The sequence below is a fragment of the Centroberyx affinis genome, unplaced genomic scaffold (assembly GCF_046629955.1).
Source record: "Centroberyx affinis isolate AG114_WGS23_722 - 3 ecotype Tasmania unplaced genomic scaffold, CSIRO-AGI_Caff_v1 ptg004166l_1, whole genome shotgun sequence".
In the NCBI taxonomy this organism is placed as follows: domain Eukaryota; kingdom Metazoa; phylum Chordata; class Actinopteri; order Beryciformes; family Berycidae; genus Centroberyx; species Centroberyx affinis.
In genome coordinates, this window is record NW_027281925.1 from 125 (window position 1) to 72,213 (window position 72,089).

At 41.7% G+C, this 72,089-nt stretch overlaps 2 protein-coding genes and 1 long non-coding RNA gene across 3 annotated transcripts in view; 1 reads left to right on the forward strand and 2 right to left on the reverse strand.

Moving 5' to 3' along the window:
• Positions 1 to 9,669: 9,669 nt before the first annotated feature.
• Positions 9,670 to 28,219, reverse strand: tbx4 (T-box transcription factor 4). Its single transcript, XM_071542712.1, has 8 exons — positions 28,076 to 28,219; positions 27,414 to 27,508; positions 18,014 to 18,133; positions 16,185 to 16,332; positions 11,648 to 11,800; positions 10,896 to 10,984; positions 10,441 to 10,676; positions 9,670 to 10,331 (listed from the first exon to the last, which is right to left on the reverse strand). The coding sequence occupies exons 1-8, from the start codon at positions 28,217 to 28,219 to the stop codon at positions 9,670 to 9,672; spliced, it is 1,647 nt and encodes a 548-aa protein (XP_071398813.1).
• Positions 28,220 to 54,059: 25,840 nt separating this feature from the next.
• On the reverse strand, positions 54,060 to 64,768 carry tbx2b (T-box transcription factor 2b). The gene is made up of 7 exons (XM_071542711.1): positions 64,022 to 64,768; positions 62,733 to 63,000; positions 60,521 to 60,667; positions 59,060 to 59,136; positions 58,683 to 58,852; positions 56,740 to 57,329; positions 54,060 to 56,063 (listed from the first exon to the last, which is right to left on the reverse strand). Exons 1-7 carry the CDS (start codon positions 64,378 to 64,380, stop codon positions 55,614 to 55,616), a joined length of 2,061 nt encoding a protein of 686 aa, XP_071398812.1. The 5' UTR covers positions 64,381 to 64,768; the 3' UTR covers positions 54,060 to 55,613.
• A 264-nt stretch (positions 64,769 to 65,032) lies between these two features.
• The window catches only part of LOC139663927 (uncharacterized), a 9,582-nt gene continuing 2,525 nt past the window's right edge, over positions 65,033 to 72,089 (forward strand). The window contains exon 1 of the long non-coding RNA XR_011696734.1: positions 65,033 to 65,562. This is a non-coding gene — a long non-coding RNA (uncharacterized lncRNA). The remainder of the gene's footprint in view (positions 65,563 to 72,089) is intronic.

Below are 72,089 nucleotides of genomic sequence, written 5' to 3' on the forward strand. Positions count from 1 at the left end.
ATCACAGGAATAATATTTTTTGCTCAACTTTGTTAGAACCCTTTCCCATCTTGTACAGTAGGCCATACCTTGTCCTATTTTATATAAATTCCACACATAACATATGATAAACCTATTTTTTGCTCCTTTTACAAGACCATGTTTAAAAATTAGTGCTTTTGCCTTTAGCTTGCTATACTCTAATTGAACATCATCTAATGAAGCATGATGTTTTTATATAACGTCTTGACACCTCGAGACAAAGACAGACATTCCACCTCAGATATTTGAGGGAATGAAGACTGGGCCCTATTTGAAATTACACATTTTAACCAGTAGATGGTATAGGTGCTCCAAGAGGAGCTCCTGTTGTTTGCGAGCCTCATTGTCTCAGTGCACACAGTAGTTCCTCCTATCTCCACAACCCATCTGTACAGTATGTGTGCACTGATGTCATACCAAATTACAACACAACAGCAGGAGCCACTGTCATAGTTTTTGAACCAGTGCTTTTCCCTTCTGTGCATCAGCTGGTGCCAGTTCATTTGTCACTGTATGGAATAAACAGAGCCTGGCAAGTTGGAGATAGATCTGTCTCCTGCTTATAGGTCAGCATCAACACAAGACCTTAAAAACCAAAGACATAATACCTTTAAAGGGATGGTTGTATTGACCCACAGACGGAGTCAGTCTCCTATACCTTGTTGAGTCTCTCAAATAGGGGTAAGTACTTTCAATGGGGCCACTACACTGCAGTGAACCTGGATGTCAAAGGGCCAAGGGCAGGGGGGCAGGGCAGGGGGGCGGGGCAGAGGGCGGAGGGGGGGTCCTGAACAGTTATAGGCGTATAGCTTTTTTTTTACCCATAGCAGGGCTTTGCTCACATGAACAGCATTCAGCTTTAAAGAAAAGAAGAAATTTCAAGGTTTCCAATGACATCAGATTGAGTGCTCGCTAAGTGGAAGTGGAAAATAAAGGGCTTAAAAGCCTGATATTGTGATTGCAGTATGGTGTCACATGCTGAAACACTGCCACCTTTAATACTGGCTTTGTTAAGTGTTTTTTTTTTGTTTATGTTCACTGTTCTTGTTTTTTTGTGAGGTTTTGACATGAGAAGTGACAGAGAGAGCCAAACATTTTCATTGTATTTTGGAGCTGTAAAAAGTTTGTCTACATTTGTAATTATTTAAATACATATTATGTGTTATGATGGATTGTGAAAGTTCCAAAAAGCTTATTTTCCATGTACAAGTAACAGCCTTCAAAATGTTTGACTATACCCAAAATGCATGTGGTCAAATTAATTGCTAATTCTTTCTATAAGGCATCCCAATCTTATCTGTTGCAATGGCATTGCCATGACAAAATTACATCTCAGGTTTGAATATTTCACTTCTAATGAATATGTTCTTGCTCAACTGAAACATTCATAAAGTGTAGGACTTTGATCTCAGAGATTGTTGTTTGTATTATTTTAGAATTTCAGTGAGGATATTTGCACCCTGAAATAGAATTGAAAATACTGTAGAATGACATTGCTATAATCTTTTTCTTTCTTTGTCATGATTTGTCAAGACAAGTCTAGCCAAGGAGTTGGTGTACCGTCATGTCATGTAGGGACAAATCCTTGCTCCTGCAGTGGTACATGAATGAGACCTCTTTGTGGCAAATAATACCCAGAGTAATTATGTGGGCATGATTTTCTGCTATCAAACTCCATTGTACCAGTTAGATTTAGAATTGATTTCTTAAGATTTTACCAATCACGTGTAAAACACAGCTAGGTCTGACCCTGCGCCACCCGGCAGAACTCCTAGTTCCTAGATCAGCTGGAGTTTGGTTCATATCTATTAATCTGTCAACATTACCACTAACTAAAGCTCAAGCTTTAAAAATAGGTAGCACTCAAAATCAGATTACTCCATATATCTCCAAGTTTAACATCATTCCACTGGTTACCAGTTAGATTTAGAATTGATTTGTTAAGATTTTACAGGTAGAGTTCAGCCTGAGATCCCCGGGCCTTTCTGACTGTCCCTCAGTGTAGACTCAAGACTAAAGGTGATTTTACCATCTGGGCCCCTAGACTGTGGGCTTTGTTTTGTTGTTTGGTGGCAAAACATAGACGACGTGACGTCTTGTCAAGATATCTCCAGCACAACTACAATGGAGTTTGATACAGCAATCTTCAGCTATCTAAACAATCAGTGGTACACGTTACCTTGGTCAGCCCCTAAGAATCAAAGGGCTTCTTTCTAGACCCACCACCATTTTGCACCGTTGTTGAAGAGTCATACAGGGAGACAGTAACCTCAATAGACCATAATACAATGCAGCCACAAGACATATTGCATTTTGAGTACAGGGTGCAGCCGCGATCATAGACACGCCCCAATGCTCACAAACTAGTTTTCTAGCTGCCTATTTCTCTATGCTCATATGTCCACCTTTGATTGAAAGCAACAAGTTCACGCCCCTTTTCTGGGGGTTGTCGAAAGGCATTCTGGGAAACATAGGAAATTACTAACTGAAGTAGAAGTAGACAAGGCAAGTGGAGGGAAAGTGGGCACACCAAAAAAGTAAATTACATTTCATCACAAAGTAACTCCTGGAATGCATTGAACATCACAGATTGATATCTAACAGTGTAAGAGTGTGTAACAGTGAGCTCCACACATAACAGACCGCTTGATAGGCCAAGTCAGGTGTTAGACTGGTTCTCCTTACTGTACAAAGCAAATTTGGTGCATAGGATTCTCTCTTGTGATTGATAAGAGTCCAAAAGCTAAAAGTATAATTTGAATATTTGACCTTATTTCAGTTTGTTTTGATTATAGCTTTGGTTTAGTTTCAGTCTTCTAAACACCAGTTTTTATGTTATTTCAGTTTACAGCGATTTTTTTCATGTTGAGTGTTAGTCTTAGTTTTAGATTTAGTCCACTATAATAACTTTGCTGGTAACATGCCTTCTTTACATCCTCTTAACCTCTCAACCCTTCAATATGCTTTTTGCAAGGCTTGTGTCATACCATCTTCATGCAACATCATACATCAAACATCATGTATTATCATCACAGACATTATGATAAATCCAATAGATTCAGCAACTCCATCACAATGCAGTGCATCTGCACTGCAGTAATACAGTAATAACAGATTATCTTGTCTCATTTTAAATGAATAAAAATTGCATTTGACAGATTCAGTTCAAACGTGGTATTAGTGTGGCCAAAGTTTTAAATTTGACTAAGAGAGGTTTATGGTAGGATACATTCATGAGATTGCCACACATACATCTTGAATTTATCAGTTTAGTTGACTTCATTGTGGTTCATCAGGAAGGCAGTAATACAGTTGTTGAAGTTTTAGAGAGGAGGTCAGGGTGGTTGCTGGTGAAAATTCCAGTTTGTGTTTGCTGAATGGGTTTTCCGGTTGCTCAAAATACAGTATGATGGAGGTTAAACTTGACTATGTAAACCTTGCATGAAAATTGTCACACCCAAACAATGCATACTTACACATTAGTATACAAATAATACAAACATCATAGCCAAAACTGAACACTCACTGGCTTTAATCAGAGGTGCTGGTGAAATGCAAAGAGGGGGCATGGGCATCTGCACTTCCACCACAACGATCTGTAATGATTTCCTGTGTTCCCCCAAAATATGTGCATATCTCACTGTGGGATGGATTTGGATTGGAGGTTTGTATTTTCTTCACATTAAATGTGCTCCAACTGCCTGAAAGACGACTTACAGACAAGACTGGAGAAGGGTTTTTAATTCTCTATGTTTTGCGCATTGCGTTTGAATAAATGAATAAAATAAGATGAATAAAATATATAATCCATCCCTTTCTCCTTCCAAATGGTCTAATCCAGGAAGTTCTTGTAATGATTATTAATTTTTACAGATGCTTTTATCCAAAGCCACTATGTAATACAGGAATCCTTTTTTATACAGCAGATTTAGCCTTGTTTTTACCGTTGCCAACCAGCTGTACCTTTGATCAAGGGACACTACCACAGTTAAATGTCCCACCACCACAGTTTTGAACCCACAGCCCACCCTTTTGGCCGAGTCCTCAGCCCCCCACACAGTGTTTTCCTCAAAACCCTGCCCACTGTTGGGAATCCCTCTATATATTTTGTGTTCTTCTGGCCCCTAGTACAGGATCGATCCCATGGTACCATCATTTTTATGAAGGTGTAAAAAGCAAGCACCGCATTTATTATCCTCCACTTCTATTGATCCACAGCATCACCTTACACTAGTGACACAGGGGTGAGGTACCAAATGAGAAAACCCCAATCATAACATCCCGCCAAACCCCCCAACTCTCCCCCTTCCCCATAACGGATCTTGCTGCATGTGGATCAAATCAGAATCATCCGCTAATTGACTATTTACAGGGCTCGAGAAAAGCCCTAATGGACTTGATATTAAATCCCCCCTCAGATATTTAAAGTGTGTTTTCTGAGTGCCTTGGCGAAAGAGCGGGCCTTGCCTTTTTTACAAGACGGCCAAGTTAAGCCCGTCAGAGTGTGTCGGAACGGGCGAGCCAAGTCTGGGCGGCTCTTAGATGGGATTATGGGACGACAGCGGGAAGGGCAGCGCGACGCAGGGGAGAGGGGTATGGCCAGATCTCCCTTCAATGAGTTCCAGATGGACTGCGGCCCCCAGGTTCTCACACATAGATACTAGCATGGTTAGGTTGTGCTCCATGAGGGGCTTAAACTTGGCTTCTTTGTAACGAGATTGACTGGAGTTTTATGTGGAAAGTTAGATAGCGTAAATTTCAATATGCTTGCGCCCTGTCCTTTTATGCACTATTAAAGCTAGCCGTACGTGAAAAAAGAGTCAATAGTATTTATTTGTGTATTTGTGTTCACGAGTGTCATTTTTTATATGTCTCTTTTGTTTTTGCGGGGACGTCCTGGTGGCTCGGTGGTCTAAGGCAGTGATTCTCAACCTTTTTCATATCAAGGACCCCTAATTTAGTCCACATTAGAGCCACAGACCCCCATTTGATGAGATGTTTGTCTCTCAGACCCAAATCTGAGAATATTTTTATTGCTACATATGAATCCCATGACTATCTGTATTGTAGAGAGATAACAGTGAAACTATGATCAAAATAATCATTCTACATTCTCTAATTGTGTTCACTTCTTGTAAATGAAGTAATGGTGAAGTTTAACAATTCATCAATTTGCTGGGGACCCCCTGGAACCCCCTCAAGTCCCCGGCCCCCATGTTGAGAACCACTGGTCTAAGGCACATAAGCATGTAACGGCAATGTCCTGGGTTTGAATCTGGCCCAGGACCTTTGCCGCATATCATCCCCCTCTTTCTCCCAGTCTTTACTGTCTCTCTCCACTAATAAAGGCAAAACATGCCCCAAAAAATTACAAAAAAACACAATGTAATTTTTTGTTATTGGTACATTGTTTATAATGTATGTCCACTATTGCACAATTACCAGTAACTGCTTTATTAGTAATAAAAAGGAATTATCTGATGTGTTTTTTGATCCCTAGAGCATTTATATATTTGTTGTCAAGGAAAGTATGAAACTTTGTTCTTTTTTTTTTTTGTTCTCAGATATGGTTGGTCCCAGCAGCAGTTCGATTCTGTTCTCTCATCCATATTCGTAGCTGATCCTCGACGAGACCAGAACCTGTATAGACTCAGGACTACAAACAGCAGCAGAATTCCTAGGCTGTATATGTGAATTGTTATTCTATGGTGCAGTGATTTGTTAACTATATGAGGAACACCTTTTTATACCATGCAAAATCCATATGCTTTAAAAGAATAAGGTCCCTTATTTGAATGTATGTACTGTGTACTATGTTGTGTACTTACAGTGCTTATTAATGTTCCTAAAATAAACTATATCCTTGGAAAAAATCTGTAATCTTTTAAGTTATTTTGAGGTTTTGCATACAGAATTATTCCAAATTTCAGGCATTGTCTCTTGAAGTTTACTTAATTATAAGTAAATAATATTAGTTTACTTAATAAAGAGGACTTATAATTAAAGCAAATCAGGTCAGAGAGTGACATTGTTGATTGAAAATATACTTATGACAGCTAAATGAATGTCTGATCACCATCATCAGGCAAGTAAACTGCAGATAGTACTCTATCACTAACACTATCTGCAACGTAACTACGCATTTCAAGATACGTGGCTGTTGATTTGAGTGGTAGCTCTCTGTTAAGAGCCTCCCTTCCTGTGAAGTGCATCAACAGCCAAGAGAGAGATGGAGAGAAAGAGGTGCTGACATGAACCAGGACCTACCCATCACCATAACTCATGATCTAATGAGTACTGTGTGTGAGAGAAAGCAGTGCCCCGTGTTCTGATGCACTCGTGCTCCTGTCGAAATTCCTTCCAGCAAATTTGCATTACCTTATGATTACAGACTATTTCAGTATCGACTGATTGTTACACAGGTGAGTACTCTACTGTAAGCACATTTTGGATTTTGTTGAGTATAGTACCACCTTTGAAAGATTTGTTTTGTAATGGATCTTGTGCAGTGAAACCAATTAAGTATTGGGAAAGTTGCTGAGGACTTCTGGTCCATGGGGTCTGAAAACCATTAATGAGGTATGTGTTTGAAGACTCTCAAATGGAAACCTTCATGTATGCGAGCATAAATTTCAAAAACACATAAAGCCCTTTTTAGCATTTTTATTACACGTCTAGCCTCGATTTGTGCCTTTCGCTCTTAATGTAGGAGAGAATGTCACATTTAAATATACGCTCAACCTTGGCAGTTTACCATTTCCTTGATCACATGCAAACATACAGTATACCTCACAGATCCCAACACGAGGCTTTTTCCAATTTGTTGGTGCCTGACTCTCATTTTGGCTTACATCCAACCCACCATGCAGCACTTATTTTAAAACAATTCATCTTTAAAACTGGAGGTGGTGGTGAGCAGGGTGATTTTTGGTGTTAAGAGGACAAAAGAATAACTGGGGATCTGGTATTAAAAAAATTACATTTTATTGAAATAAGTGCTGCCTGGTGTATTCATATATAGCAAAGTCTTAAGTCATGTTCTATGAGGTATGTACTGTATGTTTGCATGTGAGCAAGGAAACATTAAGCCACCAAATTTTGGCATGCAGTTTGATGTGACGTCTTTACTTGTTACTTTTAATACAGCAATGGAAGTCTGTTGAATAGCTTGCACGCGACTTGGAGAGAACTCTTAAAATGCCCATATAACTTGCAGTAGTATTTATGCTGACAGGAGGCTTGTGCTAATTTCACGGAAACTACAACAGAATCTCCGAAGTGGATATGATCATAAATTACTGCCATACGCAAAGCTTCAAAAAAAACTTCTGAGCTCTTTAATTTTTCAAAATAATTTTCTTCGTGTTTGAAAATGAACCTACTTACATGAACACTGTCAGACCACTGGCAATCGTTTGGATTAAATATAACAAACAACTGGAGGCATGAAAATGTTTATTAATCAGGTGTGCAAAAATGTTGATATATTCAAAAATGTTATATTGAATTCAATAAAATGAAATAAAGGGATAATGCACATCTGCATGATAGGTCACCTCTTCCTAGAAACCATCCCTCCTTATCAATACAAGTTCAAATGCTGTGTAATGCTACTGAGAGCCTTTCCTTCAGCTTCCCTGCCCACCTCAGGCTGTTTTGTATTTGCAGTCTTGTAAGGATTTTTCCAAGTCAGTCATTTGGGACTGGGATTTGTGTGCAGCTCTCTTTTCCTGTGCTTGCGCTGGCTTAACAACAGTTCTTTAAGCTCCCATCTGGTTTGCCTGAGAGCTCTTTGCTGTCCGCCTTCACTAAGAATATTGTTTGGAGTGCTGGGTTTGGAGCCAAGCTCTGAGCGCTAACCACACTGCTGTGGCTCAGGCTAACACCATGGCCTTCTTAGATGACTGGATGACTAGCATAGAACTGCAGGGCATATCTGGAGTCCTGCACACTGTTGATTGTCATGAACATAATGGGTGGTCTTGTAGTACGCTTTTCACATGATTTAATGTTTCTGTATGTACACCTTTGGAGAAGATTCGACTGTGGTGCCCAACCATATCATCTTAGCTATCATTTTTGGCTAGCAACTTTATTGCCTTTGCACATAAAATTCATAGTACACACACCCACAACTCAAATTTCTCTCCCTGATAAGCTGATATGATCAATCTCTGTTTGCTTACAAAATACACTTTGAACCCTACATCATGGTGGAGCAAAAATGTCATTTTGGCACACTTTAGAAGAAGTAGGCCGTGATCATAGGATGCTTTTTTGAACGTGCCTGCACATTTATTTATTTATTTTCAGTTACTTTTTTTTAGACGCGATGCGTTTTAGGGTGCTGCCCTGGGCACTTCAAGTTGAACCTGTCTCAACTTTAGCCACACCATGTATCAATGCAAAAATAGCCCTTCAAACGGGCTCTATCTAGGCAGAGCTTTTGGACAAGGTGATAAAACTATCGGTGCTCTGTTCTCTCTAGTATGGAAGCATAATGCATTCACTTGAGAAAAAAAATTGCCCTGTTTTTCTGAATTAACGAGATAATTATCTCAGAATTTTGAGAAAAGTTTTCATGGGAAAAAAAAAATTCTGCTCTGTTTTTATGAATTAATGAGATAATTATCTCAGAATTCTGAGAAAAGTTTTCATGGAAAAAAAAAATCCGCTCAGTTTTTCTGAATTAACGAGATACCTCAAAATCCTGCGAGTTCTCACCTGCATGGAGTAGCCTACGGTTGCAATACCATCTATATTACTTAAAGACACAAGTATCTCCCAATGTTTCAAACCAAAAGCAAAATAAAACTGGATTAAACTAAACAGGCGGGACATGTTTGCTTCCATGAAATCGAGCTCTCAAGTAGGAATGAGAGCTTCTCTTGGGATTTTGAGATATCTCATTAATTGAGAAAAACAGAGCAGAATTTTTTTTTTTTCCATGAAAACTTTTGTCAGAATTCTGAGATAATTATCTTGTTAATTCAGAAAAACAGGGCAAATTTTTTTTTCTCAAGTGAATGCATTACTCTTCCGTACTTTAGGAGTTCATGTATCCACATCTTCCATTTCAGAATCCTCTTCTTCAAGAGCAAGCAGAGCAGTCGCTAACTTTCTCGTCCGTTTTTATTTTCAACAGTGTTATCCCCTTTGTTACTTCAGGTTAGCTTGCTAATGCTGATTACAAACTTTGTGTCGCATAGCAACGAGAATGATGTGATGCTCTGCGCCTTTGAGCTCATGCTCCCTCTGTTACTAGCGACACTCAGAGCTGCATTTGAGCATGAGAAAAAAGCGTCCTACCTGATCACGGCCTTATATAAATGCCACAAATCTTCATAACTAAAGACGAAGTCAACCTCTTAAATTGTGGCCATCACCACATAACACTGCTCTATGGCACTCAAGTGAGAATTGATGGATTTGAAGCTGCAGAGTACTCAGGTGATTATACTGACTGCTCTGTGCCATCTCATTCTAATCTAATATGGCTTTTGAGTGCAACTTGGCAAATCATCATGGCTGTATTTCAAAGTAATCTCATTACCATTGCTTAGCACAGGCAGCTCAAAAGGGGGTTTGTGGGACCGATTAATTTCAGACTTGCAGATTGGACAAAGTAGCTTTCTCCAGTGGTCCACATTAACTATCAGTCCAGTGGGTCCCCGCACTGCTCAGCCCCATCTGGTACTGATAGGAAGGGTCCCGGATGGACATAGTGCTTTGTGCAGGATAGGCTGAGAAATCTCGGTGAGGCCGGAGCGGCGACCCCGGCTTCCTGTGGTACAGAGGCGGGTGGGTTGACCTATCTCTGGATCCCGGAACAGGTTGAGAGGAAGACGAAGAGGAGGAGGACGGAGGTATGACGGGCAGACCGCGCTGGGCTGTAGCTGAGTTGTAGACCCCCAAGTCAGCCTGTGGCCGCGACGTCATGGACGGGGAGGGGTGTGGTACCACGGAGGTGACGGTGGCAGTGTTGGTGAAGTGAGCGGTGAAGGGCTGGTACGGGACGCCCTCCACCGTCTGCACACTGTAGCGGGGATAAGGCTGCATCGTAGCCCACATGTTGCAATTTAGTGAAGGGGGGTTCGGCTCGTCTGTGTCCCCGGCCCCAGATCCAGACTCTGTCTCCATACTACCGTACATACAAGCCTCTCTGGAGGTTATTGCCTCGGTGCAATACGGATGAGACAGCAGCGGAGACTCGTAAGAGGGAGGCGAACGAAAGTAATGATCGTCTGAGACCGCAGCCGATGTCTCCAAATATGGCCGCTTACATCCCAGCTCCAGGTGTCGGGCATTATCTGCAAAGAAATATAATTAACCACATGGTGTTGAAAACCAAAGAGCACTTAATGGACGTGTCTGTTTCTCTGCAATGCTGAAACATTATTGAATAGACATGAAACAAACCTCTGTGTTTGAAACAGTGATAAAGCAGGCCAGGGTCTCTGCTCTGGGGGAAGTGGTTTGAGAGAGGATCTTGGGGGTCTGAGCTGGACAAATGGCCCCCAGTCTCATACTGATAAGAGGAAAGGACTTGAGGGTGACCCGTCAGAACTCCAGCTCCCAGCTTCCCTGCGAGGTGACTATGTGAGGAGATGAGCCTCTGGCGAACCATGTTCTTCGAAATCACAGGATACTCTTTCCTGCACATCAGTAGCAGCAACAAGAGAGAAAGCCAGAATTAGCTTGCCATGCCTACACTTTTACTCTTGTGACAGAACCCTCAAGGAGGTAGACTAGATTTTTGTATCCACAGCTGTATACAACAACATGTTTCCCAAGAACAATCAATGTGCCAAAAAGTTCCACAGTCAAATAATGATTAATTTTACTTGCTTGGTACCTTGTTTTTGTAAACATACCCCTGTAGTCTTGAAACGCGCGGATCTCCTTCTTCACTACCTCGGAATCCTTTGGCAAATGGATTGTTTTCTATCTTCAGCTGAGTGATCTAGGGAAATGATCAAGCTCTCGTGTTGTTTGATGTCAACCAAGCCATAGTTAATAGTAATTACGGTCGTCGCACTTGTGAATTTTATGCATGGTCTGTCCACCACTGAAACTCTTCTTCTCATTTTCTACTACACTAATACAGCAGACTATGCAATGTACTGTAGTGTGTACCACTTTAGCTAAGAAATTAGCTTTGCAGGAGTTATGCTTTGAAACTTGTCTTACATTCCTCATTCTGCTCTCAAAAAAGTTGTATGCTGTCTTTATCTACAGGGACATATTCGTTTTTGGGATCCAGTTATTACATATGGGATATGTTTGTGTTTATGACCACTGTTCATGATAACTAGATAGAGTCAATAGGCTTTATTGGCTGCTGAGGATATGATGGGCTGATATTGTTCTGCACACTTTTATAATTCCATTTCATCAATTAGCATATAGAAAAAAACAATACTGATCAAACTCGGCTATTGAGAAATCGCTCACCATTGTTCACCTTCCCTCAACCTTAGAGAAAAGATTGAGGTGTCAAGTCAACTTTATCCTATTTCACCCATAAAAACTGTCGAGTGTCATAAATCGTTTTCTATTAGTAAAAGCAGGGCTTTCACATATGTTTGATTTTAACTGTAGTCTGTAGGACGTTGTTGCTAGTTACCTTATGGTTCTGATAAGATGTTACGGAGATGAAGGCTGTCTCGTGAAAGACGTGAGTGCAGTAGGCCGTGTTCTTGGATCCGAAGGCGTTGTTTTCGTCTGCCTTGACTATGTGTAGCCTGGGCTGGTACTTGTGCATAGAGTTCAGGATGATCTAAGGAGGGCAAAAAAGACAACACATTTCACTCCAAACTTGTCAGTAGCAACGGTTTATGAATTGTACATAAGGGGTACTTTCTGTTGCTATGGTTAGTTTATAGTGTCTAGATGCCAAATGGGCTGTTTGAGTAGCTGAGGTTTTCCATCGCTTGTTTTTTTCCCCCTTAGTTTGCTAATAGTTGGTGTGCTAATTGTACCTTAACATAATCAAGGCTTCTTTCTTTCTGAAATGGCTGGTTGTGTAGATAGAGAATGAATTTGTTTTTATTTTGTCTCAAAAATAAAATGTTAGGATCATAAGGTCTTCTATTCTGTAGCCCCTCAAACCTGCCACTCCCACATTGACAGTTTTTAACTGACTTTTGCTGGTTGAAAATTAAAGGAAAAATTACATGAAATTTTTTCCAGAGCTCGAAACTGATTCTTAATGAATACTGTTTTCCAATCTAAAGTCCATGTTTTTGCAGCAAGTTTCCACACTTTGTATCAATGGAATGACGTCTGTGGAGTTGTAGCTTTTATTTGAGCTATAGCATGCTGCTCTAGCAATAAATTATTTAAAAGGTTAAATTGGCTGGTTTGGTTGGTTGGTGGCTCAGCTAGCTAAGGTCCATATGTACCTGTGATGTCCTGGGTTTGAATCTGGTCTGGGATCTCTGTTGCATGTCATCCCCCCTTCTTTCCATATCTTTCTTATCTTTCTCTACTGTGGACTATCAAATAAAGGCAAAAGTGCCCAAAAAAACCCAAACCATCCTTTAAAACAAAAGCTTAAATTCCACCGGTGGGATCTGTGAGTTAAATTGATTGACATCCTCTGGATTCTTTTCAGCATCCACAATCTGAAATACTTGCTGTGCTACATCCCACACAGAAACCTAGCTTGTAAATGCAGAGTTGTTGACATCAATTATTTCAATGAACAGTTTCTTTGCGCCCTCCGTCTCCATCACACTCGAATTGGAATCTGAGTGTTGTGCATCAGTGTAGCAGTCAGCATGTGTTGAGTGCGCTCAGTGTTTAGGTTGTTTGGGTGGAGGCAGGTCGGGCTCACTGGCACCAGTCTGCTCGCTGCAGCCTTGTGGTGTGCTCAGTGAAGCGTTAGCAGCAGTAGGGCTGGGTCATCACTAGTCCAGCACTGTCAAGGGAGATAAGCGTCAAGCTCTCCACCTCACCTCCCCTCTTCACCTCCCAGACACACTCTGCAAGGCTCCCAGCGACCCCTGAAGAGCCTACTCCTCCAGGGGGCTCCCAAAGAGAGGTGAAGGCTGAATGGGGCACAGGGGGCTCGGCTCAGGTTGAACACTGAATGGCCCGGTGCTCACATGGTCCTGTTGCCGAGGCAGGCTAGAGACAAAGATAAGCTATTGGCTGGTTCACCGGAGGCTCTCTTTTGACCTTTGCCTGCTTTGCTGTCTGGTCGGTGTCTGGGGGGGTGATACTGCAGATTGCCTCGGTGGCTGTCTAATGGCGCTGATCAGGGAAGCCTGCCTTAGATCAATTAAGAACCTAAGAAAGCTCTTGCTCTTACATTCAGTATAAAACATTTAGATATGATTGCTTGCTTGGTGTAATATGTGCTTGGATTGAGTTCTTAAACGGGGCAGTGAGTAAGATTTTTACTGTCTCACAGCGCAGAATGACCATAATATATTTGCAGGGATTTGTTAAAGTTATTGAGTCTGGCCCGTACTCTGCTTTGGAACAAAAACTCCCCATCACCTCCCCAAACTAGTTTCATTCAAGTGAAGATTCCCACGCACTTCTCTTAGCTAGCCAACAGTAGCAAAAGGGGCCCAGATCACTGACAGTCTGTTTTTTACTGCTGATGCTGACCAGGTCGGTTGTCAAGAGAGGGGGGGGGGGGGTTGTGTGTGTGGGGGGGGGGGGGTTGGGTAATATGGAGAAGAATGATTGTCGTGGATTTGAAGGGCCTTGACTGAAACAAGCGTACAGTCGTCTTCTATAGACTGAAGAACACTGATTCCTCGCATGCAGATTCTGACTCTTCCGTGTACGCCACCCTGGAGGATTGAGCACTTGGAACCATGTCTGCATGCATGAACTAGTCTCTGAAAGTGTCAGCGACATCATTACTGCATTCACAGGCAGTTTTATCTCGCCAATGATTTCTGGTAGACGGAGTTACTATTTATATACTCTCCTTGTGTGACACCGAGTGGTGCAATGAAGCTGCTGGAGAATCCGAATAGCGTTCCCTACACCAGGGGGTTTCAAACATTTTCATGGCACAGACTCCCAAATAGACACATTAGGCCACAGATTTGCATTTGATGAGTTTTGTCTCAGGGGAATCAAGATCTATTCAATTCAGTCTAGTGAATTAAGTTCCAGTGAAGTTAAACTATTCCTCATTTTGCCGGGGATCCCCTGGAACCCCTTCAACTACCCCTGGGAGTCCCCCAGACCCCACTTTGAGAACTGCTGCTCTCCACGCCTACTGGTGTGGGCGTCATCTGGGCTTAGCGTGGCCTCTAACTCGTTCTGTCCTCATTACTCGCCCTTATCACTGGCCAGGCACTCGACTCAATCTGACAGCGGGCCCCGCCACTGATCTGAGAGGTTATGAACCTAATGAGCCTGCCCATTGACGGGATGGCTTCAGACAAGCTATCCCAGAGTTCCCCTGGGGAGCGCTGCCACAGTTACACTCTTCACCTCCCTCTGCAGCTTGCCTCTCTTTCTCTCTCTCTCTCTCTCTCTCCATTTCCTCTCTCTGTGGACTTCCCCGTCTTTCCTTCCTCTGTCTCTCACCCTTCCTCACTTTCTTTCACCTTTCTTTCCGAACTCTGCCGACAAAAAGCAACTTCGTGATTTTGTTGTTCACACGTCTATCGCGCAAATATTTCACATCCACTGTATGCTTCACAGTCAATTTGTTCTCACTGCTATGTGTGTGTGTGTGTGTGACAATGGCTTCCCTGTGAATACCATTTTTTTTTCCAAACAGGGTTCTCACTAGTCCTGGGATTTCTGGAATATCATGGAGTTTTGAGAGGTCTATTCCAGTCAGGAAATTCGATAAATTCTCGGGGGAATGTCAGGGAATCTTACAAATGGGTCATTTATAATCACACATTCATTGCATTAGATGGTGGTTTTCAGCCCAACTGTAATGAAAACAAGACTGTCCACCCCATTAGAGAAACAACATTAAGAAACCAAGAAGGAACAACATTTTTTAGTTCATGGAAGCACTCCATGGAATTTTATATCAGGGCCATGATGAGAATCCTGTTTCCAAATGATAAAAGCACTTGACATGGTAAGGAGGCATTGCACTCAGTACTGGGTTTCATGGCTGCATAAAATGAGTTCCACTTACTCCATTATGGAACTCTTATTGCACCCAGTGCCGGTAAGGTCTATTTTGACCTACTTTGCACATAGTTTAACTTCACCTCCACTCATCCACCGACTTTCAGTTAAATGAGCCATAAGCTGAAGTAGACATCATTAGCATCATCAAGGTTTTAATCACTTGATCTGCCATTGATGACATGGCAGGTCCAGTGATGAGGAACTTTGGTAACACTTTACAATAAGGGTCACTAAGTTAAGGGTTAGTTAATGCTTAATAAGCATTAACTAACCCTTAATTAATAATGGTGTTCATGTTAACTAAGGTATGAATTTATACATTTAATAGTTTATAAAGATGACTATTAAATAATGTATAAATGAATACCTTAGTTAAAATGAACACAATTAGTAAATGATTACCAGACACATTAGTAAACTGTTAATTAAGGGTTAGTTCATGCTTATTAAGCATTAACTAACCCTTAACTTAGTGACCCTTATTGTAAAGTGTTACTGGAACTTGTAAAGATGACCAACTGATATTCCACTTGTTTACACCCGTGGTTATTTACTTGTTTACACTCGTGGTTATTTACTTCCTTGTTTGTTGATGGCGTTCAAGCATATCAGATAGTTAGATGGTCGCAAATCTTGTGTGTTTCCACACAGTCATTTTATAATTTTAGGATGGGGGATATGTCATTATATAATTAATTATATTTAATGTTGTGTTTATTTTTATTCAACAACAATAACAATATATAGTAATAGTAAAAAATATATTAATATGCAAAATATGAATATGTGTTTACTATCCAGAGGTAGCCTATATATAGTCCATTTGTTGCTGTACCCACAATTAACACATACATTGTACATGTAGACCTGTGCATAGGAACACTGTAATACTGAAAGTCCAGTCTCGAGATCACTTTTTTGAAAACCACGTTTTAGAAAATGCATAATTTTATTGATGTTTGGTTTATTTTCTATCTCTGTGGTTTGTTAGACTTGGATTTGACTAAGTAAGGTCTTGACTACAGGAAGGTACTCACATGCCCAAAAGGGTCCAAGTGGTTGTTTGTAAGCTTGAGCTTTTGAAACGATACCAGCTGCCTCATCCAGTGAGCTCCTGTAGCGGGGGAGTCAGGGTGCACATACAGCCTGCCTGGCATTGCCGGCTCTGCCTTGCCTGCCACCATCCTAAAAACAGATGGAGAGAGTTGTGAAGGAGCACGGTTTATCAGCAGCTGCTTTCTTGAGCCAGTGTCATCCATTTCTCAAGGAATATGGCTCGGTTCATCTAATATGACCCGCTAACACTAGTGTCCATTCCTGTCACCACATTAGCTAAGTCTCTCTTTCCATAATTTAGTCGTATAATGGCGTTGAGCACTACTGGTCTCAGCCCTCATGGTAGCAATTCCCTTCGACTGGAAAGCGGTTGCCTCTGCTGTAACATCATTACTAATTATGCTTCTCCAAGGTGTCGCTGAAGAACACCAGAACCCACACTGGCAAGGGTTGAAATTCCAGGCCATCCCACAAGATCAGAAACAAATGGCTATAAAATGACTACTTCGTCCTGGAGAGTGTGTGTTCTTTTGAGCTTTTCCTGGCAAAACATTTTGCTTTTCTTGTCTACCCATGGATACAGGCAGTGCCAGCACTGATGTCGTATTAGTGGGTGGAGGACTGCAGAGTCATCGCCCCTAGATACAGGGTCAACCGGAGGACATTGAGTACAACCCAGGAGATTTTTTTTTATTTTGACAGGCGTCTTGCCGGGGCCCTGCAGTAAGGAACTGCACGCTAATGACAATCTGCAGCAACAATTAGCCATCGGACCATGACCTGATCTGCTCTTCTAGAATATTTGAAATATGCATTTTTACTCATAATACTCAGAATATCTTTAGTGGGTAGATTACTTCAAAAAAAATACCAGGAGCCAATTATTTTCTACCTTTTAGCACATTATTCACACAATCTAGGCATGATTGAAGCAGCAAGTGCATAGAACAACACTCCATCTCAGAGTGCAATAACTGATGTGTTCAGAAAATATACTGAACAAAAATATAAACGCAACACTTTTGGTTTTGCTCCCATTTTTCATGAGTTGAAATAAAAGATCTAAGACTTTTTCTATGCACACAAAAGGCTTATTCTGTGACATCTGTGGCATTGTGTTGTGTGATAAAAACTGCACATTTTAGAGTGGCCTTTTATTGTGACCAGCCCAAGGCACACCTGTGCAATAATCATGCTGTTTAATCAGCATCTTGATATGCCACACCTGTCAGGTGGATGGATTAACTTGGCGAAGGAGAAGTGCTCACTAACACGGATTTAAACAAATTTGTGAACAAAATTTGAGAGAAATAAGCCTTTTGTGTGCATAGAAAAAGTCTTAGATCTTTTATTTCAACTCATGAAAAACGGGAGCAAAAACAAAAGTGTTGCATTTATATTTTTGTTCAGTATACATACTAATGAGGGACCTGTGGTTCCACAAACTAAGAGCACCTCATTAATTATCAAGAATTCACAGTGTGGGCTGGTGTCTAGCGTGCCATTTCCTTTCTCTTCCTTACATATTTCCTCTTACTCTCAACGTAAAAATGTAGAAAAGCAGCCTTAAAAAGGATTTAAATGAAAAAGTAGTGATTACTGCCTATGGTGTAATAATTATTGTCTCATGTTGAGGAAGGAAGGTGATGGTATGATAATGATCATCCACCCTTGTCTATCCCTTCCCTTAAATCTCTGTGCCTCCAGACTCTTGACTAGATTCCTCAGGAGTAGAATTACTTCTGAAAGATCATAGGAACAGACCTATATAGTGAGCAACGATTCCAAAAGCACCACTTTACCAACTTACCACTTGTTATCGCAGAACTTGTAGCGGTGGTCATCAGCTGGGACGATGTCTGTGAGCAGGATGTACTTGGTTTTGGGGTTCATTCCTGTCACTTTGACCTTGTAGCTAGGAAACATCCTCCTGTTGAAGAATGTGAGGAGAAAGGTTTTAGTGTTAGACATGCTCTTAGTTGGCGTTTATGCTCTAAGCACATGACATGTTCCTAACAGAACTGACCTTAATGACACAAATCAGTTCATCTTGATTGGCTTTAATGGAATGTCGCCTGTTCCTCATTGAGTCTTTTAGATTAATTACCCTAAGCACCTTACATCCTGTAAACAAGTTCAGCGGTCCACCTTATGTGCATCGCTTACACCTTGAGATCTTTTGGCTTTTTATCAAATTGAAATCAATGTGATTAAGAAGCTTTGAGAATGACGTTGGCCATGTTTTACACTTCTGAATGAGAGAATTTGATCAGCAATTTCCACAAAAAAAGGATTTGCCATTTCTTATGCCAAATGTTTCAAAGACTAATAAAAAATCTGCTTTTATCTATAAGGGCTGAAGTTTGTGCTCTGTGCACGTAGCATCTTGTTAAAGAAATAATCTACTGAGCCATTGAGAAGAGTTCTGGCCAGGATAAGTGTAGTATCATCACGGATAGTGCAGACGAAGATCCGATTAGGGCACTGACAGCAGCTCAATGATGTCCTTAAGGGATTGGGATGAGCAAGGTCCTGTAGAGATCAGGAGGCTGAGACAAGGAGGGTGAGAAGAGGCATTCTTAGAAACCTGGGGGTTTATTTGCAATGACCTTTACCTAAACATTAAGAGGATGAGACCTACTTTTGCACAGGTGACCCCAATGAGCACCTGGCATAATTAGAGCCACCTGCCAAACCTTTGCACCTTCATTCTCTCAATGTTGTCCTTACTGTCAAAATCTCACTTCTTTTCGGCTTGGTACTAATTTGCTTCCTCACAGGCCTATATTTGGGGGAGGGCTGAAATCTTCTGATAGTTTTGAGTCTGAGTCGCCATAAAAAGTGTGGGAACACACTGTATCTTTTATCTATAAAAGTGTCTCAGGAATGAAAGACAGAATATGCTAATATAGCAGGACAAGGCCATAAAACATATGAATGGAGCTACCTTTCATGACCTCTTCTGGGAAACCAAAAACTTTTTCATCCCATCTGCGCCAAAGCAAAAGTCGCAAAGGGCTCTGCACCCCTTATAAAGTCCTAAGTGCTTTTTAATGGCACCCCAGATCGCACAACAGTTTAGACAGCTGACTCGTCATTGCTCCAGAGACTCTGGTCAAAAAGGGCTGCAGTTTATCTGTGGATGCTGCCCCTGGCAACACATTCAAACAGTGGAGGACACACACACACACACACACACACACTCGTGACAGCCTTGCATGCTCCGTGGAAGGATGGCGTAGCATCGAACCCCCTTGGCTCAAACTTGCTGTTCTGATTGGTGCAAACACCCTTCTTCAAAGGCTCATAGTGCCTGACACCATCTGATCATGTTACTGTAAATACTCCCTCACGTAAGAGAGAGAGAGAGGAGGGGGATTGAGGGCAGGTAATTTAAATCTCTCTCCCAGGCTTCAAATCCAATCAGTAGGAGAGATCAGTCCCGGTATCATCCTCACTGAAAGACGGGTTAATCTTGGAGGAACATTCAAAACAGACCTCTGCTCATCCCTGGCTCCAATCACACCATCCAGCCTGACCAGATGGAGGCCTGTGTCAACACATGTGGCCCTCACATTTATATAATATGGCCATAACTACCTAGAGCAGTGCTCTATTGCTGCTGGCTTTTTATTATAACCATGGAACCATGATTCTGTTCGCCCAGCCAACCAACACAGATGTGCAGTAATCTTAAGCACAAATGGAAATTGATAAGTCAAAATTGGTTTTAGTTCTGTAGAAATATTTATTTAGCTGGGTCTCAGAATCCCATATGCTTTGAAAATAGCAGTCCACCTTACTCAATGAATGAATCATTCCGATATCTCACTGTGAAGACCTGAGCTATGATTCTTATTCTAAGCTACATAGCATTTTGAGTGATAAGAATAAATGGGGCAGATTTAAATAGGAAATGTCTTGCATCGCTTATTTATTGAATTGTAATTGGATGCTGTTCTGCAGTATAAAGTCCTAATTGAAAACCTGCAATGGGAGTCCTGGGTGTAGTTTTTGAGAGATAATGTGGCTTTCATGGCAATCCTGTCATAGCCTATGATCTTTTGATACAGTGTATTGTCCTTTCTGCTAAAGTAAACCTGAGAAACAGAGCAACAATAGAAGCAAATTGATGAAACAATGGACTATATATCTATTTATACCGACTATATCTATATAAAGGAATTGGTATTCTAAAACTCTGGAAAACCGATTTTCAAAGGCAGACAAGTAGGCATACATACAGTGATGTGACTAAGTGTGTGAGTTTAAGGGGAGCATGAGAAATGGTAGTCGGGGAGTGTGTGTATGATATCAGTGTCAGGGTGTGTGTGTGTTTCTGTGCCCAGCCAGCTGTTTCTCTTAACAGTCCCACATGCTTAGGCCCTCCAGTGATCCATTCCCTCTCTGGGAATCTCCAGTACCGCGGGGAGATCAAAAGGAGCGTTGGGGGGGGGATGATGAAGCGCTACAACCCCACTAGACACTGCCTATTGTGGGCGCCGGACTCCTCTTATCACCCCGCCGCTGCTCCCCTGACGGGCTGTGTACAAAGAGGGAGAGTGAGGGAAGAGCAGCGCTGGGTGCTTTGAAGAGGGAGGATTACGGCCTGGACGATGACACTCGCAATAACAAGTCTTCCAGGCTCAGCTAGGTGCTGCATGGGAGCTGACTGATCAAGCTGCGTCTCGGAGTGCCGGGCGAATGTGGGATCCCATGGGCGATGACCGGGGATCTATACCTCTGCGCAGACCTTCCTCACACCTCGGGGTATAGAGTTTAGGAGGCCGTGATCATCCATTCTCCCCTCTCAAGGCCATGCAACTTCATCCCTGCATTTTCTTATGAGCATTCTCCACTGAATTTTGTGTGCATCTATGATAAAGATCTATGCAATGCCTAGACATACAGTGGTTTCCAAAAGTATTTGACAGCACCCCGTGAAGTATGGACGTTTTGATGTATTTGATGTAGAATCATAAAAATTGTTTTAGCTACATCAAATAATCAGGACAAAAATACTTTTTGTACAAAGTTCACACATTTGAGCATGCCAGAATTATTTGCATATATTAGGGTTATATTAAATAAAACACAATGACACACTTGATATCTTATTTTCAAGTGCCATTTCTGGCAATGCTACAATATCGGCATTTCAATTGGTCTAGAAGAATTCAACTGTGGAAAATATTGGTTCTCTTATTATTATAATCTACCGTGGGACAGTCTGCTAAAACTATGGGAAAGTTATATTGTTCATGGCTGAGTTCTTATAGGGATACAGGTTGTATATTAAGCAGGAAGAGCACCTCATTAATTATCAAGAATTTGTTGGTGCTTATGGGTTACAGTCTGTTAGAAGTCTGAATGTTAGGACTTTTGATTAATCTTTCTGTCCAAATACTTTTGGAGCCCTCAATTAGGGAACCCACGTACACAAAGTTCAGCAGATTTTTAGCTGCTTTCAGACATGGCTGAAAATATTTTTAAAACTAAAACCAATGCTGACTGTCTGCGCCGTAACCTCACAGTCAATTTATCATTTGACGTTCAAAGTGATAAACATTTTGAAATGATTTGATATTCAAAATGAATGAGGTCCTTCATGTCACTCCCCTGTTACGCTCTCAGCACTGGCTGTCTGTGGCCGCTCGCATTGAATTCAAAACCCTGGTGCTGGCGTACAAGGGATCCGCACCCCATTAACTCCAGACTATGGTCCAGTCCTACACCGCCATACCTCCAGCCCATGGTCCAGTTTTACACCTCCATACCTCCAGACCATGGTCCAGTCCTACACTTCCATACCTCCAGCCCATGGCCCAGTCCTACACCTCCATACCTCCAGACCATGGTCCAGTCCTACACCTCCATACCTCCAGCCCATGGTCCAGTCCTACACCTCCATACCTCCAGCCCATGGTCCAGTCCTACACCTCCATACCTCCAGCCCATGGTCCAGTCCTACACCTCCATACCTCCAGCCCATGGTCCAGTCCTACACCTCCATACCTCCAGCCCATGGTCCAGTCCTACACCCCCATACCTCCAGACCATGGTCCAGCCCTTGTGTCGTTCAGCCTAGTCATCTCTCCACATGCCCTGCGTTTCATTAGTCATTTTAACTTTCCCTCGGCACCTCCCCTCGGGGGAATCCATCTCAAGTGGCGTTCCATTACTCTGATAACTCAAGTGAACTTTCTGAGATCAACCTTTCAAGGGCTGACGATGTAGACTTCACGAGCGTGTCTTGCCCAGAATGCATTGTGATTGTTTGTCTTTTCCTGTGCGTGGCCCACAGTGGTGTAACAAGTGATATATAAGTGTAAGTAAATAAACAATATGAGGAGGATTTATACTTTTGTAATTGCATATTTATGTGGATTGATCCAGGGATGTCGCTATTTTATATGGGATTTATTCCTCCAAATAAAATTGTATAAACAACTTATCAAGAGTTGAGCAAGTAGAGTTTTTATTAAATGTCCAGTCAGCAGTTTTGAGTCCGTTCACACTACAGGATAATCTGTACCAACTGTATGGATGGTCCAATTGGGTTTAGAATCACCATTAAAATCATCTAGTATGATCTAGGTTTCACTCAGATTACTCCTCAAAAATATAAAAAATTTATATTTTTTGTTAAATCTCTTTTACATCTTTCTTACATTATCATTAAGTGGTCACTCACTGCAGCCCTTACTGTTGCTATTCTGGTTATCTAGGACTTTACAGCTGCTCTAGATAGGATGTTTCTGTAAAAATACACTCATTTTATCAACCAAAATCACAGCTTGAGGCTGCAACAGAGAAGTCTCCCATCACCCACAAATTTAGATGTTATGGATTCACCCTATTTGCCCAAATTGGTCTGGGAAATACAAAAAAAAAAACGGTCTCCCAAACAGCAGTGAGCAGGCGCTCCGTTGAGAGAAAGCTGGACTCACCAACAACGGTTATGTTCAACTGTTTTTTTTTTTTTCCCACTAAGAAGAAATTTGCATTTGCAATTTGGAGTGTGTAGTTCACTGACGCCACGTTACATGATTTCCGGGTAATGAAGTCCTTCAAACTTTCAAAAATTCATTTTCAGCTTAATGACTAAAATGTAAATTTAATGATGAATGTCAAAACATAAAAAATGGGATTGATCTTGCCACACTAAATTAAAATATTAAGAAGCTGGTTTGGTGTCATGGACTGGTTCTCATTGTACCTGTTTTTTCTCCTACATTGATTTGATGTGTGCTTCGAGGCTCAGTTCTTGGGCCTTTCTTTATGCCTTTTCCATCTACTGGAATGTGTTGACATGCCACCTTTCACTCCTATGCCGAAGATACTCCACTGTATCTCTCAGGTAAAGTATTACATGACTGTCCAGCTCATGACAAGGGTTGGATGTCCCAAAATTCCCTTCAAATAAATATAGACAATTCTGAGGTTGTTGTGTATTGGTTTTGTCTTTAACAACATTGTGATTGTTCTGTTCTCTTGTCCCAGTCAACAAGCTATGGCATGGTTTCCTATTAGCTTTGGATTTGATTTTAAGCAAGTTTAGATTATTGCCTTATTGTTATGTTATTTGTAAAATATTTTAGAACTTTGTTTTGAAAGATACTACATAGATAAAAAATATTGTTATTATTAGTATTATCTCCTATATCTGTTTGTAGGGATGCCACTGCACTCTGACTCTCAGGTAAATTGCCAGGTGAACCTCATTTGTAATCATTGTGGTGTTGTAATCACATGGAAACACATCACATAGAATGGAATCACATGGAATTTCACTGTCAGTCAATACTGTGCATTGTAATTTCAAACAACTTCATCTGAAGTACATCCACCATCCAGTTAGACATACTGAAATAACAATATTCAAAATTAGCATTATTCACCAAGCATATACCAAAACAACTATGGCTCTCACTGTGGGCCTCAGGTTTCTCACCGTTCATAAATCAGTTCAAACCAATAGTTGGCAAAAACTTTTAAACATGTCAATATAATCAAGGGATCAGTACAGCCTCCAAAGTTAAATCTGTTATCAAAGCCACACTTACACTTACTAATTTGGTATAATGTAACTTTGAACAATTTTCTTTATTCCTTACAAAGTGACTTAAACTTTTTGAACTTTTTTTGAATGGCAGGAACAGATAACACTCTGGAAGATATAGCGTCACTTGACTTATGTTTATAGAAAAGGGATCAAATGACATTCTTCATTCATGCCGGCAGGACAAAGGGTTTTTAGCTGATGTATCCGAAAACACTCCCGTTGTAAGAGTCATTTTTCATAATTACCACCTCTTCGGTTGAGCCACACTTTTTCGATTCCAATACATTTTAGATCCTCAACTTTGTGCCCATGTCCACAGAAATGGCGTGCCACGGGTGATGTCATGTCTGTCTGTCATTGACCCTAATTTTCAACTTTCGAGATGTTTGACCTATTTATTTGTTACATTGACAGAATAGTAAATAAATTACATGGGTCGTGTTGTAAGTGATTAGGGATCTGATTCTGTACTCCTTTCCTGTGTGTGTGTCATTGAATTTGTCAATTTTCACCATGCCACATGAGGTGCATGATCTACAGGGGAAATTTCCCAAAATGAATGCCTTCGGTCTAGCTGCATGTGAATCAGCCTTCACCAAGCGATCTCTCAGACTTATTGCCCTCTTGTATGTGAACAGAAAGAATTTTAAGTTAGAACATAATTTGCAGAGTACAATCTTTTTGTTTTATTTTTCTTAACCAATAGCTGTTTTCTTTCTGTTTTGTTCACAGTCTCCGTCGCTGAGTGCAGGCATGATTCAGGATAACCCTTTTCTCTGAACCTGTGTAACATGTTCTTACTTTGCGAGGTGAATTCATCTTCTGTGCTACAGATGCGTTTAAGCCTGTAAAGTTGGACTCACAGGTAGGCTTCTTTTTAGGGACATTGGATGGTGGCTCTCGAATTTCAATAGATTGTTTTTGTCAGTGGGTTTCCTAAAGATTGTTGTGGTTATTTTGTCTCCATCTTTGATTAGTTTAACATCCCAAGAAATGTATAGATTCTAAACTCTTTTCCATCGAGAAAGAAATCGATTCAATGCACGATTTTAACCGAAGAGGTGGTAATCATGAAAAATGACTCTTACAACGGGAGTGTTTTTGGATACATCAGCTAAAAACCCTTTGTCCTGCCGGCATGAATGAAGAATGTAATTTGATCCACTTTTCTATAAACATAAGTCAAGTGACGCTATATTTTCCAGAGTGTTATCTGTTCCTGCCATTCAAAAAAAGTTCAAAAAGTTTAAGTCACTTTGTAAGGAATTAAAAAAAAATGTTCAAAGTTGCATTATACCAAATTAGTAAGTGTGGCTTTGATAACAGATATAACTTTGGAGGCTGTACTGATCCCTTGATTATATTGACATGTTTAAAAGTTTTTGCCAACTATTGGTTTGAACTGATTTATGAACAGTGAGAAACCTGAGGTCCACAGTGATAGCCATAGTTGTTTTGGAATATGCTTTGTGAATAATGCTAATTTTGAATACTGTTATTTCAGTATGTCTAACCTTTTCTAACCTGCATTGGTTCTCGATGTGACTAAATAAAAAAAATCTGGCTCTTTAAATAATTGGCATCTGTTTCCTGTTTTATAATCTGACTCTGATTACTATACAAAAATGCCACTGTTCAGACTTGGCCAGGTTTGACAGGATCAAGCACCTTGCGCAGATTAGTTTTTTCAACGTTTCTGAAGTATGAATGAGATTCAAAAGCCTGAGACCAATCCAGATTATCCCGATTTGTCCACTTGCTTGTCTGCCCTACGATTAATCTTTATACTTTTGAGTATGACTAGAAATGTATTAACCTCCCTTTGTTTTATTCCAACATTATGAATAATTCAAATAGTCATGGTCATGCAGTGATAAATTACTCAGCTAAATTGTATTCATTACAGTCAAATTCCATGCAATGTTACACTCTACGTTACTGATCTAACACAGCATGCTTCTTCCTACAACAGAGTGCAACATGGCCAAATGTCTTCTGCTGTGATAACATTGCGAGGAGCTGCTCCATGCACTATTCATAACTCCCTTGAATAATACATTCTTGTCTTGATATCATTTTGTGCGCGTTCATTTTTAGACTTGTTGGTAAAGAGTGATGGAGACAGTTTTCTCTGTGATCTAGCAAACCTAAACAGTGTCTTGCTGCAGACTGACTGTAGGTAAGCCCAGACAGGTTTTCCAGCACAGCTGCATAGCTAAACCACTGCTCAGCCCTTCAAAGGGCTTTAAGGCTTCAGAGCCCACTTTATCAGCTGGACAAGGGAAAGCCCATCTCTTATGGTTATGCGGCATTAAAGAAAAAATGTGGTGACCTTTTACATTTTTTTACTGGAGGGGAAAAAAAATGCCCCATGAGGAATGAGAGGCGGAGGTCGATTTGAGAGTCTACTCATTCTCTGGTTAATGTCCAAAGGCCCCGCTATCTAATCCTCGGGTCGCATTAAATCCAACGAGCGGAGCAGTCATTTGTGTTTTCAATTATGTATTCACTGGCGCAGGAACTTTTTGTCTCTCCCTGAGAGGCAAAAGTTATAACTGCTATATGTTACTATTAGCTGTCCAAACAGATGGTCGCAGAAAGGCATGATGTTCATATTGCGTGTTGAATCCATCACTTTAATACCACTTTCCCTGTAATTTCCCCGCAAAGTTTACTTTTTCCGCTGCAGAAGATGAGAAGCCTTTAGCATAACATATGACCAACAAGATATGTAACATTTTCAACATTTCTTTTGACTTGGACAAAATGCAAAGAAATACTCCCCTCAGTGGAAAACCTTATTTATTTAGCTATTGTGTGGCTATTTCAGGAAAAAGCCCAGTAGTATTGTAAGGGGAATTATGTTTTTGTTGCAACTTTGAACAAATAGGTGAAGAAATAGGTGAGATATGCTATCATTGAAACTCCTTAAAAAGAAAAACCTCAGGACTGATATTATTGCTTTCCCATGAATATGCAAATATCACCCAGATTGCTAAATGGTGGGTTTGACACATAATTCAAATCATCCAATCATTAAATTGAGCATTAGGGCAAACTTTTTCCTCTTTATGAAGATTCGACCAACTTTGTCTCTAGACTAGTAGTGCCATTGATAGTGTGGTGTGTTTGCTGGTGTACTAACCTGCCTGCTTTAGTAATGATCATCTCTGTGCCGGCTTCATGGAACTTCTTCCATAGCTCCCTCTCATGAAGGACAACCTTAATGTTCTCAATGTTCTGAGAAATGAGAGGAAACTGCTGTCACACTCCACACACACCAAACCCGTTCATCCCCATAGCCAGATGATGAAAAGTTTGACAGTAAATAAATAATTGAAGTCATTAAATCAAAAACATTGGCATATCAACACACTGCAGTAGTGACTTACAAAATATCAAGTGTCACAGACATTTCAATTTAAAAACACGCTCTAGTGAAATGATTGAATTCTACTGGTAATAATTGTAATTCAGCAATATGTAGCATAGATATATCAATATATACTCTGCTTAGTTAGGTTTTTTGATAACATTTTAAGGTAAGATTACGTTGAATTCAGAGTTAGCCAATTAAAAGGGGGAATGTAGTCTGCAGTTTAGTTGCTGCTATTTCTGCTATTTTTTTATTTTTTTATTTCTGAGAATTGACAAAAAGAAAAATATCCCAACCGACACGACTAAAAGTTCTAACTTCCTAGGAAATATTCATCCACGATGCAACAAACTGACAAACTTCAGCAACACAATGTAAAGCATAGTAGACATTATGACATTATTTAGGCTCGGGACTCTCTGTTGCTCTACCTGGTCGGGCTCGTTGCCGCTGGGAATGCTGGAAGCTGTGGACTGGCCCAGTCGCGACGGGTCTGGAACGAGCTCGGCCCCCCCTCCAGGCTGGACCCGGGTCATACCGTCATCCGTCACAGCTGAAGCCTTCTCCTGCAGCATCTCTGTGGGATTAGAGGAATACCCAGATTTCAGACCTATCAATTCATATTAATAGCTGTAAAAACACCACAAAAAAAAAAACCCCACTACTCCCCTGCTTATTTTATTATTGCACAAGCAGTTCTTGCATAATCTCAACCCCAATTTAACCTGGTGTGCGTCAGACTTGGCATATGACACTTTTCAGCCACAGGAATGTAAGCTCTCTAATGCTAATAATAAATTGTATGTCTCTCATTCTATTCAGTATTTTCATAGTAAACTGTTGGTTACTGCTTGAATGCACACATCTACAGGTGAATGGAGTCTTTATATGTAGACTCATAATACTAATGTCCTTGCACTGTCCCTTTCCACTATATATGAGGGTTAGCCTTGTATAATGAGTGTTAGTATGAACTATGAAAAAGTTGCCAATATGTCGTCATACCAATTTCGCCGAGACAAATCCCGCTTGATTTATTTTACCCAGCAATTCAACTGATTCTGATTCTGATTTTCACAGAAAATGACCCATGACTAATGGATTGTCCATTAAAGCTACCAAAAATAATAGGTGTGTACTGATATTTTGGAATTTAGGAAATGGATATAAGGGCTTGTTCAAAAAAACAAAACAAAACTAGCACTACATTTGCACTACATTTTGTTTTGTCCCTATAGCAAGCATAAACCGCATTCCCCCCTCTTTTTATTCTGTCTAAATTATGAAAATATATGTATACATGAAAAACTTTATCATTGCCTGAGAAGCATTGTGTCGTGTTCATGTTGAAATGAAGGATTATGATGTTGACTAGCATGCAGAAATTTTGATAAACACTCCAATACACTTTTGATCTGATATAACCGGTCATAACGCTGAAGTGATGGGCATTTAAATGGTTAAAAATTACAACAGTTTCAAATACAAATTATCAACTAATTTTACTACGCCACTAAACACATTTGCCTCCTCTTTAATGATAATAATAAATGTGGAAAGCAGTGAATTCCTATAACATCGCTCACAGCACTAACGCCTCTTTCCCAGCCGGGAGCTTCCAACAGATAGCTACATCACATCCTGTGTTTAAAGTAAATGCAGGTACTGCAAATGTAAAATGTTGATGCTAGCCATCACCTCACGCCTTCTCCATCGGCTTTTGAATGTAAAAATGAACAGAAATATCAAATATAGAATTCCAGCGTATACAATTCCTCTTCTGATATCTCCACAGGACTGATTAAGATTAAAAAACAGACTTTCTCGGGGAAAAATGTGCGCTCCAGAAATGCGCCATTTTCTGCTGCAAGCGCCATAAATTTTAACTACAAAGACTCTTGAGCGCGACCGTCATTAATGGACCAGCTAATTTATTCTGAATGTGAAACGTGGACTCCAGGAAGACTAGCTAATGGTTGCTAATGGGAACCATGATAAAAAAAACCCAACAACTATTTGATATAAAATTCAAGCCACATCACAATATGCGTGCAATATCTGTGAGGAGAAAGGAGGTTTCTTCTCTCTCACTTGTTTTGACTGGATTGGGCGCCGAGCCACCAGCTGCTGTTGTTGCTATAAGAAAGTCTGGTATTTAAAGGTGGACCTCCATGTTCTTACACATGTTGGGGAAATCTGTGTTAGCTTGACCCAAATATTGAGGATCCCTCATTAATATGTGATGAAGTGAATAAAACGTTTGAATGTGAGGGACAATTGATCTGAAGTCATATTCCGTTTTATTTATATTTCTGCCCCGCTCGTATCGCTCCGACAGACAGCCGCGCGTCATTCAGACCAGATTCAACAGCATGGACGCAATACATTCTTAATATATTCGCATATAAATAATGAGAAGCAGTATCGCGTGATTACTCATTCTGACGTTCGCAGACCCCGACTTTAAATTCCTGGGGTCTGCATCTATTTGTGCTTCGGGATAGTTTTGATTAAATATTTACTCTCCTGGCATCGCGGCGGCCCAGTTTTTAAGTAACAAGGTTAAACAGCGTCTCTTCCATGAGGTCAGCCAACCCCCACCCCCCACCCCCCCGCACGGCTTCCCATCATGCACCGAGGCAAAGATCACACGTACCCACAACCTGCGCTCTAACGGGATTAAAAAATTCCGCGTTTTTCCGTTCGTCCGTGTCCCTCGCAAAAAAAAACCTTAGTCACCAACATCAGCTATTTTTTTTTTTTTACTTTTCTGTGTCATAAATGATCTTGCTGGAGAACACCATCTCTTATCAGCTCTTGATTTAATGAGCAACAGGCTATACTTAGCACTGTTTATGCCTATAGGTGTCATGTATTAGTCAGCGTTAAGCCGGACCTATCAAAGGCGTGAATTCATTTCAACTTTGCGGTTCTCTGGATCAAACCCCCGAGCAGCAAATCACACTGACATACTAAGGGAGCAGCTGGCTATGCAAGGATATAGAGGATGCAACCCGGCAAGAGAGAGAGACTGTATTGGTCAACGTGAAACACAGTGAGTGAGACATTGTGAAATTGAACCCTGATCTGAAGGACAAAGGTGAATCAAAATGTGAAACACGGCAGTCTCATTTCAAAATGCCTTTAAATTCATGCAATAAAAGCAGTTTCAAACAGCTTAGAGGAAAGGCTCCGTTTCAATTAAAGGGGAAGTACGTGTTTGCTCTCGTGACCGAAGCCAACTGCGAAATATCCCTCAGTAAAACTCCACCGTGCTTCTAAAAAAAAAACTGCATCGCGCGTAAAACTCGATGTGTTCGAGGCAGAAAATAATTCCAGGGGGACAATTCATCCCCGGGCCCCCCCCCGATATCGAGCGGGACGTGTTTCTCCTGTTTTTCCTCCACATCTGACACCTATGGGAAAACCACTGCAGACTGTCGCGTACTTAATGAAACTGAAGACACGAAGAGACTAAAAATCTGCTGTTCCCGCTCCCCGGGCTTTCTGTCTCGCCTTCGAGGCCTCCGAGGGTCCGAGCGAGCTCCGGAGCTTATCCTCCGTTTGTACAACTCCGCTCACATGGCTGGGAACCACAGGTGTAGATCTGAGGGGGGGGGGGGGGGGGGGAAGGGAGAAGGATGAATTGTCCCTTGCCCAATTAATTCCGCCTCCGACACACACGCTCTCCGCATTTAGCAGCCGAGTTTACGATTCGCCGAGGCACATTTTGCGATCGGGACTCCTTTCCCCCCCCTTTTGAAAAAATTGCGCCCTTCTGCTTGACTCTCCTTTTTTAATCCGTGAATAGAAAAGTTTTTGATTCATATTTCCCTTCAGATCAGAGGTTCAGTGGTTCAGTGAAGTCGAGCAGTGTCTTTTCGATGCAATTTCACATTGACTCACTCATGACTTCAAGTCAAGTCAAAATGTATTTGTATAGCACATATAGCACAACAACCACAGTTGACCAAAGTGCTGAACAGGCTTAAAATACCAAAATAGACGAATATAAAAGTAAATAACACATAAGAATAAACAAAAACAATAAACATAATAATAATAAAAGCATTGCGGCACAATAGAAGATGAGGTCAAGGTGTCAAGCTAGGGTCTGAGCATACTTTCCTTTCCTCCACTTCGTACTTTCCTGGTGTAAATTTGTAGCTCTTGTTTCAGGCTTGCTGATGAAGTGAGGGGAAAACAGAGTTGTATTAAGCCTGCCACTGTACCCACAGTGTGTCAGCGTGCTTAGGGTCTGATCCAGAGTCTGCTTCCCCCGCCTTACACACCTACAACCACGCCGGGATCTCCCCGCAAATTAAAAAAAAAACAAAAAAAAACCTGTTGCTGCCTTCTGCCAGCCTCCCCCAAAAAAAAAAATCCCGCCGCTGTTCATTCCTGAGGGCTACACACACACACACACACACACACACACACACACACACACATGGATGTGGGCCTGTAAACAGAGAGAGTGGCCGCTCTCAGCCATGAAAGGGGAGAGGCGGCACCCAGTGTAAACCGACTGAGACGTTCGCGAAAGCTAATAAAGATAAGGGCTGACAGGGAAACAGCCACAGTGCTTTTTTTTTTTTTTTTTTTACAGTGTGAATCCAGGGGGCCTTTCACTTGCCCTGTTTGACTCTGGCACAGTAAGCCAGCACTCTGCTTCTATATCTCTGTCACCCGGGACATCCAATCCCCTACCTACTCCCCTGCTGGTCCAAAATAGTAAAACAAAACAAAAATAATATTAGTAAATAAAAATTGAGGTGCTGCTCACAAGGCATCCTAAGCGCATTACATTGCGAGGGTATGATCATTATTGTAATCAGAGCATGAGATAGTAAACACTATGTGCAAAATCTTCAGGGGATTGAATAATTTGTGCAGCAAATGACATGATATTAAATTGAATGTCATTTTCTGATAAGTTGTATGGTAAGAAAAATGTGTCTATGCTTCTTAATGGACTTATAAGCAGTGTGTAACGCATCATGATGCACTTAAAGAAAAATTAATGCCTGGTGATGAAGGTTAAAAGTGTAGGTGCAAGTCTGGAAAAGTCTGGAAAATGAATTTGATCATTCCCAGGTCTTGAATATTTTGGGAATTGGACAAAAAAATCAGGCCACATTTAATATTGAAGACCCTACTGTTATTTCCCATGTTGTGATATTTCTGCTTGTGAAGACACACCTTCAGCTATAGAGTGATATGGTCTAGTTGACAGTCAGATGGCTCAGCCCCTATCAGTATACATCATATATATAAACTGAGTGACCACATTATTCATATCCAGCCAGCAAATGAAGGCCTGAAAAAACTAGGCTGTGGAATTTTGAAATGACAAATGTGTAGGATAGGTTAAAAAAAAACATCTAGGCCTATGTTGTCTGTGTGTGTGTGTGTGTGTGTGTGTGTGTTGTGTCTCGCTGTCTGCTGTGGAAGATATGAAGCATGTTATTGAGACAGCTGCAGTAAATTTCAATCTGGCCGCCATTTTGTGTCTGCAGGCCTGGGTCCCTCTGAGCTGTCAGCATCAGCACTGGAGCTTTTTCTGTCTAAATAACAACCAGTGTTAGAAAAAAAAAATCTCTTGCAACATCCCCCCCAAAACAACTGTATAGTATGAAACCATTAAACTGCCATTCAGTGCAAATCCACTAAACCAGCAGTAGTAAACCCACTGGGATCGTGCAGAAGTTGCCACACCACGCGAGAACCTGACCTCAGAATCACTGGGAAATAATCTCGTTAATTTCTTAAATGGATATAAACCGACGGCTGGAACTTCATCTAACAACAGAGCAATTTTTTTTTTTTTCCCACAATAGTGAAATAGAATAGGCTTAAAATTCTCAAGGTGACTTCAGTATTAATTAGTGGATCATCAGTAGGCCTGTCATTATTAGTGTTTTGCCGAGGGCTATTTCAGAAAATTTAACAAAAGAATATATGAAAGAGCCTTAAAACACCATCTTCAATATAAAAAAAAACAACAAAAAAACAAAAAACATAATAAAAATAGATAATAATAAAATAGGTTCCATTACGTGCCGGTTGGTAACTGCTTCCAGTGCTGATATAATAAAGACGTTATATTTACACTATTTACACAATAGTGTTAATAATATGGGTTTAATTATTATATATATTATTGCTATATATTATATTATTACTATTATTATTGCTATTGTTATTATTCGTATTAGTAGCCTATTTTTAAAATAAAAAAAAATCTAATGATAATAATAATAATAGACCAACCAAGTATTTATTAAATTATTTAATTAGACTATAAATTATGCTATTATAACATTTAAATCGAAAAAAGACATTTTCAATTTCAAATGATCAATTTTGATACATGAAATACAGAAATAGCCTTTACTGCCTATGTCGTTCGTCTTATTATAACCTATTTATCAGACCATTGGTTAATTTAATACTTAGCCTACTTAGCCTATACATTTCTGTCTCTACAGTGGATTATATATATCAGATTAAAACCTCACATTTCTATTGAAACAGAATTGAAATGTCTTGCTGAGTTTCCTCCTGGATGACGCACACAGTGTATTTTAAAGTCCTGTCTGCTGTAGTTCCTGCACTGACACCGTTATCACCTCCTCTGCCCGGGCTGCAGCCAAAGCATCCCTCACCACTGCTGGTCGGACTAATCCTATTAATGCACTCGCTTCAAATAGACAGCATTGTTTACAAGCAAGCAGATAATCAGCAGATAATCAATTTACAATGCAGCTAATCAGCAGTGGAGACATGAGACTACTGTACCTCATGCAGTCAGCTATCATCTGCTTAAATCCATCTCTTTCCACCGCTCGTCTCTGTCTTCACCGTTTAAACAGCGGGGTTTTTCCTCCTAGAGTGGTTGCAGGTGCTAAAAGCCTGGCTGGATGTTTAGCCGATATACTGTAACAGCGGCGGTTCTCCGGTATGAAAGTGTCGGTCGGCTGCCTTAGTGCCTTTCAGCCGTCCACCACCGGAGCTGCGCTCTGCGCCTGTGCAGTGCGCTCTGAGCTCTGGGGGGAAACTCAGTGGGATGTTTTCTTAGAATCACACACATGCGCACGCTCGCGCACACAAACACACACACACATACACACACACACACACACACACACAGTTGCTCAACCCCCTAGATGTGTTAAAACAGCAGGGTGAAAGATTTGTCCCCCTCCTTCTCTCACCGGCGTGGTCCTGACGCTGCTGCCGATGAGAAGCGCCTCCCAGCCGGACTCAGCTCCTCCTGAGCCTCGGTGTCTCCTCCACACCATACAGTTACTGGACATTAATAACACCCCCCGCCGCCCCCCACTCCCCATCCTACCGGCTGTTTGTTCCATCTGACTGACTCAGACTAGGTGTGATAGGACCAGCCTCTACCATACAGCCCTCAACTTGCACTTGTGCAACACATTTTGTTTTTTAATTCTAGCATACCTTTAGGAGACAGTGTTATAATATTTGGAACATGTATTGTAATTTGCCTGCATGTATCAGTCGCGGTGGCGCGCCAAGCCAGCCGCTGTGAGCTGACCCGTCTCCAGATCAGTGTTTCAGGTCAGTAGGCCAGACTAGACCTCGGAGAGCATTTCATTCACCTGAACTGCTGCTGGCTGCTGACACACTGGTCACTGTTCAGCCTGTAGCCTGGGGTAGATGGTGGCTACATCAAGAATAATCTACCTCAATATCTCGACCTCCAGCAATCTACCTCAAGAATAATCAAATTAAAAAATAATTTACCTCCAGCAATCTGTCTCAAGAACAATCTTGCTAAATAAATAATATACCTCAAAAATAATATGCCTCAATAAATAGTCTACCTCCATCAACAATCTACCTCAAGAATAATATGCCTCAACAAATAGTCTACCTCCATCAATAATCTACCTCAAGAATAATATGCCTCAACAAATAGTCTACCTCCATCAATAATCTACCTCAAGAATAATATGCCTCAACAAATAGTCTGCCTCCAGCAATAATCTGCCTCAAAAATAATATGCCTCAATAGTCTACCTCCATCAATAATCTGCCTCAAGAATAGTATGCCTCAATAAATACAGTAGTCTACCTCATCAAGCTACCTCAAGAATAATATACCCCGATAAATAGTCTACCTGCAGCAATAATCCACCTCGAGAATAATATGCCTCAATAGTCTACCTCCATCAATAATCTACTTCAAGAATAATCTGCTTCAATAAATAGTCTGCCTCCAGCAATAATCTACCTCAACAATAATATGCCTCAATAAATAATCTAACTCAAAAAAATAAACTACCTCAATAAATATTGTACGTGAACAATAATCTGCCTCAAGAAAAATATACCTCAACAATGATCTACTGCAATAAATAATTTACCCCATGAATAATTTACCCCATGAATAATCTACCTCCAGTAATAATCTCCACTCTTAGCAAAAAGGGTTCTATTTAGTACCAGGGAATGGTTCTTTTGGTATACCATAGCAGGACCTCATTTGGTGCTTTACAGAACCCTTGTAGAAAAGTTCTTATAGCACCATGCTCAATTGGTTCTATGCAGACCCTTTGGGGTGCTGTAAAGAACCAATTTTGATTTTAATAAATAATGAGGTTGTTTTGTTTACATGTAGCACCAGTAGGCCACTCTAACCAATGAACCCTCGTTTTTCTGGGTAGCAACAGCCCAGTCTACACACTGGTAAAGGAGGGTTCAAGATTATTATTTTTTTTTTTGTTATGTACACTATATTGTTCTATATAGAACCGTGATGACTTAAAGTTCAAATTAAAATTAAAAACCTGGTAAATCAGAGGGTTGTTAAAACGTTCCTAAAACCCTCTCTTAATACTGCTGGTTTGGGTCATTTCATGCATTGCTAAATGGATCTCTAAGGCACAATAAAGGGTCTGTGAGGAACCATTTGACCATGGTGCTGTAGAAACCCTTTCTGAAAGGGTTCTCCGTGTCATTAAAGCGGGTTCTGCTATGGCACCAAGCCTAAAGAACCATTTTCTGGTGCCATAAAACCCCTTTTTTATGAAGAGTGTATACCTCCAGCAATAATAATCTCCCTGAAGTCATCATTTTGCAGACAGCCTCAGTGGTGGATGAATGGCATGAAAGCCGTGGTGCATTTCCAGGTGAAATATGGTTGTGGTTTTGGAGTAAATGAAGCATAAGGCCGGAGGACATATAAATCAGGTGCCAGTATGACTTATATCTGTTGGTGACATGACCGACTGAACGGCCACCGTTTGTCATTTCACTTTGTGTTTCCAGCTCTGCTCCAATAGGTTTTTAAGCAGCCTGATAGCGCTGCTGAAAGACATCATATTATTCAACGACAGCGATTTTCTCCAACTGTTGAAAACTGGAGCTTGCAGCTGCTGCTCTACAGTATGCCCCAAACCTCAGACTATTAAACACAGCCTATAGAAGCTGACAGATTTTTATATCGCCTCAATTACACTCTATTGGCCGCTAAACATATCAAATAGTAGGCCTAATTTGATTCATTTGGTCCCATCAATAAATCACAAATCGGAAATTCATTTTTTATTGTTTTCATTTTTTTTTTTTAGCATATAATTTGGTAGTTTATTGAAGTAGGTATGATTTTACAAATGTAACATCATGTTTGGGGAGTGTTTAGGTGAGTGCGTCTAACGGGTGAATTAGGCTCCCAATAGGCTATAGAAACTCAGCTGGTTCTGGTTCTTTTGTTTTACACCAGACAACACCCCTACACCATACTTTTCACTCAGCCATGTACAATATCCATGCACCACTGATTTTACTAACACACCCCATTTCCTCATTTGATATCATTTATTATCCTTAGTTATAAATAAATAAATAAATAAATCCTTTTGGCGTTTAAAGTTCTGCGTGGTCTCCCATCTTTTGTCACATACATGAGCCGGTCTGTGACACCTTCATTAATATGTGGGTGCATAGATTAAATGTCCTTATTCGACCAGTGTGGAATAATAGACAATTAGTCCAATTGGCGCAATTATGCTTGTCTGTTTCCAATGATTAAAGCCTAAATAAGACATAGGCCTATACAGTCAAGTCAGTTTAACAGAATTTTTATAAATAACGGATCTACATGGGCCTTGCTAATATTGAACTAAAATTATGTCGGTTAATGTTTCAGGCAAACGAGATTGAATTGACTAAGTGTCGTTTTAATTCAGATTGAACATGGCATTAAATGATAGCCTAGGCTATTTTATATGGATTTGGCGCCAGATGGCCGCAGATGACAAAGGCCACAGCCTGAGAAGTGGAGGTGGAAAACACAGGATCTGACCATTTCCATATCCGAACCAAGCCGTTTTTTTTACACAGTAAGTAAATCTGAAAAATCAGTTAGGCTATATAATCGATTTTAATCAGATAAACTTTATTTTTAATTTTTGATAGGTTTTGGCTGTGAATGCACTACACCTCATAGCACAGACAAACATTTTTTTTTCCTTTTTATCAAATCACCACAAAGTCGTAGAAGGAGTAAAACGCCCAGTGATTAAAATGCTGACTAGTTTCTGAAGTAGTTTTTCTGATCTCTGCTCGTTCTTACCTCCTGGTTTGCTCTGCCCGGCCTCCCTGATCAGCTTGAACCTCTGTGCTCCTTTAAGTCTCCGTTCCATCGGGGGGGAATGTCGGTCCTTACCGTGCCAGACCAGCAACTCTAGCTATATGCCGCAATAAAATGTTTGATTTTTTTTTTATAGCAGCAGAATTGAGCTGAGTTTTCTGGAAGGGAATTGAACCTCCACACACTCCCACCATCACGTGGTTCCAGCAGGAGGAGGTTTAAGTTGCAGTCAGTCTAACATTAGTAGTCTAATGTTCTGCTGGGAAATATAAAGGTGGGGCGGGAAACTAGGACCTCCGGCCGGTGATCATCATATAAGGCAAACAACCACCAGTATAAAGATAAATCAATAGTGTTTTCATAAAAACACTATTTTCTGCTTTGTTTTTTCTTGAAATGCCCCTTTCTCTCCATCAGTTTTATACTTCTTACTCTATGAATTTACATCTCAAGTTTTCAGTCAGCCTAAAAAAGATGGTAAACTCTATTAATGCAGATAAAAATGAGTATAGGTGCTCTAAAACTGATGATTATATTTTATTTATGGCCAAAAATGTGCATATGCAACAAAACCAGTGACTCCTCCTTATTTTCCTCTTGGTGCAAAGTTGAATAAATCAATTGAAAAATATTTTTTTCAATTCAGCCTTATGTTAACAGGTATATAAATAAGTGAAGATAGTATTTTTTCTTTTTTTTAGTTTTTTTTTGAAGGATAGTGCAGAACACGCTTTATGTTTGCTGTGCAGATGCTGTAGAGTGGGTATTTCAATCCAATCATTTAATCTGGTAAAATCTCCCACAGCACAACTTTACATTGAATGACTTTACATCATCATGTAATCCGGCTGTGCACACTGTGTTGTTATTAGCTCATCCAGAAAGCCTGAGAGTTGAAATTCAGGTCATTATCTGGCTTTAGGGCATCGGGATGAGATGAGACAGTTTATTTTGGGATTGTGCAAAACATTTCTCCCACATCTGAATGAATGTAAATTCCTACGTCGACTTGCGACTGTTCTGCTGCCCGTCACGTTTTCCTCCCAATCCACCGCTCTTATATAGTGCAAATGTTGTATAGTTGTCTAGTCTATGCGTTTTCCTTTTCACCTTTTTTGTAGACATGTACTTTATGAGGTTCTGACACCTTCTGGGTCGATTTCGCCCTCATTTGAAGTGTGTGTGTTGCTGTCAGTGTTGAGGCTGTAGGACTGAGCAGAGTGTCAGGGCGCAGTCTGATTTACAGTGGCGGGAGTCTAGGGTTTTCTTTCCCTGGCAAAACATTTTCTTGTGTAATTGGCTATGGGCAAGAGGGGGCCTGGCTAATAAACACCATCCCCCTCCTCTCTCACACACACACACACACACACTTCTTTCCCTCCCTGTTCTAGGCTCTGCCGCTCCAGGCCTCCTCGGTCAAAATGGCGGAACGTGGTGGAGACTGATGCTGCTTTCTTGTTAGGATACAGTGTTGGCCTTGTGCTCGCCGTTCTCCCCCGCCGCTTCGCTTCTAATCACTGATTGGTCGTGTTCTCCCCTCCTGGCCAATGCCGGGCCTTAATTGGCCGCGGCGCGTCACAGACGAGGTGGAGATTTCTTGTCTCGACTCCCCTTCCTCGGGCCCCCGCGGTATTATGATGAACGGCCAACCTCCAACACATTGCGCAAGCAGGAACACGTTATAAGATGGACTTGCTCTGGACGTCACGTGTTAATGGATGCCTTGCAAGTTCCATCGTTGCACTGGCTGAATATTTGGTATTGATTTATGTACTTTGAGTTGTCTTTGGAATGATCATACCAGTCCTTTCCAGGTTAATGTAGAGATGTTGCTTTGTAAATCTGAAGCACACCACTGTTAGGGTTAGGGTTACACCTTGGAATGGTTTTCCCTGTGTGTATAACCCAATGACTCCTTTTCTCTCATGAGATGAAATGCACTCTGTCATTTTTTAACTGAGTTTATTGGACTGAATAGATAAATTTCGGTATCGTTCACATGAGTTGGACCCCTGGAATACATTGTTGAATGCTTGATTTCAATTTCAGTGGCCCATTGAGCAACTTCTTGCATTCACAGAGTGCCAGATTTGGTGGGTTGACGATTTAGTATTGAAAGTTTATAGGTAACCCTATTCTGCTACTCTGTTTGCAGCCCAGGAATTCAGAGTGAGAAGTTATAGGAGCTATTATGCAATTCAGCTGGAAATGGCCTTGTCTCCTATAGGAAACAACAGCCCTATAAGGGATGGTTGCTACTTTTTTAGTTGTTTCGATCTTTTTTTTTTTATTTCAGCTTTAAGTGATGTGTTGTTGTAATGTTGTTTTGAATTATGTCACAGAGTAAGTCTCCTTAATATGGAAGGATAAAGCTGTGCGGTACCCCTAAATCCTCTGTGGTCAATTAATGGAAGACCGGCGGTTTGTTGTTTCAGCAAAGGCATTTTAATTGAGTCAAAACACTGGTTTGACACGTTCAGAAGTTGGCTGGGTCTTTCCTCCCAACATTTTGGCAATTCCCTAAATTTATCCAGCTATGCCTCAAGTGGCAGCTATGCATGAATGACAGTGTTGTTTCTAGTCAGGGAACCTCATTCACTTAATCATATTGACTACTATTGCTTCCCCTAAAAGCAAATAACTTTAACGACACTTCAGTAAACCTATATAAAGACACTACACTTTTCTTTCTAGAGACTAATGCAAGTCTTGAAAAAAAAACACTAAATGTAGTGAAATTTGTGGAATGTTTTGAAAATCCTAGGCTAGAAATCAAACTTTTTAAAAGAATGCTTAATCTATTCAGTTGCTACAGATTAGCCCTGCTTACACACGCAATACAAATGAGTACAAGTATCCACCGAAGAGCAATTAACCCAGAGCTCTGAGAAAACAGTGAGGGTCCAGACTCACCATGCTCCATCACACGAGGGAAAACTAATTCAAACGGAGTCGACGTCCCCCAGCTTTCCATCAGGACCTACAGACAGTTTACACACTCAATCTGGGTTTCACAAACACAATCAGCATCTGGTGTGAACTGATGGAGGAAGCTACCGAGTTCATGGTACAGGTCTTAAACTGCAGAGACATGCAGGGATCATTTATTATTCACTGCTACTACTAGATATCTATAGTTTATCTACAGTTCAATTATGACTAGTCAAAATGTTAATCATAGAAATATGAAATTATGACTATTCAAAATGATAATCCTTTACCTGCAATTATGACTAGTCAAAATGTTAATCATAGATATCTACAATTACAACTAGTCAAAATGTTAATTCTCGGGATCTACAATTATAAATCGAAATTTTAATCCTAAATATGGACAATTATGACTAGTCAAAATAAAAATCCTAGATATCTACAGTTATGACTAGACAAAATGTAAATCGTAGATATCTACAATTAAGACTAGTCAAAATGTTAACCATCTAGGGTTAGGGTTAGGGACTAGTCAAAATGTTAACAATCTAAAATTATGACTAGACAAAATGTCAGTACTAGATATCTACAATTATGACTAGTCAAAATGTTAATCATCTTCAATTATGACTAGACAAAATATTAATCATCTACAATTATGACTAGACAAAATGTTAATCATCGACAATTATGACTAGACAAAATGTTAATCATCGACAATTATGACTAGACAAAATGTCATTCCTAGAATCTACAATTATGACTAGTCAAACTGGTAATCCTAGATATCCTATTGCGACTAGTCAAATCCTTGATATATAATCCTTGATATCTACCATTACAGGTTGCCAAATGTTATTCCTAGATATCTACAAGTATGACTAGTCAAAGCATTATGTATGTATGTATGTATGTATGTATGTATGTATATGGTGTCCCAGTCGCTAAAGTCAGTCCTTATGTTTATACAGTATATATGGCATATTTTGTCTCCACGCATCCTATGCAATTAATTCATAACTCATGTGATAGCATGTGATAGCTTAGCCTTCAACAAATGTCTGAAACATTGGAAATAAAGCATACATTCTGTTAAGATTTGTTGTCAAAATTCAATTTCACTCTGATGTGATGAGCAAATACAGTAATCACCAACATGTTATATTGACTGTGTCTTGACTCGTTTGTAGCCATTGTAGTCAAAAGATTCCCAAGTTAAAATTCCCAATTTATCCTCCAGACTTTTGAGACCTGATGGGAAAAGTGAATTATTCCGCATGTGCCTGTTTGTATTTTTTTATTTTAGTATTCTGTCACTGACACACATTTTGTGATTACAGCATATCCATATAAGAAAGTTATTTATTTATTTAACTGTTTGTGAAGACTATGTGACTGGTACTTTACAGTTTACGATTTCTGTATCCTGCACCAAACAATACTCAGTTTAAGAGTTTTTGAATGGTTATACAGTATATCATAGGTACAGCTAAATGGTTAAATCCATCTCTGGATAATTTAAGGTGAAATCAAACTAGAGCAGTGGGGCATGGGCTTTTAGCATTAGCCTACACTATAACAGCACTACTCTCTAAAACCACTCCTGTTTATCTGGCCTTCCTCTCTGCGCCACATTAGCTCTGGCGTCTCAGTACTCTGTATTTAAACAGTGTCATGCCCTTTGTTTTTCAGAGGTAAGCCCCTGAACTCTTTGAAGTGGGCGCCATGTTTGCACTGTGACCATTTAATTCGGAGCACAGCTTGATGATATTAGTGTCAGGGTCAATTGCTGATTTTAGTCGACTTTAGAAGCTGCCTGGCCGGCGGTATGTGGGCATCATGTGCTGCTCGGTTCAAGATCTGGTCAAACCTCATAGTCTTGCTTACACTCAGATACACACACACACCACCTCCTCCGGTTTGCCAGACTCTGATCCCCGACCATGTGACAGGGCAGACATGGGACTCGGTTATCCTGCCCCGACATCACAGGCCTGATCCAAGCGTTGTGGAAGTCGTTGCGGAGACCTCCCATGTTGGAATCTCCGAAATCCCCCCCCCCCCCCCCCCCGGACTTTATTTTCCATTCCCGGTGTCGCCATCTTCCTACGCTCACGTCTTCCTTATTATCTGTTAATGCACCAGACCTCCGTAAGGTTTTTGGTTTTTTTCTTCCGTTTAAATTCGGCTTTGCCATATTCATGTGCGAGGGGGATACATTGGGATTTTCCCTGAAATCTTTCATGTGGTTTTCTAATAGCAGATGTAGAGGTGGCTGGCTCCAATTTGGCTCTCACTTGTTAAACCAGAGACCTGAGTGAGGAGGTACTGGAACCAATAGGATGGGCACTGAATTTATAAACCTGAGCGAATCAAAAGTGTTAAGTCACACTGCCATGATGTGAATATAATACAATAGTAATCTTGAGCTGATGCGACTATAATGCATTGTCGTCTTTTCTTTGACACTCTGTCAAACAGTGATACAATTTCACACACGTTGTTAGTGTTTCTGGTTTCTTCACCCAGCTTTCAGAGGTTCCCCAAACTCTGGCGTCCCTAAAACTCCCCCTGTCGTCGGACCGTTGTCACTGTAACCAAGTTCCTGCATGTGCTAAATGCAAAACAGCAACGTTTCTTTGCCCAGTGATGAAGTTGTAAAAGAGAAATTCGTGAAGCGGAGGAAGCTCATCTGAATTCCCTTTTTTCATAGTTTGGTGAAGTCAAGTGAAGGTGGATGGGACTGGGGGGGTTTTGAGGGTGTAGTTTTTTTGTCCCCCGATGGCTGCGGTTGCCAGGTTTGTTGCACCGCTCGTGGTAAAAGCAGGAAAGCCATTTGTCATGCCGCACTTCACTATATCTCCGTTTTTATTGGGTGCGAGTGACTTGTCAGCAGTCATCTAAAATGCGTTTCAAAAGATGCTTAGCCTTTGTTCTAGAGGAGAGGGGGAAACCTTGTGAGTCCTGGGTAAAAAAAAAAAAAAGAGCAGGATTCCCACACTGATGACGTCAGTGTGTGTGTTTCTTTGTGTATGTGCTTGCATTCATATCCACAGGACTGTTGTTGTGTATGTGTATATTAATTTACATTCTCATTTGTGTTGGAATTGCAGTAAATCTCCCAACATTTTCCCAATATACAGGGCTTATATTTGCGTGTCTTTGTATATATATATGTATATGTGCATATGTATATGTGATATAATGCTATGTAGTATCTCTGTTTTTTTATGTAAAGCACATTGTATTGCATTTGTTTGCCTGAAAAGTGCTTTATAAATAAAGTTTGATTGATTGATATTGACCTTTTGTTAAAAATCTGATCTAGTCAATTCAGTGTCATCTGATCTGATATGATGGATATGATGCAGTTTGATTGATTCCATACGTATTGTAGAATTGATCAATACTACACTGTTTGTCTATAGGAAGACCTTAACCAGAATTGATACAGATTCCAATGTTTTATTATTAATTATAAGGATTATATTTATTATTATTTTGATGTTTAATGGCCTAAAATCTAGACCATTAAAGTGCAAAACACTATAATTGAATCAGTCTTTAGACTCTAAATACTGATTCAATTATAGTGTTTTTCACTTTTTATTTACTAATTTAATTATTTAATAATCAATTTGTATAGATTCATTTTTCATTTGAAGGCAGTAATGTATGGAATGAGACTAGTGCCCGCGGAGATTGTGTTTGAATTGCATGAATTTGATCATATTGAACCACTAAGTTTAAAATGTTAAATATACTGAACAAAAATATAAATGCTCCCATTTTTCATGAGTTGAAATAAAAGATCAAAGACTTTTTCTATGCACACAAAAGGCTTATTTCTCTCAAATTTTGTTCACAAATTTGTTTAAATCCGTGTTAGTGAGCACTTCTCCTTTGCCAAGATAATCCATCCACCTGACAGGTGTGGCATATCAAGATGCTGATTAAACAGCATGATTATTGCACAGGTGTGCCTTGGGCTGGTCACAATAAAAGGCCACTCTAAAATGTGCAGTTTTATCACACAACACAATGCCACAGATGTCACAAGTTTTGACTGCAGGAATGTCCACCAGAGCTCATGTTGCAGCATGATAATGCACGGCCCCATGTTGCAACGATCTGTACACAATTCCTGGAAGCTGAAAACAGTTGTTTTCCCAGTTCTTGCATGGCTGCATACTCACCAGACATGTCACCCATTGAGCATGTTTGGGACGCTCTGGATCGGCGTGTACGACAGCGTGTTCCAATTCCTGCCGATATCCAGCAACTTGGCACAGCCATTGAAGAGGAGTGGACCAACACTCCACAGGCCACAATCAACAACCTGATCAACTCTATGTGAAGGAGATGTGTCGCACTGCATGAGGCAAATGCTGGTCACACCAGATACTGACTGCTTTTCAAAAAATGCATATCTGTAGCCCTAGTCATGTGAGATCCATAGTTCAGTGCCTAATAAATGTATTTTTTCAAGATAAAACTGCACATTTTAGAGTGGCCTTTTATTGTGACCAGCCCAAGGCACACCTGTGCAATAATCATGCTGTTTAATCAGCATCTTGATATGCCACACCTGTCAGGTGGATGGATTATCTTGGCAAAGGAGAAGTGCTCACTAACACGGATTTAAACACATTTGTGAACAAAATTTGAGAGAAATAAGCCTTTTGTGTGCATAGACAAAGTCTTAGATCTTTTATTTCAACTCATGAAAAATGGAAGCAAAACCAAAAGTGTTGCGTTTATGTTTTTGTTCGTATACTCAAAGATTACATTTTTAAGGCACACTTTGAAACTGAAAGCAAGGGCTTGAAATTGAATGTGATTATTATTGAATTTAATTTGCAACTATTATTTCAAATTTGCTTCCCAAACTGTATTGCAGTGTTTTTCATTCAGGTTCCCTGAAACACATTGCTATGCACAAGAGACTTCTGTTCCCTGAGTGTTGACTGGAAGGCAGCTGCTTCCTCCAAGGCTGCCAACAGCGGCCCCGCCCCACTCCTCACTTAGCCCACCACACGCCATGTGGCACTGTGCCTCCTCATCTCTTCAGCCAGTGACTGAATCTTACTCTCCCCACTTGGTGAAAGAGTTGCAAATCTTTTGTGTTGTGAACATCAAATCAACTTGATGAATCAAGCTAGAGTTTACTGTTAACTAGTGGGTGAGGGAGCCCGGTGCTCACAGAATAGGACAATGAAGTAATTCAAAATCCCTGAGCACCTTCACTAGGACGTGACCCAAAGAGAAGAAGAGTCTGGGCAGTTGGATAAAATAGAGATGCTTTATTATAGGTGCAAGAGAGAGTTTACTGCCTAAAGTTTATTGTTGTTGAAAAAAATGTGAACATGTGACCTAGTTAGCTGTGAGCAGCTGGCTAGTTGGTGGCCCTGGGTTTTATCCCTCACTGTAGTAGTTCAGAGATATTGTAAACTGCTAAATATGAAAATATGTCGATGCTGGAAACAATTATAGGCCTGTCAGGCTGCAATACACTGCTTTTAAAAATGCTATTAACCTGTAAGGTAGCAAACTGATATATTGAGTCTTGAGCCACTAGGCTTAGAAGGCTCAACACATCAGTTTATAAAGCTCTTTATAAAAGCATTGTATTGCAGCCTGACAGGCCTAGTTGTTTGAAGCATTTGAAATTATAGTTAAAATTTAATAGTAACTACATTAAATTTCAAGCCATTGCGTTCAATTGCAATTGTGCCTTACCAATTTAATTTTTGAATTAATTTATTGAACTCTCTTTCCATAGTAATGTAAATGAGAGTTTCCCCTACCATTGAATAGGTGAGGTGGGTCACCCTGCCTAAAAGAGATGTTAACCCTAAAAGAATGTCATTATTATGTGTTTCAATGGAGAGTTTTAGTGTCCTATAATGATCCAAACTGTGTTTCAGATGCTTTTCAGAGGCAAAAATTCTGGGGGAAACACTGAATACTTTTATTCATCTGAACACTTGCATCTTTTTGGTTATTAAAATTGTCATATTTAAAGTTGCTGAACATCGGCTATCGGCAGCTTTGGCCCAAAAACTTTTGGTATCGGCCTTCAGAAACGTGTATCGGTCGAACCCAAGATCAGCCTTTTCTCTACCTAACATCATGTCACTTTATTGAAACCTCTCAAGGCAACTCCCAAATTCACTAATAAGCAGCACCTTTGATAAATACTGCATACTGTCCCATATTGGTGGAGCTCCAGTCTGAATCCTTGCTATTAGATGTCTGTGGACTGACTCAGAGTTTATCTAACCGGGCCTTTAGGATGGGGTGTATTTTTACGTGGCTCTGAGGCGCCCAGGCTCAACATGGACAAGTGTGTGGGGGGGATTGTATGTTTTTAGAAGAGCCGGCGGGTTTAGTCTCAGGCGTCCTGACCGGGCCCAGGCCTCCGTTCATCATGACAGGGACTGTTAGTCTTTGCTAATCTCCTGCGTTCATCTCCGTGTCAGCAGAGTGCGCCGAGGCCAGGGCTCTTAGTGCCATCGGAGCAAATGATTTCTCCGGGGGTTAAACGCAGAGGTCCCACGCTGTTCCTCTTAAGACGCGTCCTCAAGGAGTCTAGCACGGATCAAAAGCCCCACTTTCGCGAACCGGCCTGGACGATCGGGTTGGATGTACAACAGGTTCGCTGTTTGATGTAGGACAGTGGAAAGGCGTTTATTTCCACGCAAACCCCTCCGCTGTTTCCTTCAGCTGTAATGAATGACATGCTGGAGGTCCCCCAACATGGCTGTCTCCAGCCACTTCATTAGCTGCCCCGCATTGTTTGGCTTTGCTCTGATTTACGGCTTTTCCGTTCCGAGATCTCTCCGTTTGTAATTCGTCTCGAGGATAGCGGGCCGGCGGAGGATGTGCCGCGAAACAGAGTCTCTACATTGTGTCTTTACACGCTATATTTACTCCACATCATACTGTAACATATGGAGAACATTCACCCATATGCACACGTATAGGGATTTGTACATGCGTGCACACACACACACACACACACACACACACACAAAGCTTTCCAGATGATTGAGCTTGTGTGCCAGATCATGTTTTTTTTAAAAATCTAATTGACATCATATTTACCCTTTAACACAGGTTTAATCAAAATATTTGGCCATTACATATAATTAATTCTTTTTTTCTTCTTTTTTTTTTACGGATGTCCATTCTAAATTGCCTCAGTACACACATTTAGAAATATCCATTCCTGAATTTTGTGAATTTCAGCTGATGCAAACATTCCCAGTTGATAACTTTATATCCAAGGATCAAGCTGCATGGTTTCTAAACTCTCAGAATTCTGTGTAAATATAAATATTGATTCACTCATCGAATATCAAAGTTTAAGCATGAATATTACCAATAATTAGACTTAGATATGTGTCATGGTTCTTAAATATGTTTGCCAAAGTTTTCCTTGTGTTTTTTTTTTGACACATGGTCAAGCAAAACATCACACATGACAAGGCAGTCGTAAAGTGAGTAAGTGTGCCCCCTAGTGGTTGAATGGGGTTGGAGGCAGCATTGGACGCCTGCTTCATCTGCTAGTATCAGAAGTGCTGGTTAGGTCTGTATCCGTCAGTTCAGAGGCACATGCATGCATAATCAGGACAACCACTGTAATTTAATAATTGAAAATAGGCCATGTATCTCATATATAAATATATAAATACATCTTATAAATAGGATGTATGAAAATAATATATGAGGAAATGATGGATTTCAAAAGCGAGAGAAAAGAAAAAAAGATAACACCCTAACTGACTGGTAGCCAGTCATTAGGGCAGTGTTTCCTTGCCGTCCGCCCCAGTGCATGCTGGGATCGGCTCCCTGAACATGACTTGCTTAGTGCCAGTGTGGTATATAAGGTATTGGTCCTTTAAAGTAGTGATTCTCAACCTTTTTCATATCAAAGACCCTAATTTAGTCCACATTAAGGCCACAGACCCCCATTTGAAGAGATTTTGCCTCCTGGACCCAAATCTGAGAATATTTTTATTCTTGGATATGATTTTGCCCAGAATCCCATGACTATCTGTAAATTACAGGTAGAGAGAAAACAGTGAAACTATGATCAAAATAGTAATTCTTCTACATTCTCCCATTGTGTTAACTTGTAAATGAAATAATGCGGAAGTTTAACAATTCATCAGTTTGCTGGGGACCCCCTGGAACCCCCTTCAAGGCCCCCTGGTGGTCCCCGGACCCCACGTTGAGAACCACTGCTTTAGAGGAATAAGAATAACTGTTGGGATGGAAATAAACTTGAATGATTTCATTTGCTGCCCCTTTCAGATGAGCGGGCCTATAGAGTAGACTATAGAGTTTTCAGTGATAGCTGATAGGCCTATAATAGAGATAAATGTATTAGGTTGGCAACACTGTACTTCACTGTGGTCAAGCACTGAGGTAAAAGACAGTGAGAGTAAAGTGGAGTTTTCCTATTTTCTTTCTCAGCGTCCAGGAGGGGGCGACGGGCCTGCATGCTGGGGGATCGACCTCACCTCTCCAAACACGCCAACAAGTAGGACACACACACACACACACACACACACACACACACACACACACACACACACACACACACACACACACGGTCATGCCGTATTCTACCTGCTTTGAAATCACAACCATAGCAATCTGAAATCATTTCTATCATTTCAGACTTTTATTTTCATCCATGCCCCCTGTTTTCCATCCCTTACATGTATGATGATTTTCTACAGCTCTTATGGTCCATCCCTCTGTACTCTATTATAAGTGTATAGATAGGATGTTTTTTAATGGATCTTTTGGACTGATGATGGAATAACTCGCATGTCACTTTACTGGTGAGACGTGGAATAAAAAATGGAAAAACTTTGCATTTCAACATCTTGGATTCAGAAGTTTCTTCCATTCAGAGTATGAGCTCCCTTTGCATCTGGTCTTCATTGGATATTTTGATTTGCATGTCCAGCCAGTACAACAAGCCCAGATTCAATTTGTAATATTCAAACTCAATTCATTCCTAATTGTGTTTTATTCATTTTATACTTGTGTTACACCAAAACCGAGGTATTGGTTTGCAAAAGTGTTGCAGTGAGGTAAAAGCGGTGAGCTTCCTCACTCCTCCCTCTGTAATGTACTCCCTTCTTCTTTAAGGACAACGGGGCCCTGCGATTGGGTCGCCGCTGCTCGATTTTGGACCAATGGGATCGTTGCACCTGAGCTGAGCAGCCAATAGGCCGTTGGAGCTGTCAGTACTGGAGGGAGCTGCCTGCAGAGCCGCAGCAGCTCCCAGAGTCTCTCAGTACAACAATGCACACACTGTAGAGACAATACGGGTTCCTGAGGTGGCTCCCAGTAGGGTTAGACCGATATACTGGGATATACTGGGCTGATACTGGCCTTTGATTCAAAATCAGATCTGGTCCAGTCAGTGTGGTCCACTGATAATAGACCATGATAATAGAATGATGCAGTTTGATTGATAAAATATTTATCGCAGAACTGATCTATACTTGAGACATTTTGATCAAATTCTACATAATTACACACGAATATGTTTTATTAGAAGAAGTGGCAGCTGTGGTCGTAGCAGTATTTGGGGTTTCAGTGGAGAGTTTTAGTGTCCCATGGTCTTTTCCACCCTGATGAGAATAAAAAAACAGGGGAAAACACCGGTCAAATGTAAAGGTCTTGAATATCGGTGTAAAATATCAGCTATCGGCACCCTCAATCCTAAAAAAATATATAACTCCCGGCCTTCAAAACTCCTTATCAGTGGAGCCCTAGATCAGACCCAGGTTTTCCGGGGGTCTGCAGCACTGGCAGGGCAGAGCCTGGTACAGCCTCAACATCATATCACTTCATTAGAATCTCACAAGTCGAAGATCAACAGGTTTACGTGCCATTCAGTAATAAGCAACTCCTTTGATAAATGCTGCACACTGACCTTGTTACATTGAAGGCTCATTCTAATAATACAGACAACTCAGAATCACTTACTTTCTGTCTTTTTCTAGTAAACACTTGAATGCATCTCAGTTAACTTTGCAGAGATGATGTTAGACTGTAGCCTCATGTTGGAAATGTTTGTCACAAAACACACTATTTCTCACATTTAGAGAGTCCAAAAACTTATAATCTCATACATTATTGGCCCAGTATGCATTCATATGTTGGAAATGTATGTCACAAAACACACTATTTCTCACATTTCTAAGTCCAAAAATGTATAATCTCATACATTATTGGCCCAGTATGCATTCATATACAGTACAAGTCAGACAATTAATTTTTTAGGTTAGACCTTACAAGATAGGTTGTTTAACTCAGTGCATAAAAGGATATTTGTGCCATTTGCTGTCATTAAATTTGATAATCTAATCTATAACCAGCAACCAGATTTTTTTTTTTATCAGATGCATAATTGTAGAAAAGACACGGCTTGCAAAGATAAAACCGCGCTTACAGGTTAATGGTTGAATCATAGTGAAACATCCAAATTTCACCACGCGCAGTTACATATGTAAACTTTTCCAGAGGCGGTGGAATATTTCCATATCTGTAACCTGGGGCGTGTTGACCGAGCCGCCCCACCAAGGCCTGAAACACCCCACACACACACACTCCTATAGATAAGGAGAGAAGATAGAAACCTGAACAGAGGGGTCAGGTCAGCCACCATGCGGTTTTGAAGCCCAATTCCCTGCTAGTTTAAAAAAAAAATCAAGAAAACTGCTTTGGATGTACAAAAAAATACTACATAACCTTTGAATACCTACACCTAAATTATAAAAATGTGTCATTTTCAGCATGTTAAGGTGTCCGGTGTGGGACGACAACACAGTGTCACACAGGATATGTTCATAACAACTTATCTCGAGTCAGTGTGTGTGGAGAATGACACATCCTACACACTTTAAAGTGAGTCTTGAACACAGGCTTGTTTTTATTTTTTCCGGCAGGCCCTTGTGTAAGTCCCTTTTCTGTTGGCCTACAATAGATAAATAACGGCATACACTGATCATTTAACAAAGTTGTGAATAATCTTGGCCTTTTTACCCCACGCCGTCACCAGTCATTAGTCATGATCCACGGGGCCTCCACAGGAGCCTATTGATCACTCATTGACTGATTGATTTAGACAAATACTTTTTTCTCCCAGAGTGCGAGGTCGAGTCGCTCCCTCTGTTAATTGAAGATAACAGAGTGGCAACAATGGCCCCCGTAATAGAATGAGAGTTTTGTGATTATCGCCGCAGAAAGAAAAAGAAAATGAAGAAGAAGGGGAGGGGAGGGGGAGGAGGAGGAGGAGGAGGAGGGGGGGGGGCGGCTCTCTAATTAGGAAGCGGGGCGGTGCGGAGAGGCTGTGGCCGGCAGGCAGGCGACAGGCGCCGGGTCCTGGACAAAAGGCTGTCTGCTGCCCTAAACTCCCCCCACCCCCACCCACCCCCCACCCCCCCCCTCGCTTAACCCTTTAAACCGAGATACACACACACATACACACACAGTGCTGCTGCTGCATCATGCTCTCACACAGCCCGGGCCCCCCAGCACCCAAACAGGATTACTTGCCCCTGTTTTCACTGGAGGGTACCATGAAGGAGGATATGGGAGCCATTACACGTTATATGAAACTACTAAAAATTAATAGAAAAAGTGATATGGTGAATAAAAAAGGTGGGCACACTGTGACCTCCAGTCATCACAAGGCAAACAAACATGCAAACGAGTAGAAATCAGCTATATTCCACAGCTAAAAAGGTGGGTAAGCAGATTTGACGTGGGGACAGAAAACTCCGCCACATCCCTGAATTTAAGGCAAAATTGAATTTGTCAGAATCCCCAAACAATAAATGTTACATTACATGCTACTCCTCCAGCTGAAGTTGTCACTCTCCCCAGGACAGTTAACTGTGAATAGTTAAAGTGTGCCCAGGCTGCAGAGGATGTGTGTCACTGCAAGCAGAGAAAAGGGGGAGAAAAGTCTTCCTATAAATACTTACATTACTAGACTGTTTCTAAAAATACAGCCAGGCAACACAATACTAGAGGAAATACTGATAGACGGTGAGTGAAGACCAGCTCAAAATAGACCTGGATGGCCTTCTATGTAGGAGACTGTCCCATTTTAACAGATGGGACACAAATAAATATTAATACTACTACTATTACTGTTTCTATTACTACTACTACTATTACTACTACTGCAATTATTACTAGGCCACTACTATTACTGCTGCTGATATAACTACTACTACTACTACTACTACTACTACTACTACTACTACTACTAGTAATAATAATAATAATAAAAATAATTATGATAATGAAAATGAACGTTTGTCGTCTATATTCTAAATAAAAATAAAAGGCACCAGTCATCACAGCATGTCTAAAGGTAAATGTTAGTAGTTTGCACCATGCACTAGAAAGCTGTACTCTCATATAGCTCCTCCATCATTTTCACCAACAGATTTCAATGTTTTTGTAATTTGTTATTTTTATAATATGGCAATATAAAACCCAAGAACACTTTGTTGTCAAACTCAAACAAAGCACAGGCAGCGTCGGAAGGAACAGGTTTCTTCCTCCTGAATATTTTTGCCGACAGAGGGCGCCGCTGCCCCACGTGTGTGTGTGTGTGTGTGTGTGTGTGTGTGTGTGTGAAGCCTATAAAGTGCATGTTAGGCCTATAGTTGACTTTATAGAGAATTTGCCTTGGCTCAATAAATTTGTAGCTAGACTTGTTTTGGTCTATGGAACAATGCGATAATAACAATAACAACAACAATAATAATAACAATAACAACAATAATAATGATAATAATAATAAGCCTACAACCTTTCAACACAACGATTTTTTTATTGAAATTGTGAGACAATCAAAAAAAAAAAAAATACCCGGACAACCAGCATAAACAAGATACTTTCATTTTTAAATATATTTATGAATAGATATGAATGATGCGTCCACTGGAGGAGGAATTGCTTTGAATGTCTCCTGGCTGGAGTGAAATAACCTGAGGTGTTTTTCCACGTGGAGCTCTCTGTTCCTCTGTAGATGTCGGTGGATGCAGACTAAACATGGCACACACGTCTCCTAAATCAGCGATGCTTCATACACAGTTTCTGTTTTTCAAACCAACAAGCGCTAAATAGCTTTCATTTACAGTATACGTTCATGTAAAATGAAAAAAAAAAAAAAAAAAAAAGCAACGAGTTAAATTCGAAATATATACACGCTAATATACAGCCTTGAATAAATTAATACCAATTGCATATTCTTGGATCCTAGCTTTATTTACAGAATTTTCTTTTTTTTAATTACATAAATAGTTCAGAAACATTTTTTTTCTGGCAAGAAATGATAAGCGGTTCTTCTCCAATCTCCATGATATCGCAGACGGAACGTTCACCTTTCCATCCCTTTTGAAATATAGGCTATTCAAAGTTGTTGTTTTTTTTGGATGTAGCATTTCGACCGTTTTTCAACCCCGCCAGACGCTGTGATGAGGCTCATGTTGAGGGACTACTTCATGAAGCGGACGGTCAAACGTGTTCCTCCAACCAGACAGAATGCTTCAAGTTAACCAAACTCAAACACACTTTTGGTTTCCACTTTTCAAAGCGCCAGTCAGTCTGATGGAGCTGCGGGCTCCCGGTAGGGTCAGACCGATATATAGAGCCGATATTGGCCTTGGATTACAGCTCAGCCGGTCAGTGTTGTCCACCTCTGATATGATGAATATGATGCGGTTTGATTTCATATTTATTGTAGATTTGATCCAAACTACACTGGTTGTCTCTGGGAAGATTCTAATGACACATTTTGATGGGATTCCACACAAGTAATGCATGTTTTTTATTATTATTTTAGTGTCCCATTGTCTAAATCATGTATCGATGAAATTTAAAAATCTTTGCACATTTTAAATATTCATTTAACTGTTTTTTTGTGAATTAATTTTCATTTAAAGGCGGTAATGTATCCCAGAGTTTCCACTGAACGGATGGAGTGGGTCACCCTCTCTTAAAGAGCTGTTAACCCAAAAAGAGTTTCATTATCCTGGGATTCAGTGGAGAGTTTTAGTGTCCCATGATGGTTCTAAATGCTTTGTGGTGTTTCAGAGGCTTTTCCACCCTGACAAGAATACAATTCTGGGGGAAAACTCTGAATATTTAAAACGATCAAATTTAAACATATCGAATATCGGCACAAAACATCGACTATCGGCAGCTTCACTCCAAAAAAAAAAAAATAGCAATATCGGCCTTCAGCGACCCATATCGGTCTCACCCTAGTCCCAGTCTCTGTAATGTGCTGTACAAGACAAATGCATCATACTGTACGTCCACTGGTACTGAAGCCAAGCCTTCGTCCCGGTGGAGAGTGTTCATCACTTGGGAGAGTCCGTGGACGGGGAGGGCTCCCTCTGGCCCTCCAGGCCGCTCACCAGTCTCTGGATGCTCTGCAGCTCGTTCACCGAGTCCTTCAGGGAGGCTTTGGGAGACGCGGCCCTCCCGCCCGAGCCCGTCTTGTGGTTGCTGTGGTGCTCCGGGGCCGGGCTGGTCTCCCTGCTGCCCGGTTTGGAGGACTCCGAACCGGGGTTGAGGCCGCCACCGGACAGGCCGCCGGCGAGCAGTCCGGCGCTCTGGGGCAGCGACACCGGGAGCTGGTAGGGGTTGAAGCGGAGCCGGGGCCGGGACGAGCCCAGGAAGGGGTTCCGGGACAGCGGGCTGGCCGTGCTGGTGGCCGGGAGGGCCGAGGCCGAGGCCGCCGCCGCAGCCGCCGCCATGTAGGTGTAGGGGTACGGGAAGAGGCCTCCGAACGTGGGCATCGGGATGCCCTGGGATATGGAGGAAAGACTGGGAGTTAGCAGGGGCAGAATCATGACCTTTACCCTCACCCTGCTCATCAGGCTTACTGACATGCATTCACACACACTGATTCAGTCACCTTTAAGAATGGTAAATGTGAAATAAGCAAATGAATGGAATAAATATCCCCAACACATCCTCAAGAACACATTTAAACTGCTTTCAATTATTTACGACACATTTTGAAATCATTTTCTTTTTCTTTTAAAAGGGCTAGGGCTAGACATCTGATATGAAAACAACAAATATTTTCCTATTTTTTAAGTGTAAAACAAGTAGTTTATTCCTCAGACAACAAGATAAATGTTTGAAAAATGTATTCGCTTGAAGGCTATGTATTTACTATTTTAAAAACTCACACTTTTCACACTAATCCTATACATTTGTCTGCAGAAAATGTAAGCAAACTTTTCCTTTTGCAGATCATGCTTATTTGCAGATGCCTGATAGCTTGCTCACAGTGCAACACCAGCAACAGTTGAGGTAGAAACTGTCACCTAATCATTCCTAGCTGCTCAATCCAAAGCTCTGAGGTCCGGTCAGTGCTACAGGTGTCCGCCCCCCCCCCCCCCCACCCCCACCCCCGGGCCCCCTGAACCAAATCATTTTCTGGGTGGATCGTCTTTTCTTTTTTTTTTTCCTTACCTGAGAGGCGAGCATGTGCTGGGACAGATGGAAGGGGAAGGGGCTGGGGGTTCCTCCCGTGCCCTGGGCGGTGAGGCTGCCGTTTTCCAAAGCGCTTGCCCCGGATACAGAGGCCAATAGATGCCCCATGCCCATAGCGGAAAAGGCTCCGGGGGCCATGGCAAACTGCCCGGGGTGAAACAACAGCGGCGATCCGGTGTTCATAGGGTTAAAGAACTGCTGACTGTGCAGGCCGGACAGAGCCAGGCTTTGTAAGTGGCCCGGGCTGAAGTGAGAGGGGCTCTCGGTCTGGACCATGAGAGGGGAGAAGGCGTCCTTGCTGGCGCCTATGGCCCCGGCCTCCGAGTCCTTTTTCGACGGCTCCGCGGCGTCCTTCCTGTGCCTGCCCTCCGCCTTGTCCTTCTCGAGGCTCCTGGCGCCGAACGGGGAGCCGTCCTTCTTCTCCGCCGCGCTCGGCCGGTCCCGCACGCGCTCCTCGCACCGGGAGCCGTAGGGGGACAGGGGCGGCTCGGGTCCCGGGCTGTCGGAGGCAGCGCAGCGCTCGTCGTGGGGCTCCAGCTCCTGCTCGCTGTCAGTGCAGGTTTTCTCATCTGGATGGGGGGGGGGGGAAGGGGAACGAGGAGAGGAAACAGAGGGTGAGCAAAGTGTACCCCCCCGCCACCTTATCCCTAACTCTGCCTTTCACACAGAATACACACAGGGAATGGCAACAAAAGCACTGTGTCAGCCTCAGACACTCCAAATCCACCCCTGCACATTTAGACTCTCACCATATGTTTCTTTATCAGGAAATTAACATTTGACCCGCATTCGATTTGAAGCTTTTAATTTTTTATGAACAACATAAGCGAGTGTATATGTTATTTGTCAAATTGTATAAAGCATTTTTGGGCACGCAAACATTAGAATAATCAACAAAGAACATGAGTATGAAATAATAAGGTCTAGAACAAAAATCAAAGCTATTTTGGGACTTGTTTGATATGAAGGGGGAAGAATAATAATGATGTATGGGAAATTATGAGATTCACAAAAAAGCAGGTAAAACACAAAAAAATCTCCCTTTAGAAATGAATGGGGCTTAAATGTTTAAAAAAAATCCAAATTAATTAGGGGCATATAAGCATAGATTCTGAAATGGAAAACAATTTCCCTTTTAATATTTGATACCCCACCTGACTCAAAATGCAGGAGGCTTTTTTATTGTTTACATACACCACTGTTAGGCCTACATCTGCAGATGCTGCCCAGCTGCGTGGGGGCTGCCAGATACTGTCAGCTCCCATCAATCCGTTTGAGAATGGAAGAGAAAATTAATTCATTCTGAGGGAAATCGACTGAAATAAAGCGGGGAGTGGGGCGGTTTAAAGTTCCACAGGTGGCGCTATACTCCCGACTGGGTTGGATGGCAGGTGTAGTGTATATATCTCCATAGCCACAAATAATAAAATCAGGCTACTCTTTAAGTATTTTAAGTCCTTATATCCAACACAGACTATTATAATAAACCCTTTAAAAATAAACCTAAAATCAGTAGTCAGGGATGTAGCAGGATAAACCCGCCTAGACTCACTTTATCACCTTTTTAAGTTGATCTAAATATTTATGGTGTAAATTAGTAATATGCAACATAGCAAGCAGTATAAAACTGATGTAAAATATATGACAATACGTCCATTTAAAGAGGGAAGATTAATGATATTTCTGAAAATATAATTGATTTTTCTTCACATTGGCCTTTTGACGATCACCAAATATAATTTACCTGTTTTCTACCACCTATCACTGACATAAAACATTATAATTATAACCAAGGCAGGCATATCCAATTATTCCAAACCTATTTCAAATACACCATTCACGTCGGCTCGTGCCTATAGGCCAAAAACAAAACAACAACAAACAAACAACAACAAAAAAATAAAATAAAACGTGTTTGTCACCTCGACTGGCTCTGCTGAACCTCAGCGGGCTGCTCCCGGCTCCCAGCGGGGAGTGGACGGCGTCTCTGCCGGCCGGCGCCTCACTGGACGAGGCGTCAGAGTCCGCGCCCTCCCGGTCCGCCTTGCACTGGTCCTCGTACATCCGCAGCGACGGCAGGGTCAGCTGCTTCCTGCAAAAAATATACATTTATATATTACAAAAAAATATATATACAATAATAATAATAACAATAATAATAATGGTGATGATAATAATAATTTTGATAGTGGTGTTTTGGGGGGTCACCAGGCTGTGGCAGCATGACCTTACAGACTAAATAGATCCAGGACAGTGGACACACACAGTTTTTTCTAGGTGTTAGACGGTAGTTTGATACCTTTTCTCCCTCCTTCCATTCCCGGTGTCTCTGAATCCTTTGGCAAACGGGTTGTTGTCAATCTTCAGCTGCGTTATCTGCGGGGAATAAAACAGGCGGATTTTGAGGACGCTAGAAAAAACACAGACAACCGACTCTAATGTTATTTGGATTCTCGCGGTCGCGCCCACTCCACTTGACCTGACCCACATTAGAGCCCGGTGATTCTGGGAACCTTACATTGTGTTTTCGTTAAACACACACACACACACACACATACACACACATCGAGAAAAAAAAAACACAGCGTGCTGGACTGAAGCCACGGTAGGCCTTTTGGATTTGCATTATTAATAGAGGCGTAATGACGGGCGTTATTCTCATAGGCCCCTGGAGGGAAATTCTGCCACGAAATATTCCTCCACGGGGCCACACAAGCCTTCTTTACCCCGAAAAAAAAAAAAGGCAGAGGGAGCACTACTTGAACAGATGACTATCATATCAATAATTAATAATGCGGTTTGGATCACTGCTGCTTCATGCGAGTGTCCTGTTGTGGATGCAGCCCGCGCTGATCCCCGTCGCAGCAGAGGCACCGGAGCCGGCCGGGCCCGTGGCTATACTGCCGGTGCCTTGTAGCCTCCTAGAGGCCCCCGCTGGCCCTCCTCACCTTGCAACACGGGGCTCTTCAGGAATTTACCAACTGACTAGGAGAGAGAGAGGAGCTCGGCTCTCGGCGTGCCTCGCAGCATCTGCCCGGGCTGACCGGCCCTTTAAATGCCTTCTAATCGATGGTGACTCTTTGCCATAAACTTTACAACTAGACCCCCCTCCCATACACACACACACACACACCCCAATTAGCCTACCTTCAAGTTAGAGAAGGAGGAGTAGGGGGGGTAATAATGCCATCAAATGTATCAAACTGCTGTCTACACTCACAATAGCGGGGGATTTTTCAATAATATTCCCTTATTCCCCAAGAAGGAGGCTGCCAGTCTAATTTGTACCCAAAAACCAGACATGGCCCGCCGCTGGCCGCCCGCTCCCGGACCACAACAAAACACAACCCAGCCTGCAGCCTTTCTATGTCTAATTTATTCATCTCTATTCAGCGGCAGCGAGAGGTAATAGGCCATCTACTATGTGTACGGTGCCGGAATCACACATAGAGCTCGCATTGAAGCCGGCTGTGGCTGTGACAATTCAAATTCACAACCAGCAGCGCCAGCAGGTTCTTCTAATCCATCCAGCAAAGCAAAGATCAGGCAAAATATCCACACAAAAAAAAAAAAAAAAAAAAAAAAAAAAAATCATACAGTGGAACATTGGAGTTCTCTGTAGGGAAATTAGGCGACCTACAAAATCAGATTAAGTCTTAACAGGGAGGGGGGGCATGTAGGGCATTTATTATGCAAACGATAGCAGCCATATTAGAAAAAAAAAGGCCGTGCCCGGCGCGCGCGGACACTAGTGACTCACCTTGTCGTTCTGATACGCCGTCACGGCCACGAAGTCCGTCTCCGGGAACACGTAGGTCCTGAAGGTGCTGTAGGGCAGCTTCAGGATGTCGTTGGCCCGCACTATGTGGAACCTGGGCTGGTACTTGTGCATGGAGTTCAGGATGGTCTGCGGGAGGAGACGCACACCCACATACACACGCACACACACACAGAGTTTTGGAATAAATATCATGTCTCCCTGGATGTTTTTCATCACCAAAAAACACGACAGTCTATCTTAAGGCGCACGCATCCAGCGCATTGTTATTGATGTTGTTATAATTACTGTGTAACCCAGACTCGTCTGTAATTACCGCGGGGCAAGGAGAAAACCTGACGGGCCCACACATGTTGTCATGCGGACTGATATGAACTCTCAGTGTCAGCTTTTATTTATTTATTTATTTATTTTTGTATCCACTTTCTATCAGGGAGAAAACTGCGTCTGTCGTTTGAATTCAGCAGAAATTAATAACTTTACAACTCACGAGCGTGGATTTATAAGGTTCTGTCTTCAGTGGAGTGCAGTTGTGAGATATTCAGCCTCAAGGATTTTGACATCCCAGCTGATAAAAAAAAGTGTCATATCATACTTTCTATGTTTTTGAATATTTAATCCCAAATATATATTTTTTTTGAATTTATTTAAATAACACCACACGAGCATAAGGGAACGCTCACAGATCATGAATATGTGGATTTTTTTTGTAATAAGATCCATTTTAATAAGAACTTCATAATTCTCACAACTTAAACATAGAAAAAGAAGCAGGATATGCCCTGTGTTAATGAGGCGTGCATTGAGAAAGAATATAAAAAACAAATATACTTGCAAATTATTTAGTCTGACTTGAATTTTGTTTTCAGCCGGTTTGTTGAGAAGTGGACGCACTCTGCCAGTCATGTGGACTTTTCTGAGCCATGTATCATTTTTGACTCCTGAGCCGATTACATTTACAGTCATGCATACTTATTATTGAACTGGTAATATAATGTAAAAATATATGGTAAATATGGGGGGAAATATTGCCAGTAAAGCACGCACATGCCCTGCAGCGTAGAGGCCATGCTATAGACTACTATAGACTATACTATACACAATAATATACTACTATACTATACTATACTATACTATACTATACTATACTATACTATACTATACTATAAACTATACTATACTATAAGACAGCAGGCTGGATAGGGACATCAGAGACGTCAGCTGGCTCGGCCATCCAAGCCCATTTCCACGTCATTTCTCTCTGACCCGATTTGATGATACTCCACTTAATCCCAAAGCCTTGCAAACACTCAGCTCAAATATGATGTTTGTTTTTATTCCCAATACTACCATGCTATAAAAACACACATACACACACACACACACACTCAGAAAAAAAAAAAAAAAAAAAAAAAAAGACCGGAGGAAACAGAACAGTATAGTCGACAGGCCCACAGCTGCAGAGACAAGAGGCCTCGGATATTTTGGAGATCTGGATGCGAGTAGAGTCGAGTAGAAAAACGCTGCTGGAGCCTGGAGGTTAAAGCCTGATAATAATTCTGCTTTGGAAACAGAAGTCGACCTGAGGAAGCTCCGTGTATGTCAGCGGCGGTGGGAAGTCAAGTGGCGACAAAGTGTCAACAGCTTTTGGCCGCGCAGACCATCTCAGCGCGAGAAAATAATGGGGATCATGCGCATAATTATTTACTGATCTCACACTCCATAATATTCCAGATTTTTGAGTGGATTTCCATCACGCACGCACTCTAAATTAATTTCTCTGTCTCGGGGATCAGCCCTGTTGTTGTTTATGCACGCCCTCATAACTCTGCAATTGACATTCTACTTGATGTGTTATAGTGAAGAAATAGTTTATATTCTTATTTCTACTCTGTTTTTTCTTGGCTGTGTCCCATTGCTATTTTTGAACGCTGCAACCAGCCGATTTCTCCACAGGGGCGATTAAAGTTTCATCTGATCTTTAAAAACTTGACAACTACATAAAAAAAAAATACTCCTCTCCAGTCGGTTACAACACCCTCAGCATGTAAATATGGCAAGGCCTCGGCTCTCATGCGTAAAAAAAAGAAAACCACACACACACACACACACACACACACACACACACACACACACAATGGAGACACATTTAAGTCAGAGAAAAGCACGTCTAGCTTTCTAGCGCTGTACTTACAAATCCGTGCTTGTCCGAGATGTTGTTGGTCAACTTGAGTTTATGGAAAGCAACAGGCTTGGCCATCCACTGCTCCCCGGTGGCCGGGCTGTCCGGGTGGATGTACATCCTCTTGGGCATCTCCGGGTCGGCCTTGCCCGCCACCATCCAGCGGGAGTTGTGGAACTTGTAGCGGCAGTCGTCCGCGGCCACGATGTCCATCAGCAGGATGTATTTGGCTTTTTTATCGAGGCCGTTTATTCGCACTTTGAACGGGGGGAACATTCGCCTGCGAGGAGATGGGGAAACACGCAGGGAATTAGCGCGCCGTGATTCATCAAAACATGACATTGAGGTTATCATGCAGGACTCGGAGCAAATCTGACAAAGGGGTCACTCAACGCGACACGGACGCCCGGGTAGCAAACACACACACACACACTCTGACATGTGGAAATATTGTAATCGTCAGATATTATTCTCCAGCAAGGGGAATATGTTGCATGCAGTTAGGCGAAAAGAATATTATGCAGCAAATACTACCGCAAAACTAGTGTGTGTGTGTGTGTGTGTCTTTGGCGTCTCTCTCTCTCTCTCTCTCTTTCTCTCTCCCTGGCTGTGTGTGTGTGTATGTGTGTGTGTGTGTGTGCGTGTTGTCCAAGCCTACAGTATACAGCCTGAGCAATATATTTATGACCATATCACTTCACGTCCAGCTTTTTGAAGTGACAGCGTGTTTACAAAATCCAGAAGCTCTGCAGCCTTAATAGAAAGCAGTTTGGAGGATACGACTTCACGATCAAACCTAAGGCCACATTTTCTCCAAAATATCTCCCAGTAAATACTCGGCCGGGCTAAAAAGTACATGTCAAATATTTCCAAATAACCTCGATTTTTTTATTGATTTACTAATCTTGGGAAATGAAGCCAGTTTGACCCCCGACATTTTTACTTCAGTTATGAGACTGGAACTCACTTTTTGCAGGAACAATATGAAGGAATAATTAGTTCACAATGTAGGTTAATCATAATATTTTTCTGCCCATAGCCACATCTAGCTGACGTCTCTATTTTTATTCATTCTAAGATATATAGTGGAAAAAATATAAGCACCGAGCAGACTAGGCCTTACGCACAGGCTGCCATTTAATAATGCGAATACTTGGCTTTTTAGCCGCACGAAACTTATCAGCTGCGGCTCATTCGCTGGATATACATGCAGCTATGGTTGGACATTTTCACATACACACACAGCGTATGCGAAAATGGTGGTATCCATAATGCGAATTAAAGTTACGCGTAATTCTTACCTTCCGGACTTGGTAATAACCATCTCCGTCCCTAGTTTATGAAACTGGTCCCAAAGATCCTTGGCTTCCAGTGTGACTTTCGGGTCGTCGTCCACTTCTTCCTCCGGCTCCAGGCTCTTCAGGCTGCGGAGATGAGCCGCCTGATGGTGGCTGAGGGCCGGGTGCAGCGCAGCCTCCGCCGCCCCGGCCAGGCCGTGGTCCGGGATGGGCTTGGTGAGCGCCCCGGGAGGGAGGCTGAGCGCCGGGAAGAAGGAGGGCTGAGCGGCCGCCAGGAAGGCGGACATGGGGAAGTCGGTCGGCCGGTGAGCGTGGAAAGGGTGATAAGCCATGGCAGTCCCTGTAAAAACTGGATCTCTCATCGGTGCATCCACAAAAACCGAAGTGAAATAATGGATGTTCAGTGGTATTTCCCCCCACCTAGAGCCAGTGTAGGTCCGCGCTTCGCGAGCAATAAATTTCTGTAAAGAAGTACAGAATTTTGAACAAAGCGGTGCCAAAACGCGAAACGCGTTATCAGGGTGAAGAAAATAGCCAAGAGTTGCTGTTAATGCGATCTTCCTGTGGTTCCTCCACCAAGTCCTTCAGTAGAAGCGGCGCTGTGCGGACAGAGCCGGGCTGCGCTGTGTGGCGCTCAGAGAAATAAGCTGTTTCCCTGGGCAGGCTGCTTCAGTCATCCCACACTGACTGGAGAGATGTGGCCCCGTTCACTGCAGATCTGTGACTATCTCACATGTCCTTCCTGCCTCCATCCCAACACTAATGAACCAAGCCCCTTTGATTGCTGATTTTACGCTTTCTGGACCAATTGTGGGCCCCTATAGGCGTGGTTCTGACAGCTCCGGCCAGACTCTAGGAGAGGAGGGGGGGACAAGAAGGTGTCGGAAGCATTAGCAGTAAGAAAACATGTCAACAGAATAAAATATTAACCAATGACAGGAAAGATCGGGAAATCCCACCCCCATTTCCAAGCCAAACACCGGGTCAGCCCTCAGTTCTTGGCCGGTGGAGACATCACCTCTCTCGGCTTGCGTTTTTACAATGTCGCCTCCGGAGAAACCAACCTGTCCACAGACTCACTGTCTGAATACTCACCTTTATAAAGAGGAATAGCACTAGTTATCCACGTTTACCACTTCCTTTTTTTATGACTAGGGCAACTCACAACAGTAAATACAAGACTCGCAGCTTGCGCTCCACATTTTGGAGAGATTTATTTAAGAGTTTCTGCTCTCTCGGTCGTCTTCTATAATAACAGACTTGTCATTATTTCATGTTATCGGCTGTTTTGACGCTTAGCCCGGATTTGCCTCATGTTAGAGCAGGCTGTGTTGGCTGTGTGCTGTGAATTAAACCTCATATATACCCCCGGCTAAAGCCATTTATCTGTGCGTTTCTCCTGATCGACCTCACGGGAAGGCAAGCAGCGTAATAAAGGCGACATGGCTGGAAAAGACAAACCCAGATGCTGGCGTGGAGGAAAAAAGAGGAAAAGAAACCAGATGAAATGAAATTTGAGAGAAAAATCAGAGAGAAAGAAAGCGGTGAGTGCTCACTTCGGTGCATCTTAAAATGCAAAGCCTTCCTTGTTTAGCTGTGCGCTGGAACAACCAAGCTGCTTTTACACTAACAGACAAAAAGCTGCATTTCTTGCAGACACTGTGTTATGTTTTAATTTGGGTTTTTTTTAATTAGGCCAAATAACATAAATGTTAGTTCGGTTGTATTATTTGCCAATCCGCTGCGCGGTTTGATGCCCCTCGTACTACATGTTCACCTCTTATTTTTACGCTTGTATTTTCACTTCATACTGGCAGTGCGATGAGATGATTTAGTGCACAGTCGTGGAGCTGAGGGCAGGCCGTGGTAGTGTAATCTCCGACAGGTTGTATTTTGTCAAAGCACGGACAGTGCGGGACTCTGGTAGCCACGGGGGGCCCCCACTATCTAGACTCCGGTCTGCTGGGCTCCTTTAGAAAATCCATTGCTGGGGCCCTTGATTAACTTGGACTCAGTTTGTTAAAGAGCCGCTCGGCGCCAGTCGGCTGATGCACCACAATAAGAACAATCTCTTGTCTCTTTATATTTACCCTGAAGTCCTCTGGTAGCCCCTCCAGTCCCTCCAGTCCCCTCGGCAGCCAAAGCTGCGGCTCAGCTCCACTTTTCTGCCTCGGTCAGGACTCGGTGTCAGATGTGAATGTGGATAAACAAGCCGCTTTATCCGGCAGGACGGAGCGAGATGTGGGCCACAAGGCGTCACTTCGACAGAAAACTGAAACAAAAAGTGATAATCCCTCTGAATGAGACTGTCAGAGACAACTGCGCATTTCCTATTAACCCCTGGAACTCCGCCGCGTCTCTGTGGCTTCCGCTGACAAGCGTGCAAACCTCCTTACTAATCTTTAAAACCTCTGTCCTAATATAAAAAAACATCACTAGGACTAATATATATATAAATCGACTAGTGCGTTTCCTAGTAAAAACAGACCACTTTGGCGTGATAAAACACAACCATGTAAACATGAAGTCATATTCCCTAATTAGTCAAAAACAGACAAAATTAATTCAAAGGCTAAAATGCCATTTGAAAAAAAATGCAATTCCTTAAGTTACAGTAGCCTGCCTTCATGTGTTGGCAACATGATGTGGAAACTATATCTGATTTAAGAGCATGAAATGTTTGCACATCTCTAGTGTATTACACACTTGTTGCTTGGCTTCCAGCAGATTGATACAGTGCGCAGTGCAGAGTCAGCAGGCCAACAGCACCTAGAAAATAGTCCAATTTTGTGAAGCCAGACCAAGGAAAAACATTAGATAAGCTATGAGCCTTTGGACTGTTATCTGTCTTTACACAATGGCGGCCAGTGCGCATTAACGCCAGTTACAAACAGGTAGAGTCTAGAGTTTAATGGCAATGTGAAAAAAGTCTATTTCTGATCATCCTGCTGTTGTGACAGATTGAAAACACTTAAAAAAAAAGCCCTGTTTCCCAGTGTATCAAATGCGCATTGCACTTATTTGGCAACTGTCAAATCATCACGCGTTTTTGTACACATACTTCACAAAGGTTTAGGGTTATATTGCGGTGTAATATTTGCAAACCTCTCCTATAATTTTCCCGGACAGCTGACTTGTTTGGAATGCTGCACCTTAGATTTATGAAATGACAAGAGGGGCTGAGCGCCGTGGGAGCCGCGGGTCGAGCCTCCTCGAGGATATTCCAGCCTTGGATCTGGAGCTTTTCTGAGAAAAAGATTAGCAACATATGGAGGAGGATAACGGTTTTCTCCCGGAATACTCAACTGGATAATTGTATCAACAACGCTTGTGCAAATTAGTCACCATTTATTTGTTCTGTGCCGTCACCGTTACACATCTAACCAGAGGAGAAATCTCCATTACGCACGATTTAAAAGTCATTAAGTCGGGGAGACTGTTCAGTGCTGCTGGTAAATCTACACAGAATGGGCATTGTGCTGATAGATTAACAATGGATTAAATATGCTGTGTGTGTGTGCGTGGGGGGGATTAATGATATCAGACATTAAATATGCGCCATGCCCTCGTTTGGGAACGCCAGCGTCCGGCAATACACGGGTGTCAATTGGGTTTGGCGAGGTGTGGCACTTACCACACCTTAGCAATGTGATCCTGTAGTTTTTTTCATTGCAGTGGAAAGTAAAGATGTAGCAAAAATGATCATAAATCTATTTGGGTGTCATATCTAAGAAATAATCAGGAGAGCATCAGGGCCAAAGTTCCCTCTAGAGCTGATAGTTTGGTGACCTAGGTTTAATAATTTATTATATTCACCAAGTAATAATATCTTGGCAGCCTCCACGTCTAATAATTTATCACTTTGTACAAATAATCATATCTTGTCTTCAGAAATGTAGTCAGCAGCCTCTAAGCGGGCAGATATGAGATGTTAGATGGCTGCAGTGCGGCTTGGCGGAGGGTTTTTTGAACCGTCGCCCCTGCCGTCACCCGGTAAGCTCATGTTGTATTCAGAGTTAATAAAGTGGAGCTGCTAGCAGGCGTGCGTGGCGCTCAGCTGCCGCGGAGGCAAGTTGACTAAAGCCCGTGTGTCCTTGGTGCGTCCGCTCAATACAACGCGCGCAACTGCGGATGTGGAAAAATGCGCGTAAAAAGAGAGTCTCCCATCCGGGTCATTTGGCCCTCTGTGTCAGCGATCCGGGCCAAAGACGCTCTAATTACAACAGAACCGGACAGTTTGCGCCATATTCGTCTATAATCGAGTATTGTTCTTTTCTTCCTCCCCCGACATTGTTCCTTTCCTCCTTTCATCTCTCCATCTTCTCCTCCCATCTCTCTGCATCATCTCTCCAGCTATATTTAGCGGCTAGACTGAGGCCTTGGCGCCAGACCGTTTAAGACCTGTCAAAGTCCCTCATATTTCCCCTTGTCACATGGAAACCCAGCGACCAGCGGCCCTCTCCTCCTCCTCCTCCTTCCCTTCCCTTTCTCCTCCTCTCCTCCTCTCCTCCTTCCCTCCTCCTCCTCCCTTACCCCTCTCCTCCTCCCCCCTCTTCTCCTCTTCTTCTCTCCTCCTCCTCCTCCTCCTCTTCCACTGTCCACTCTGCTAAATGAAACATATCAGCTCTCACTAGTTGTAGGAAAGGCAAAATGGCACCTCAGCTTTACCTCCCCCGACACACACACACACACGCACGCGCACACACAAACACAAACACAGATGCCTGATGCATCAAAACGCACGTATAAAACAAATATTTGTAAAAAAAAAAAAAGAAGACATTTGTCATAAAATATGTACAATGATGCATGATTTTATGACAGCCAAATTGAATCATAAACTGCATTTACTTTGGGAAGAGTGTGTGTGTGTGTCTCTGTGTATGTGTGTGTGGGATGGGGGTAATTAGGCAGTAATTAGGTATTGACATCTCTAGCCTGCAGTCTGTCTTACTGGTAAACAGCCGCTCTCCTTCTTCTTCTTCTTCTTCTTCTCTTATCACCCGTTGAACACGCCGTGGAGGCTGCCTGTGCTGCTGCCTGCATGTAGATGCGTCGGAGCGGCAGGTAGGCGGCCAGGTGGGGGCGCTATAGAGGCCCTGGGGAACCGGAGCGGAGTGACACACCGGTCACATCCACATGCATTAGAGCAGGGCTTCTGTAAGGCTTTCAGGCTATATAGACGCTCCAATAGAAACACATTAGATCCAGTAGACCCCCCTTTTGATCAGATTCAGTCCCAGGACCCATATGGGAGGATTTTAGTTGTTGTTAATTTAGTTTTGAATTGTAGAACTGTCTGCACTGTACATGGAGAGAGAGTCAGAGTGAAACCGAGGATTACAATAGTCACTCTCTAATTGGAATAAGGGGAATATCAGTAGTGTGTGTGTGTGTGTGTGTGTCCAGTGATAATAGGTATGACAAACCCTTCTACTGGCATGTTTATTTACCATGATCAGTGCTTTCAAATATCCATAATATGCCATTACTGTCTTAACCGCTTCCCCCTGACGTCATCACCGCGGCTCGCATTAATAAAACATTTCCCCTCGCCCCGACCGGACCGGTCGGAGGTGACGTTCCCTCCCCTTCCCCTCCGTCTGCCGCTGTGCCTTTGAGCAGATAGGGCTGAACTGGGATCAGTCCGGTGCCGGATAGGCCTATAGTGGCTATACCGCAACCCCGCTTAACCAGAGCCGTCTCTGTCCTGTATTCACTGGCCCCTACTGGGCCCCTATAGGCCCTCTGCTCTAAAACAAATGACCTGACTGTAAAAAAACTAAAAAAAACCATAAACAAAAACTAGAGATATTACAAGCATTATTTTTCGTTTGCGTCATGTTTTAAGTAAAAAAAAAAGCATTCCTCCCATTAAATCGTCTTAATAAAATCTATCTATCCTTTCTAGACCAAACCGGCGTTTAGATTAACTGCATTTTGCAATTGGAAATTGATTGGTTCATTTTTATGGAAATGATATTCAAAGAGGCTGTGAGTCAAAACTGTAATCCCACAGGAGAATTTGTTTTAAAGATATGAGAACGGGTTGAAGGACTGTCAACAGGCGGATCAGCATTTTGATCAAAGCCATACATCAGGCGCTTATTAAACACATGGATGGTGTATCATTAATATAAACTGGTCTGGAAACAGTTTTGTTTTTTGCTCGCACCTTCAGCTTGTGGCTGCTTTGTGTTTCTGGTGGAAAAAGTGATGATGTGATGTGAAGTTTGTTTTGTTGCTTTGGCAGATTCTTGGAAATTCATTTAGCCACTTACAGGCCCTTTTGTGATCTAAAATATGAATACAATAGGAGAGATATCATTTGGAAAGACTTCATTCATGTATTTATTTACACTATTAATTAATGTATTTATTCCAACTTTATTGTAACCTGTCTATTTCTTTATTTCGTTATTGTTACACAGCACTTTACATTTCTTTCTCTCGGCTTGCTGCCTTTTGTAACCAGTTAAAAAAAACAATCCCCTGCTGCGGAAATTCGAGTAAACAATTATTTTCTTATATTATCTTTTTATGGCGTTTTTGTGGTCGCGTGCGCGCTGCGTCCCTGGCCTAAAAAAAATGTCAGTTTTTAATGATGCCAAAGAAATAAAAAAAAAAAAAAAAAAGACATTGTACATGAATTTCTCCCGTGTCAGTAGGTCAGCACAGCTTCTGCCTCTCTAAACTAATGTTTTTACCAGGAAAAAAAGGGGCTTAGAACAAGGCTTTAAAAAAAAAAAAAAACTCTTCACGTGACAATGGACCCATGATGACACAGCCATGTTAGTTTTGACACTTTCGGCCTCCTGCTTTTTTCACCAGCCCCAACATCTTTATTTTCCAGATCTGTTGACAGCGGCGAGAAATTCAATTTGCAGCTGCTGCTGCGACGGGAACATTGAATCATATTACAGGCTGCGGCGGAGGAGCAGCGACTACCTGAAGGCCGGAGGGGAAATGCTTTTTATTTCTCTGCTTTAATTCAATGAGGGGTGGGGGGGTGGAGAGGGGGGGGGGGGGGGGGGGGGGGTTGCTGTGGCTTCACTCACATGACGCTGCCACCGCCGCGCTAGAAAGAAGGGCCACACACAAACACACATAGCCCCGCTCTCGCCATAACCGCATTATAGCAGTTCAATACACAACACACTCCCAACTTTCCATCAAGGGGGGGGGGGGGAGGCTGCAGCCAACTGCTTTAAAATGTCAACTTTAAAGCTGAGACTCTGCCGATTTTAATTTTAAAACGGCGAGACCTTGAAACGGGGTCGATATGGAAATCATTTCTCGTCGCTTTAAAATCTTCGGAGATGAAAGTTTCCTTGTCATTTCATTTGTAAACAGCGTCCAGGATGCTCTAAACCAGTCATTCTCAACGTTTTTCATATCAAGGACCCCTAATTTAGTCCACATTAGAGCCACAGGCCCCTAGTTGATGAGATTTTGCCTCTCGGACCCAAATCTGAGAATATACTTATTGTTAGATATGATTTTGTCCAGAATCCCATGACTATCTGTATTGTAGGTAGAGAGATAACAGTGAAACTATGATCAAAACAGTCATTCTACTACATTCTCTAATTGTGTTCACTTCTTGTAAATGAAATAATTAAGTTTAATAATCAATCAGTTTGCTGGGGACCCCCTCAAGGAACTACTGCTCTAAACTTTAATGTAAGATTCCTGAAAAAAATGTAATTTATATGCTCTGAATAATGTCATAATGTCACATAATGCCATATTGTGTCAATGGAATGGAGTGTAGGCCTAAATAAAAAAGCCTGAGAAACGATTACTATATTCCACTCAAAGGGAACAACCACCAATATAAAGAAAAATCAATGATATTTTCAGAAAAGTCTTCATTTATGCCTTTCCCCCTTTAAAAGACCCTCTCTTTATATAGCTTACATCAAATTGATACTACTTACTATGATGTGTGCCATGAATTTTGTGTCATAAAGACTAATGTCAGCCTTAAAAAAGGAGAGCAAACTCCACTACATCCCTCTATTCTGTTCAATATTCTACTTAGTGCATTTACAACTTCACATAAACCCAA

Coding starts and splice junctions, on each gene's coding strand:
- tbx2b (XM_071542711.1), bottom strand. CDS start 64,380: ATGAGAGATCCAGTTTTTACAGGGACTGCCATGGCTTATCACCCTTTC. Junction 58,853..59,059: donor AATGGAAGGAGGGAGAAAAG/GTATCAAACTAC, acceptor TATTTTTTGCAG/GAAGCAGCTGACCCTGCCGT. Junction 56,064..56,739: donor AGCACATGCTCGCCTCTCAG/GTAAGGAAAAAA, acceptor TCCATATCCCAG/GGCATCCCGATGCCCACGTT.
- tbx4 (XM_071542712.1), bottom strand. CDS start 28,219: ATGCTGCAGGAGAAGGCTTCAGCTGTGACGGATGACGGTATGACCCGG. Junction 16,333..18,013: donor AAGTTCTGCGATAACAAGTG/GTAAGTTGGTAA, acceptor ATCTGTTTTTAG/GATGGTGGCAGGCAAGGCAG. Junction 10,985..11,647: donor CATCTTATCAGAACCATAAG/GTAACTAGCAAC, acceptor TCATTTCCCTAG/ATCACTCAGCTGAAGATAGA.